The sequence below is a fragment of the Vidua macroura genome, chromosome 24, assembly GCF_024509145.1.
Source record: "Vidua macroura isolate BioBank_ID:100142 chromosome 24, ASM2450914v1, whole genome shotgun sequence".
Taxonomy (NCBI): Eukaryota; Metazoa; Chordata; class Aves; order Passeriformes; family Viduidae; genus Vidua; species Vidua macroura.
Genome location: NC_071594.1, coordinates 7,659,028 through 7,719,975, shown reverse-complemented (window position 1 = coordinate 7,719,975; position 60,948 = coordinate 7,659,028). Strand labels below are relative to the sequence as shown.

Below are 60,948 nucleotides of genomic sequence, written 5' to 3'. Positions count from 1 at the left end.
CCTCATTTCCAGCCTCGACTGCTGTTTTGTGCTCTGTGGTGGGATCTTCAGTGAGTCTGGTCATTGGGGAGAGCGAGATAACACACCCTTGCTTACAGCATCACTGAGGGTGCATCCACCACAATGAGCGTGTTCCTCCGTTGGGATCTTCCCCCTTTGGTTATTTCTGGCCAGCAACATTTTCCTTTTACTCTGGATGCATTGAGTTGTGCAATCACAGTGCGGCCTCATCGGCTGGGCCCTTCTCTTAACAACCTCTTGACTTTTTTGCTAATTTGGCTGTGGGCTTTCATCAGTTATAAAACAGTGACACAGTATGTGACTATTGCATTCTCCTGCCTTGACTCACTGGCTGTGATTCCAGAGCAGTGACCCCCCTGCTGCTAGCTGGAGCAGCCCTCCGTGACTCGGCTTCAGGAATATGGGATGGGAAAGCTTGCACACAGACCGTGACAGGCTGTGCAAATGTTAGTCCAAATGCCACAATAAGTCTGCCCTGTCCAACCCGGCCTTGAACACTTTCGGGGATGGGGCATCCACATGTCCTGAAGTGTGATCCTACTGAGAAAGGATTCCCCTGGGGCTTTGGGTGCTCAACTCTGTAGGAAGCTTTGGGACAGCAGGAGCTGCAGACAGCAGGGAAGAGAAACGCTGTGGGCTGGTTCCTGCTCTGGGGATGTGCCCAACTGAGTGTGTAGGAATTCAAAAAACAAAGGACATAATTTTCTGGTACAGGTTTATAATGAATTTTGACTTAAAATAATAAGCAGTATACACAACATACACGTGAGTTGTACAGAGATGCTGTTGTATCGTTGACTTCAGAACCTACCAGTAAGTTCACAGGTTTCATTTGCTCTCTCAAGCCCTGTATGTCCACCAGCATCTAGAGGTGGCCTTTGTCTCTGTGCAGTCCTTCAGGGTTCAGTTCCAAGTTACAGCTCCACTTGTTCCTGGTGCTGGGGACACAGGGAGAAGCCTCATGCAGAGGTGACTCTTGCTCAGTGGTGTTAGTGATGTGTCAGGTCTGCTCAAGGGAAACACAGGTATCATGGAACTGTCTTACAGATTCACAACACCCTTCCTCTGGCCTTGCAAAAAAGAAAAAGCAAGAATGCTTTTGCAGGAGTGGATTATTCTGAACTAGTGTTTTTCGCTGGTGAAGCTTTACTGTAACGTAGATTCTCTGGGGAGGTGCAGGATTCCTCAGCCATCACGTCCTGACAGTCAGTCCTCTGAGTCTCTACTGGTCGCACCATCCCTTTGTGAAGAGAACCTTTGTAGGTTCACAGTTCAAGCAAGGATCGCAGCCTCCTGCTGGGTCGGGGATTAGTTTTGCTGAGCACGTCGAAGGGCCCACAGTACCTCCTGGGAACTGTAGTCCTTTCCTTAGTGCTCTGTAGAATTAATTAAATAAAAGCCATGCAGTTGAACTACAGCTCCCAGAACATCGTGGCCCTCAGGGCACAGGGGTTTAAAAAAAATTGCAAGGGGGGGTGGCAGTGGCTTCTTCCCTCAGTGCTCCTGTCTCATCAGGTCTGGTCCAACCACTCAGCCCGTTTGGGTGCTTTACACGTGTGCACATCCACAGTGTCCTCGCACTCCTTGCAGCGCACAGCGCAGCACCAGTGGAACTTGCACTCGCACTTGGTGACGCGGGTGACGCGCGTGGTGTCGTACCCCCGCCCGCAGCACATCACCTCGCAGCCGTCCGTCCCGCGGGACACCTTGTTGCACACCCGGCCAGCCGTGCCCAGGGAGCCTGGGGAGGGAAGCGAGAGCAGGTCAGGGTGTTCTCCCTCGTGTTCCAGCACTCCCCCGCCCACCCACCCGCAGGGGTAACTGGTGAGACTGGGCATCTCCATCTGCAGTGGGGACCTTGGGTGCGCCTGCTTTAGTGGGGAAATCCCCTTGTTCTGTCACAGCATGTGCTGCAGTGGGGTCTCCAAAGGCACCACTTCGAAGCCTGTGTTTGCTGTGCTTTGTGGGCATGGGATGCCACAAACCCAGCCAGGGATGCAGCTTTGATGTCTCTCATGTCCCTCCTGATGGAGGGTTGGAATGAGATGATCTTTCACATCCCTTCCAACCCAAAACCTTCTGAGTTTCTATGACAATCTGCATGGCCCCCTTCCTATGCCCACTGCTAGAGCCTGTGTTTGCTGCTGCCAGAGCATAAGAGCGGTAGGGGACAGGGATGGGCTCTCTGCAGCCCCTCTGTGCCTTGGGGACCCCCTGGAACAGTGTGTGCCCACCGAGCCAGGTTTTGCAGCTGGCAAAGCTCAGAATGCCCTCTCTGCTTAGGCTGAGGATGGCAGGACCATGTTCTCCCCACTGAACTCCCATGGCTGCTGCAAACTAAACTGGGAGTGCTCCAGGCTGAGAAACGATTGATCATCTCTGCAGGAGTCCAACAGCCCTGATGCCTCTTCCCTGCTCTCATCCCAGCCTCGGGCTGTGTTCAGAGGAACAGTCTGTGCATGAAACAGGCTCTTTGTTGCCTGTTCAAGGGAGCTTTGCTCTGCAGAAGATGGGCTCTGAGGATACACTCCACTTCTGTGATGACCAGAAGCCTGAGGGGTCTGGGGCCTTGGTGTAAAGCCCGGGGATTTCGGACAAACACAGTCGTGCCTGTGCAGGTGTGGGGTGCTGTGGGGACTCTTGGGTCTGGGTAACCCCTTCTCCAAAGACTGGGGTTGAGTGGGGGAACTGAGCCCCCAGGCTGGGCTACCTGGGAGCTGCTGGCCTGTTGGGAAGGGAGGAAGAGATGCTTTTGAGTAATGACTGGAGCTCCAGGTTTTACCTGCTGACTTGTCCATCACGCAGTAATCAGGTGAGTTCTCAAAATACACCAGATCTGTTTTTGTGGGCTTCCTGAAGTTCTTGTTGGCCACTGTGAAGCCAGTGCCATCCTGATTCATCGTCACCTGGATGGCCCCATTGTATTTCTTCCTTAGGTAATCCCCTGTTTTTCGAAAATCTGACATTGCCAGCCAACAAGTCCTTAGTGTGCAGGAGCCGCTGACCCCATGGCATTTGCACTCCAGCTTCAGGAAGCGCTTCACAGCCTGTGGAAAGAGAGATGGGTGAGGACCAGTGGTCACCCTGGGCATCACATACTGCAGCAGTGTCTGCTCATTCCTGGTGCAGCTTATCAGCCCTTGGCTGTGTGGGATGGGGCTCCTAATTGGAGACAGGGGCTGTGTATGGAGGTCACCAATGCCAACATCAGCAAGGAGACAGGAGGCAAAGGTGAGCGAGGTCCTGCCATTCCCTAGGGCAAGGCATGCAGGGGAGCACTGGGAAGGCAGGGCAGCATCCAGCCTTATCCAGAGCAGGAACTGCCCTCCAAAGATGCCGAGGTCCCGTTTCTCTGGCCAAGCTGTTCCGGCTGCCCAGTCCCCTCCGGAAGGTCCCAGTGGGACAGGCGAGCACGGAGCTCTGCTGCAGGGGCTGCACTCACCATCCTCCCGCAGCGGTTGTTGTGCAGGTTCATCAGCGCCCGGGCATCCTTCACTTTTTTCTCCTTGGCATCCACAAAGGCTTTGGCAAAGCGGATCCCGTAGTTGATGTTGTCGCTGCAGCCGCCCCAGTCGAACTCCCCGCGCTCGTCCTTGGAGCGGCCCCTCTTGAGTGGGTCACAGCTGCAGACCTTGAGGTCCCCTTGGCTGCACGCCCGCGTGATGGCATAGACCACCCCGGCCGAGGAGATGGCGTAGACAAAGGCGGCCTCCCTGCTGCCTGCCACGGGGAGAGAAACAGGAACGGGGAGTGAGCGTGCCAGGCTCTGCCAAGTGCCTGCAGCCCATGAAGAACCGGGGCTTGGGGAGCGAGACAATCCTTTATGTGGATAAGCCAAGCCTAGCCATCTCTGCTGACCACAGCGTGCAGCCTCGGCTGCCCTGGAGCCCTTCAGACTAATTGCAATGCTCAGGGTAGATGCCCACGGGCGGCGAGACCAGCCAGCATCCTTCTGCCAGGGCCACTCCCCTCCCTCCCGGCGGAGCGCAGAGGCAGCGCCTGCTCCGGCCGGGCTCGGCTCTTCCCGCGCAGCACAGCTTGCCGCCTGCTATTTTGTGTCTCTGGTTCAAGTTCGCAGCTGTTTTTATAATGTTGTAAAAGAAGCTGCAAATCAAAACCATGTTAGTCTTCATTTCGAGAGCCTTTGAAAGCAACTTCAAAGGCAGCAGAGCTCTCTTTGGGCCTCGCAGGATGGGGCTGTGGCGAGGAGCTTTCATCATTCCCCATCCTTTGCCAGGAAAGGATGCGAGCAGGAGAAAAGGTGCTGTGATGGGAACAGAGCGGCTGAGCAGGCAGGCTGCAGCATGGCGGGGTGAATGCTGCATTCAGCATTCCAGTCCCCTTCCCTCCAGTCGGGCCGGGCATCTGGCTTGTGGCTCTGCTGCTTGTCCACCCCACGGGCAGCTGCCCCATCCCCCCGCCAGCTAGGAGCAAGCCCCCCACTCACCGGCTCCTTCTGTGGCACTCACGTGTCCTCCATACGAGCTGCGAGTGGAAAGATTCTTCCAGCCGCTTTTGATTTGGAGGCCACATGGCTGGATGCTCCCGGCACGTCATGGGATGCAGCAGCATCTGTCCTGCAGTGCTGCTGCCTGTGCCGGGGCTGGTGCTGGCTCCCAGGGCCTGTTTGCTCCCAGAGCACTCTTGGGGCAGCTGGAGCCCATGGTGCTGCTCCTGCTCTGGAACTGCCCCACCCCTGTCCCCGTCGTGCCTTTCCTCTTTGTTCCTTGGGTATATTTCACATTTCTTGGCTGTGTCCCTGCTTGTGTTGTATCTGTCCCTCACCTGGAGTGGGAAGGTCTCTCCCGGGCAGGGCCATGCCCAGTCCTTTGTGCAGGGCTGGCACCTGCCCCGTAGCCATGGTCCTCCTCCACCTCAGAGCCTGAAGCAAGGATTGGAGCTGCATCTGTGCCTTGCCTCCCTTGCCATGCAAGGGAACAGCCAGTTCCCACGTGAATTGCTGAGTCCTGGCCAACCCCACTCTCCAAATATTTATATATCCCATTACTGTTTACATATGAGCCTGTTCTCTGGAGGTGTCTCCTCCTTCCCCCTTCTCCCCCAGTGCTCCCCCTGCTCCATCTCATCTGGTGCAGCCATTCCAAGCGCAGTGCTCTGCTCCCATTACTACTTGATTAATTTACAAGGAAAGGCAAAGCTCTCCTCAGGGAGTAATCCAAGCCACCGGGCATGGCAGCCCAGTGGGAGGAGCGACTCCCAGGAGGACAAGTCCCATGGTGGTGGGAAGGGGACAGGGCAGAACCTACTTCGCAGCATGACCCGGCCGAAGACAGTGTGGTCGCGGTCCAGGGTGCTGCAGTTCCAGCGGTGGTGCCGGAATTGGTGCTGGCACTCCCGGATCCACTCCTTGGCTCCCTCCCCAACCGACTGCATGATGTCAGGGTACCTCTGGCAGAGCTGTCGCTGCTTGTTCACCAGCCCGGGGATGTTATCACAGATCACCCTGGCGCCCAGTGCCCCGATGTACCTGCAAGAGAGAATGGTTCCACTTTACTGCCCTGCCTGCAGAGGGGAGTCACAGAATCACTGAACATCCTGGGTGGGATGGGACCCACAAGGATCATCGAGTCCAACTCCTGGCCCTGCACAGGACACCCCCAAAATCCCACCCTGTGACTGAGAGCATTGGCTAAACACTTCTTGAACTCTGGCAGCCTTGGGGCCACAACCACTGCACTGGGAAGCCTGTTCAGTGCCCGACTACCTTCTGGGAGAAGAACCTTTTCCTGATATCCTAAACCTCCCCTGACACAGCTCCAGGCATTGCCTTGGTTCCTGTCCCTGGTCACCGAGAGCAGAGATCAGAGCTGCCCCTCCACTACCCCTCAGGAGGAAGTTGCAGACCCCAATGAGGTCTGACCTCAGTCTCCTCTAGCTGAACAAACCAAGCGACTCCAGGTCCTCACTCTGCTTGGTGGGTCTTTTATTGAAGTCTAGTTTCCCTCTTTCCTTTCTAGCTGTGTCAGAACTGCTCCAGGCTCTGCCCCGAGTGCCTCTACACAGAAATGTGCCCCCTTGCAGTATCCCCTTGGCACGGGCAAGCTGTGAGGCACATGTCAAGACCTGCCTGGGGCTGTGGTTCAGACAGGCAGGACACAGGGACAGGGCACAGCTGAGCCATCACAGTCTTTTTGTTTAATAAAATAATCCTGAGATGCATGAGCCAGGAGCAAGCAGAGCTTTTCTCATTGTGTGCATCACTGCAGGAAGGAGCAGGGAGACTGTGGAGCCCATCTCCCCCAGCAGACAGTCAGCTCTGGGTGCTGTGAGTCATGGGATGTCTCCCATAAGCCTGGCCTGTGTCAGCTCCTGGGGCAGCAGCAGAGAAACTTGCTGATGTGCAAAACCTCCCTCCCACCCTCTTCCCAACATCCCAGCCCCGCGTTGTCGCCCAGCCCTGCTGAGCACAGCAGGATGGAGCCCAGCTGAGCCCAGTGTGGCTCGTGCAGGCTCTGTCCTTTCTCCTGCCTGCATTCATCAGGAATGTCCACGGCACAGACACCTACGGCATGTGCGGGTGAGGGAGGAAGAGGAGCAGGCTTCACCAGCTGGTGCCGCACTCCTCACCCACACTGCTATCCCCCAGCTGTCGATTTCTCTCTGTGCATCTCCTGAACATTTACTCTCGTGCCCTGAAGCTCCATAACTGGCAGAACTAAGCTGTGGCTCCTATCTTGCCTGTATCCCACCTGTATCCTCGTCCTCTCCCTGCAGCGGTGGGGAGAGAGCAGGAACTCGGAGCAGAAAGACAAGGCACAAACAGCAGCCTGCCAGAGCCTGGCTGAGCCCATGGGCAACTTTCCACAGCCACGGGGGAGGGACCTGAGCTCTGCCCCGCACTCTCTCCCCATCCCGGACAATGGCAGCAACATGGAATTTTCCATCGCAGTCAGCTCCCGCCTGCACCACCCGCTCACCCCTCTGGCTGCTTGTGCTTGAGGATGATTTTTGCCGCAGAGCACGGAGCTGGGATTCTGGCTGGAAGGGATGAGGTTTGGGTGATATTCAGATTTTTTCTAACCCCCAGACTGGAAGCGAAATCCTTCCTTCAATAATAATAAAAAGCAATAAGCTTGGACAATATTTCATTGTCTGTCTCTGGACATGTTCTCTCAGTTCTATCCACCCCAGAGAGAGCTCCCAGGCTCAGGAACACCCTGCAAGCATAGAAAGCAATGGGATCTGCTCCCTCTTTTAAAATATTTTGTTTAAATGCTGGCAGAAGCACAAGGTCATCTCGGGCTGGAGCTGAGGATAATAAACCCAGCTCCCCATGGCTTTGCAAGCCCAGACTCCGAGGGGCAGTGAGCATTATTGTCACAGACATGCTCACCAGCCTTTCATCCTGAAGCAGAGGAACAGGGAAGCAGCAGAAGTTGTTTAGGAAAGAAAAGCCAACAGGAGCTCCCCGAGCACTGCCGACTGCGGATGTTTCACTGCCTTGCTCGTGCCAGACTGAGAGCAGCCCATTCCTTCCCATGGGGGCAGGGCAGAGCAGCATCCCACCAGCTGGATGATGGCAGGGTGACATCGACTGGGACTGCAGAATTCCTTCCGGGAAGCATGGTCAGGTCCCCAGCCCTAAATTCATTCTGCCCAGCAAGGATGGGGATGGCTGGCTTATCCCTGCCTGTGTTGGCAAGAACAATGATGAGATGCTGGGAGGCAGCAGGTTGCAGGATGGAGGTTCAGAAGTAGCCAAAGCTCCTCTTTGCTGGAGAAAAGTGATGCCGGGGAAGCTGGGAAAGGTAAAATGTTCTGCGATGGGCCACCTCAGCAGGGACCTTCTGGGGCTGGGGCACTGGCCTCCAGTCACAGCAGTGGGCTGCGAGTGGGCTGGGACACAGCAGCTGGCAGCAGAGCTGCCTCCCAGACTGGAGAGTGATGGATAAAGCACTAACACCGTCCCCTGGGAGACCGAGATCAAGGGAAACCCTCCAGACAAGATAAACACTAGGCACTCCCTTTTTCACACTGGAAGCTAATTACTTCTTCTTAATTCTCCTGCCAAATACCCAGATCAGAGCAAACATTATCAGCAGGAGAAAGTGGAGGGAGAGCAGTGCGAAGGGCACCAACTGCTGCAGTAGCAGCTCACCATGCACATCCCAGAAGGGCCAGGGTCAGTGGCTGCATCTCCCTTTGCCTGTGGCAGCACATTTACAACAGCACCTACAGCATTCCATCAGAGTTTATGTATTGAAATCTAACACACAACTAAAGGGAAAATTCCTCCCATGTCCTGGAAAGGCTGTGGTTGTCTCGGCAAAGACAAAAGCTTCCACTTGGTGAGAAATACTCCAGTAGAGTTCAGTTACTCTGAAATAGAGCAAGACGAGGAACATCAGAAAATTCTGCCAAGCAGAGTTTTGGGAGGGAAAAAACCCAAACATTTGTTTTGGATAGATGAAAGTATCCCTTCAAATTTTATTTCTCAAAATCTGTGACATTTTGAAAACACTGCAATAGGAAAGACAATGGATATTCTGAGAAGTCCCTAGCTGCCTTATCAGAACTTTGTTTTCAAACAAATGAAGCTGTGCTGGAAGTGGGGAACACTTCTGCAGTGCTGTTCTCTGGGGTAATCTGCATTTTTCTAGCTGAAAAAAACCCCACAAACCCCAAGCCCTGAGTTCAGAAGAGTCTGTGGGAGATAACTTCTCCTGATGCTGGAGGCTACTCAGGCCTGGACTTCAGGGTTGGGAGGAGAGAGGCAGGAGCTGGGCAGCCTGCAGTGAGGAGGAGCTGGAAGGCAGGGAAGAAGGGAGTGGATAATTAAGTGCATGTGGGGATAACAATCCCCCACCCTGTCCAACAGAATTCCATATGCTGCTGCCTCCTGAGGGTGTGTAAAGCCCTGGCATCGCCCTTTGCCAAGTGCAGAGCTGTTTGCCCAGCTTGGGTGAGGGGCTGGCACAATCCCTGGGCTGCGTGATGCTGCAGTGTCACCTCTTGCCGATCAGTGTACAATTCCCAGCTAGGTGCATTCCCCACGTTCCCCCAGAGCCGGGTGCGAGGGTGTGAGGGGCCGTGCTGCGGGACGCTGCGCTGCCTCTCTCGCCCTTCCTTCCCTGCTCCTCGCAGGGCGGCGACAACAGCAGAGGATGGAGACTTTCTCTTCCAGGGGCAGGTGCTTCTGGAGCCTGCGAGGTCAAGCCCTCCTCTCTCCCTGCAGGCTGCAGGGCTGCATCCGGAGGCTCGGCTGCAGCAAGCTCACCCCAACATCCCGCGAGTGCCGAGCTCCAGGAACAGGAGACAACCGTCAGGCGCTGCCTTCCAAGCTGTTGTTCTTGTGGAGAGTCTGCTGACTTTGGCTCTTGTAAACAAGAGAAACCTAAATTGCTTCTAAGATAAACATGCAAATCAGAGGCAGACGCATCTATTTAGCTGGCAGCGCGCAGGCTGTGCTAGCCCCCTCCACAGCTCGGCTGTCCCGCTCCTGGGCTCCCCGCCCAGGACTCGCAGCTCCCGGGGCCATGGCGTGTCTCTGCCCTCTGCTCAGGTGACAGTCTGAACAGCTCCTCCCTGCACGTGCTCACTGGGAGACATCAGCTGGGAAAAGTCTCTTGGAAATTGAGGTTTTGAAGAAAGAAGTTAATTTAATGGGAATTCATAAAATTACATGGAACCGGAAACTGTCCCGTTGCTCTTCCATAATACCAAGGTGTTCCTGCAAAGTGAGTGAGTGCCCTAATTCAGCTTCCAATTAAATTTATACTAGACACTGCTTTAGCTAGGATTTGATTTTTCACCATTTCATAAGGCATTGGAAAACCTATTTGAACATGACTTGATTTTAAAAGGGAAATCTTTGGAATTGCCATTCTCAGACAAATCAACATTTTAGTGCTCTGAATTAAAACAGCTGCTTGAAACATCATAAAATCCCACTGTGGGTTGCACCAATACCATTAAAGGCACAGTTTTAAATTAGTTTAATAGAAGCTAAGCTTAACTGAAAACACTGTCACAACTTTAGCCCCGGCTGCTCCCGGGGGTTCTGGACAATCTCTGCTTCTGAGGTTTGCTGAGATCTCTGAGGCTGAGAAGAGAACATGGTCTGGCTTCTTGGTGGCACCAGAGGCTGTTTGAGTCCATCCCCTGGGAAGAGTGATTCAGTTCCCCATTGATCTGTAACAGCTTTGGCAGTCCTGAAGGATCAGCTTGGGAGCCAAGCTACCCTGGCCTCTGGTCTCTTCCCATCCCACTGAGTCCTCGTGAAATCTGTATTTTGGAGGGAGGCTGGAAAGCCATAGGCAGCTATTTGAGGCAGCTTGTGCAGATAGGATCAAATCCAACATCCCTGCCTCTTTGTCTGCTAAAGAGCGAATTCCATCATGCCTGGCAGCATTTCACCTCCTCGAGTTCTTTGCATACTTCCCAAGGATGCTGCACCTTCCTTCCTCTGCTCTCCCTGCTGTGGCAGACAATTTACAGCCAACTGCCAAGCACTTTGGGTTGCAAGGTGCTATAAACATCTGAGATATTATTTTAGTATTACAAACCCTGAGTATTTTATTAAGCCCCACTGGGAACAGGGCCATCCTGGCCTGCTGGAATTGTTAACGCCTTTGAGTGATTAATAGTCCTAATTTCCTCACTTACAGCCACTATGCTGCAGGTTGAAAGCCTTAGTCTCACTTCAATAATTTTTAATATCATAATGCTGAGCCACTACCAGTGCCACTCAGGGGACATGTTTTTCATTTTCTGCACCATCTTTCTCTTTCTTGTGCATCCCTCTTTTAAAGTTGCCTGCCTTCAGATCCTGGTCAGAGTCCCCTCTCTGTGGTTTTCCTGCACCCCGTGCAGTCATTGGGATGTAGTTTCTGTGAGGAGGACTGAAACACTGTGGTCCTGGGGAGAGGGAGCAGATGGGTGCTGCAGTTTGTTGTGCCCCGGGCGGCTGTGGGAGGCTTTGCTGTTGGCATCTTGCAGAACAGTAACCTGAACGCTTTGGTCAGCACTGGGTTAAAGCTGTTCCTCAGGGACATTGTTGCTGGTGCATGAATACAAAATAATTGCTCATTAAAAATATGCTCTACCCTTAAGAACCAATTTTATTTTCTCCCCAGATCTCAAAGTCCTTTGCTAAAAGGTGGGGAGGTAAGACAGCCTTTGGTAATAAATCTGGATGTACAATTCTCTTTTCCATGGCATACCCTGTGTGCTGGGTGTGAGCTGCTCCGAGAAGAAGCTGTGTTTCCGTGGGCTCTGGCCCAGCACAGATATCCTCATGGCACTGCTGAAATCACTTTTGGTAGTAGTAAAAGCTAATGACTTTGGAAAAGCAGAAGGATTTTTTTTTTTCCTTCTATATTTCTTTCTGAGAAAGATTTCCCATAGGTGAAAGTGACCCTAATGAAAAATGGACTGAGCAGCACAGTTAGGATTATTATAACAGCACAGAGTGACTGAGAGAACCCATCTGTTCCATCCACCCTAACCAAGAACACCAGGGCTGCTGCAAAGGCCACGGAGTTCATTCTCCATCAGTCTGACATTACTTTAAAACTTATTTTTCACAGCATGGCTGCCTGGACAGCCGGAGCTATGGAGCGCCTCAGGATAAAGACTTCCTGGTCACTGACCTCCTGCTTTTATTGCCATGCAAAGTGCTCTGCAACAACAAACTGACAGCCGGGGCGAGCGCCCGGAGATCTGCGTGTCCCAAGTGCTGCACGTCCTCTCCCCTTGGAGGTGGCAAGTTCTGCTCCTGGAACTTTGTCCCCTGTCCCTGCCCATGGCAAAGGGGCTGGAGCTAGATGCTTTAAGGTCCCTTCCAACCCATTCTGTGATTCTCTGATTCTGTATGGTGCCTGCAGCAGTGCCACGACTGAAAGGGTGATGAGCTGCTCTGCAGCAGAAGCACTGGTGGCGGAGGCAACAGCTCATCCACGGCGCAGGATGGGATCACAGCTACGGACACACAGCCCTCGGAGCCCCCACACAGCCTGCGAGACCCTCTGTGAGCAAAGCCCTCCGGGGGCTGCTGTGGGCCTGCCCAGCTGAGGCTGGCACGGAGAGGAGGAGCGGCGCCCCCGCGCCCCAGAGGGTCACACGGCGGGCTGTGGAGCTCCTCCATGCAGCTGTCTTTCCCTTGGCTTAATTTCAAAAATTCCTATTTATGCTATTTCCCCTCCCACACACCTTAGCATGATGCCTGCTTAAATGAGCTTCTCTCTCCTCTATCCTATATCCACACGTGTGTGTGGCTCCATTTTTCCACCGCTCCTTGTACCTATCCACTGTAGCTGGATCACAGACAGCACTGGTGTCACAGTGGAAATACACGGCAAATACTGGAGAAGAACACTGGAGGGAGCACAGCCAACAACCCATCCTGGTGGGAATGTCTCCTTCTCCATCTGCAGTGGGGGTGTCCCTGCCAAACCCTTGGCCAGAGCCGTGTCCAGGGGTTGTGCTGGCACAGAGGGAGCCTGGGCACTCCTGCTTCATGATTTGCCCTTGGTATGTTTTCCATGCCCATAAACACACTCTTCCTTCCCTGGCCAAGGAAGGGAGCTGGACCATGATGGCTGCCTGACTCTGGACTGGTCATCCCTCAAACTCCCCATATGTGCATCACACCCCGGGATGCAGCAGCTCTCTTGGAGCCCCCGTATCCTGACAGCACCAAGGGCAGCCCCATGTGGTTGCCAGGCTCCCACACGCTCCCCAACCCACACCCAAACTTGCAATCCTCTTCCTTCCACAGATTTGTTTTATCTTTTTGGGGGCCTGATGCCTCCCATCTGTTCCAATGCCAAATGAAATTAAATATTTGTAGTTTCCAAGGGCTGTGGTTAGCAATAAACAAGTTAGCTAACAAGGATTTGGTGTGCTGGGGAACTGGGGGGGGTCCGTGTGGGTTGCGGGAGAGTGGGTGTGTGTGAGGGTGGGATGCAGAGGGGGATGCAGGGCATTGTGTACATTTTTCTTTAACCAAACCTTTAATTTTAGAATGGCTTTCCACACCAGAACGGCTCGCCGGGCTCTCAATAGCGAGCAAACTCTACTTAGTTATTTACAACAAGTTTGTTTATTGCACAGTTTATGTTTATAAGCAACATTTGTCTAACCTCCCAAATCTTTCCAAAGGAATTTCGGAGGCCGCTATTGGGGCCTGACGGCCTCTGGCGGCGCGGGGCACAGCCCTGCCAGCCGCCGTCCCCGGGACGATGCTGCTCTCCCTACTGCACGCAAGTGTAAACGGGATTTAGGGATTTTCCCGTTGCATTCCTTCTTAATTTCTGTCTGTGTTTCAGCTGGTATTTTGTTGCTAAGTAACACTTTGGAGTTTGGAAGCATTTATGCAAGGGTGCTGCTCCCCACAGCCACAGCCACCCCGCTGTCACTGCTAGTCACAGCGGCCTCGGAGCCCGGCCACCACCACACAGGCCAAAACCACACTGTCCCCAACCTGTCCCCTCTGCCTGTGCTCTGAGCACGTGCACACGCGCACACACAACCCACAGCCACTCTTTTGGATGCCAAAGTTCACCAATTCCTGACATTTATGTGAGGCGGTTGGGCCATGCCTGACGTCACTGAAAATTAATAATTTGCAGTTGTTTAGAAGAAACATTTGGTTGATATTTCCTTTCCATGTACTGTGATCAGAGGAGACCCAATTTTTCCTATTAAACTACTTAAAAAGTTGACTCTGAAAATGAGAAGCATTTCCTCTAGTTCCACAAGTTTATTGTGTGTGAATCCCTAAAAGAATTTGGCAATAATAATTAAAATAAGGAAGGATGATGCACCACCAAATGTATTTACTGTAATATCAGTGGTGCTAAAGATGTGCTTGGAAACCTATGCAAATCACTGAATAACTTTTTTCCCAAACCACAGCTGGTTGAAACCATTTTCAGTAAAACACAATTTCATCTAAACACGCTATTTTATCAGGACTGACACGTCCAGCACAACAGCGCTCAGTTCAGTTTAAGCTTTTCTTAGGAATGTTCTGCTTTCCAGAAGAGAAAGTTCAATTGAAAGTGTGAATCTTAAGAGTTCAATATATTCCATTTCTAATTGTTTTTGTTTTAAAAGTCATGTATTTAAGGTCCTTGGGACCAATACTGCTTGGTTAAAACGTGCAAGGCACGGTGCCTGGCTGCACCGTGGCCGTGGGGCTGCGTGGGGCTGCCCAGCCGCAGACAAGCACAGCTCCCCGGGGCTGCCCTGCTCTCCTCTCCCCTCGAGCTGCCAGCCGGGGATCAGCCTGCAAGCTGAGAGCACAAACTGCTGTGGGAGCTAAATCTAGCTTCCTCCAAACAAGCCACAGCTACTGAGGCTTTAAACGTGGCTGGTTTTCCTCCCGCTTGCTGGGAAGCGACACGCACTTGGAACGAGGGCAGACCGCGGCGGAGCCGTGGGGGGAGAAGTGGGGTACGACAGCAAGGGAAATAGGTGGTTTAACACTCCTCCTAAAGAAGGAATTTTCACCCTTCAGGCAGCATTCATGTGTGTTACCAGAACTGCCCATCTCTGGACAGATGATGCTGTGACTACTCCATTCCTCCTTTTTTTTCCCAGCCATGTTATCCCATGCACCCACTCCTCAGCTCTAACGAACCTCTGTTTCTCCAGCCTCTGTGATAATGGAAATAATCCCGATTCTCCACTGTCCCTTCCTTCCTTCCCCAGCTTTTCGCATTTGAGCAACCTCACCTTGCCCACGGAGCCAATCCTGCCTTCACCTGCCCTGCTGGGTTGGGGCAGAGCTGGCTCTGGAAGCCAGGTCAGTGCTTGTATCAACCTGAGACTCCCCAACAATGACTCATTTTCTCTCCCAGTGATTCCAGTTCCCCTCAGCTGACCAGGCTTTGGGAAAGTTCCTCTGGGCATGGCTGTGAACAGCCTTGCTGTTTCTACTTTCCATTTGTCCCCCAAAGCATTTTCTGGTCTCTTGAAGAAGTTGCTTTTGTGCTCGGTTGCCACCAGTTGCCCGAGCAGTCTGTCCCCAGAGCTCCCACTCCTTCCCTAGCCCCACAGCTTTCCCACCAGCCCTTCTCACCCTGGAATCGCTCTTGTAGGGATGCCAGCCCGGCCAGGGCTGCCACACGCCCAGACGTGCTCTCAAACACCGGGAATACTTGTGCTATCTGCATGACTATTAAGTGCTCCCGGCCCCTTACAGAGTGCTCCACGGTAGCTGAGAATTTCCAGAAACTGCCACTTTCTTTCAGTGGCAGATGGGTTGAATTTGATTAAGTTTTGCCTCATCCACCGTGATCTGTTAATGATGATGAGATTGGCATGGAAAACACTGTTTTCCACAAGGTTAGAGAGGACTTTAATAGGGTGGGGGACACTGAGGACTTTACTGCAGCCAACTATTTTTTTTCTCCAGTGTTGCTGAACTACCGAAACAGCACAGGGTCACTTGGAAAGCTTCTCGATCCTTGTTTTCCTAATTACTGTCATTCTGCATAGATGAAGTTTCATTGTTACACGAACCGGGGCAGGAGGAGACTAATATCCAGAAGGTTTTTGTTATGGCGTCATTTCTGTCTCTTACAAAGCCTCATCTTATCTAAAGGAAGGGGGACATCAACTTTCTTCGCTTCCCAGGAGCAAAGTAAATAACTGCGCAGGCAACACCACAGCCCGTGGGGATGGGAGCTCCGGCGGGGTCAGGGTGGATCAGGGGATCCAAGCTGCTGTCTCTTCCCCTGTCCAAACCGTACCGCGGGGCTCATCCTGCTCCTCGCCGTGTGCGGGGAGGGGAGGCTGTCAGAGGTGTCACAGCGCATGGGGTTCGGCTCCCCGACAGAGCCGGAGGTCCCCGCAGTAAATCCCATTCCCAGGGAAGGAGCGGCGGCATTTTCGGGGCGCGGGGTGCCCGTGACCACTGCGGTGACGGCGCCCCGGAGAAAGACTCGGTACCGGCCCCGGGGCGGTTCCGTGTCCGCCGCTCCACGCCGCTCTGCTCTGGGAGCCCAGGACGCAGCCGGAGCCGCGCAGGTGGAGCCGCGGGGAGCCCGCGCAGCCCCGGCCGGTCCCGCCGGCTTCCACGGCCGCACGTCGGGCGCTGGGCGCCGGCTCCGGCGCTGCGGGGCTCGCTGCGCTCCCGCCGGCGCTGCCCCGTCCCCTAGCCGGTCTTCCCCGTCTCCATCCCCATCCACGTCCCCACCCTGTCCCCGTTCCCGAGCCATTCCCGTTTTCATCCCTATCTCCATCCCCGTCTCCATCTCCATCCCCGTCCCTCGACCGCGCCCCGCGCATCTCCCGCCCGCGGTGACCCGGGGACCGTCGGGGTGGCGGCGCCGCCGTCGCGGGGACTCACTCACCACCACGAGGAGTCGGCGCGGGGCGTCAGGGCAAGCAGGAGGAGGACGAGGGGAAGGCAAAGCCGGGGGGCCGCGCCCGCCGTCCGAGGGAAGGCTCCGCACTCCGCACGCCCGGGGGCCACGGCAATCCCAGGAGACGCTTCCAGGCGGTTTGGGCTGAGCATATCTCTCCGGGGCGGGGTCCAGACGGAGAAATGACCGGGGAGGGGGGTCCTGCCCGCGCTCCCCTCGGGGCACTGCCCGTCACGGCCCCGCGGCGCGTCCGCCGGCTCCGCGCTGCTGAGCGAGCCCCGGCTGGGCCCCCGCGCCCAGGCTCATGCTGCCGCGGGGGGCGGCGGGGGGGCCTCCCCGCGGGGCTGGGGGGCGCTCAGCGGGGCCGGCACCCCCCGAGCGGCGCGGGGCGGGCGGCGAAGCCCGGCCGGGCCATGGAGGTCCTTGCGCGGAGGGCGAGGGCGCTCTGGGGATGGGAGCGCGGGGGCCGCGGCCAAATATTGCCGGAGCCCGCCGTGCTGCGGGCTCTCATTGGGCAGAGTCAGAGACGCGGAGCCGCCGCTCCGGCCGGACAGACCCCCGCCTCCCCGAGGGCACGTCGGACAGCCCCCTCCGGGCTCCTGCCCCCGCCGCCGCCCCGCACCGGGGCCGCTCCCACCGCCGCGCCTGCACCCGCGGGGATGCGGCGCGGAGCCGCCGGTCGCGGCCGCCCCGTCGGGCCCCGTCCGGGGAAGGGGCTCAGCGGCGCGGCAGGATGCGGGATGCGGGATGCGGGATGCGGGATGCGGGATGCGGGATGCGGGATGCGGGAGCCGGGGCCGGCTCCGCCCGCGCTCGCCCCCGCCAGGTGTCACTGCTGGGTGGGAAACCGCGGGTGAGCCGCGCTCCGCGGGGCTCCGCGGGGCTCCGCGCCCCCCCCGGCGGCTGCGTCCGCCCGTCGCAGCTCCCGCGGCCCCGGGGCGGGCAGGAGCGGGCCACGCACGGAGACCGCCTCGCCGGGAGCTGGCGGCTTCGCTGCGGGGCGGCCGGGAGGGTCCCAGCCATGGGGCAGAGGCGGTGCAGACCCCACAGGTGCCCGGGGACCTGCAGGGAGCGGTCTGGGGGACGGGGACATAGTGGGCATACACTCCCTGGGATGGTGCTGGCCACAGCAAGAGTCATCATCGGGTATCAGTGTCCAAGCTCAGACACAGCCCTTTGCACTAATTTGGCAAGGGCTCTCCCTTCTCTACGTGCCTCTGTCACCTGTGGCTGTGGGAGAGGGAGAACTAGTGCATAAGCTGCCCTGGACTCGCAGCTCTCCTTCCTTCATCACCCTAAAACTGGTGACTGACAGCTGGTGAAGACCAGCCTTGCCTGGCAGTTCCCTCTTCCCCATGCAGTCCCTGGCTGGTTCTTCCACACCATGGAGGTGAGCAGGCGTTTTGGTAACCTCTCATTGTCAGCCACATTCGTGATATACCTCATTAATTACTGGAATTGTAAACCCCATTATCCACCAAAGTCCTTTCCACATTGCCAGAGCCCTCAGCTGCCCCCTCCCCTCGAGCCAGCTCCGCTCACTCTGCTCTTTCCTTCCTATTCCTGTTGTTCACATCAGAGAGAGACTTCCCCAGCCTGGGAGAAATAGGCACTAGAAACTCACACATGGTTATAACCCAATTATACTTCAGAAAACTGCAGTGACAGAAAGCTGGTGCTGGTAGGGTGCTGTCCTTTTGTCCGAGTGCCCACACAGAATATTGCATTACAGCTTATCCCCAAAGTGGTGGCACTGAAAAGGCTGATATTTATAGACTGTGGAAGGCTGTGAATTTGTTTAGAAGACCCATCACAGTGGGCAGAATGCTGAACGCTCTGCTGTGGCCATTCTGTGGGCTTTTCTCTGTTACTGTGTTGTTTCTACACAAAGACAGGAGCCTGAGTACTCTGTATCCTGCTCTCATGGCAAGGGAAAGGGAGGAGGTGACAAGCACGGTGTTCATGTGAATGTGCAGGTCTTGGCTGTGATGTGGTGCTGGGCAAGAGACCTCTGGCTCGGGCTGAAACTCAGGATGAGAGCAAGGGGCAGCAGTGCAGGCAGCAGTGCCAGCCCTGGCAGGGGAGGGTGATGGTGTCTGCAGGAGGGATCACAGCTGAATTTTGGTGTGGAAGTGAAATGCTCAGGCTGAGCTTCTCTGTCAGCCTGGTGGGTTATTTGAGGCTTCTCCCCATAACACCCACCTGACAGCCCATGGACTGCCCTGGGTTTGTACGAGGCTGTCCTTGCGTTGGGCATTGGAGAGGCCAGGGCAGCTCTCACTCCTCCAACTGGGCAGAGCCTCACGTTTGATCTTCCATTCAAATTAGCAGTGCTCAGGGTGACTGGGTGCTTCATCCACATGAGCTGTGGTGAGTAAATAAACAAGGCTCTGCTTTCAAAGGCTTTCACAATTCATTAACTTCAAAGGAACGGGCTCTCTATTTTCTTAGCAGGTCGGTCATTCCACAGACTTACTCTGGGTGCTGAAGGTGGTGACTGGTCATGCCAGGACACTGGGGCAGCTGCTGCAGGGCCCGGTGTCACACACAGAGCTGTGGCGAGGGGCAGAGGAACAGTCCATGGCCAGTGCTATGCCTAAGGAGGAGAACAGGGTAAGTAAATGCGTGGGCAAGACTGGTCTGTAGCATTCCCTGCTCCAAAGAGCTGCTCCATAGGTGGCATCCAGCCTGCAGTGTGCTCAAGGCACCATCAGACAGGGTGTGCAAGCCATGGATGGGTACCAGATCCACCCCTTCTCTGCAGAAGTCCCCCCATCTTTGCTGGAGGTGAAGGAAGTGGGATGTCGCCTGCCCTGCCCTCTCCAGCTGTGTCTCCTGCTGGGTTCCCGCTGTCACTGCAGCCGCAGGCGCTGCGTGCCGGGCGGAGGCGGCGGCGGGGCTGCTGCCGTGCCTCCGGACGCCCGTGCTGGGCACCGCCAGGGAGCTCACCTCTCACGTGGCAGCCCCAGGAATAACTCAGAGCCTTGCATAATCACAGCTGCCCGAAACCCCAGGGGAAAAATCACTGTCCTGGGATAACCCTCAGTGCCAGGCTGGCTCACCTCATGGGAAACCCTTTTTCTGCGGGAACAAAGACCCATTATAGACATTTATTGGGAACTTATTTTGGGGTTGTTAATGCAGCTCAACCAAGCCCCTGGACTTGTAGAGAAGGGACTGGTGAGGGGCTGTGAGCTGCTGGGACCGCAGCCTCCATCAAGGTCATTTTCTCTCCAGCCACAGCACAGCAGGGGACACAGTGCTGACATTGTCACTGCCCCGTACAGTGGCACCAGTGGAGCCCCAGGAGAGAGGTGGGCTTGAGACAGGCAGTTCTGCTCCATGCTGGGGTATCTGCTGCTGGCAGAGCTGGCCCTGGACCCTCACATTCCCCAGACTGTGCCAAGGAGGATGCTCAGGAGCAGTTCCAGCTGTCTGGAGACAGGGCAGGGGTTCCTTTCTGGGGTGGGTAAGGGGTTCCTTGCTGAGGGACTACACTAAGACATGAGGGCCACGGGAGCCCAGGGCCCTCTGCAAGCTGTGCCTGATCCAGCAAAGGCGAGCATGTGGTTGGTGCTGAGTCCTGGTGATTCCAGCTCTTGGCTGCGGTAGGAAGGTCTTTTATCCCACAAAAGAGCACAGCTCCCAAAGGCTGAGTAGTCCCCAGTTAGCCCCTGGTATCTCCTCGGGCTCTGAGATGGTAAGAATGCATTTTGGATAGATGCAAATAACCAGAGCAATGAGCTGACCTTTCGATGTGGCCCCCACCTCCATAGAAACAGAAGCCAAACAAACAGGCACAGGGCAGTCCTGTTAGCAGAGTGACAGCATGTGCTTAGTTAGTCTATCTTCTGCTTCCAGTGTTAATTGCTTTGTTCCTTCTCAGATTAGTTGATGAATTGCTGTGTGGACATGCAGTGCCTCGCCTTGCAGCCATGTGGTGTGTGTAACCCTTTGGCCTCCGTTGCCATCTGGGCACAGACATTGTGGGGACATCTTCGCTCCCACATGTGCCCACTGGTGCCCAGCTGGAGCTGAGCAGCTCCTGCCTGGTAGATGTGGGAAGGGGATCAGGCTGTATTCAACTGCAAGCAGGAGTAAAGATGAAATAGTGAAATTAAAACCCTGATGTCAGACGTGCGTTTCCAACCAGCAGTTTTGTGCCTTCCCGACGCCTTTGCCGGGTGTGGTGTACTGGAAAGAACTGGTTTCCCATCACGAGATCCATCCCATACTATGGCATCAGCTCGGACCTGGCTCCATCCCTCCCTTGCTTGCCCACTAGACCGACAGGCTTCTGTTGGAGCTGCTCAATGTGCCCGAGCGCCCAGGTTCAGATGGATCACCTCAAATCCAGCTGTGTTAGACATAGAAGTCACCCAAGGCCAGAAATGGTGCAATAACACCTAAAAATACCCACGCTGTGCCGAGCAGCCCCGGTTTCCATCATCCTGCAGAGGCATCTGTGTATTGTGCGTGCGGGAGAGCCGGGGAGAAAGCGGCCATAAATCTGCCGGGCCGCTCCCGGCCGGTCCCCCGCCGGCCGCCGGCCGGGGCTGTCTGGCGGGCGAGCCCCGCCTGTCATCGGCACATCAGACGGGGCTGACATTTGACAGGCCTGTGGAAAAACACGGTGTGACATCACGCAGAGACACCAGCCCACTGATTAATCTCCGAGGTCAGTGGCTGCTTTATTTTTAACCAGGGAAGGGTTTGAGGTGGGTTTTTACAGGAATGGAGCAGCATGGGCTGCCTGTTCCTCATCCCCGGAACAGCTGCCTTCCCATGCACACCTCTGCCTCCTCTGGACACTACCGGAGCAGCTGAAATGGGGCTCAGGGGCACCACAATGAAGCCTGAGCCAGCACTGGAGACCAGCTGGAAGGACTGATCCCACTGTGGCACCGGTGCACCTTGTCTGGATTCCAGCTGTTTTCTTTGCTCCTGGAGTTTCTCATTACCCTCCCCAGCAGACACAGCTCAGTTCCCCCCAAAACACAGCACATCAAACTTGAAATGCTTTGTGAAACTCTGTCAAGCTTTGGAAGAAAATGAAGGTGGTCCCCAGGGCAAAAACATTCTATTTCTTCAATTTCAAAACAACATTTCCCATTTCCAAAGGCTATTTGCTCTGTGGTTTTTAACATTTTCTCTCTGCTTTATAACACAAACCAAAATTACAGTTAAAATAATATATTTTGAGTTTATCAGTTTGAGGCATTTCAAGCCATCAATTTCTCTAGGTTTTATTTTACAGATAACCTGGAAAACTTTGGGGTGGGTGATTCTGAATTGGAACAGAAACAGGTTTCAAAATGTTTTGCAAAGGCAGAACTTCATCCCTGTTGCCAAGTGGGAAGTGGCCAAGGGAGAAAAAAAGCCCTATCAGGTATATCTCTAGCATTGTTTCTAAGTGGAGAATTTTCTCTGTGATTAATGAAAATGGGGAAATAGGGCCAAATCCTTCACGTGCTTTGACCGCAAAGCTTGTACAAACACGCTGCTTGGGCTTTGGCTGGAATGACCAGGTTTAATTAGCTCTCTCCTATCTAGGGATGCGGGCTGTTGCTGTCAGTGCAGGGAGGGATTTATGTTTCCTTTTCCTCAGGAATATGATCAGTGTCTGAGTATTAAGAATAATCATTGCACTAATGTAAGGCAAATTTCTTATCCTACAGCGCTGATAGCCACGGGTGGGTCAGATGGGTGCCTGACAGCGAGGAGGATTTAATGCTGCTGCCATGAGCCCACGCTCAGCTCCTGGGCACAGGGGTCACCTTCTCCTGGGTGGAGGTGGCCCACCTGGGCAAAGGTGACCCATGCTGCGCTTATGCAGCCTCACCCCCAGTCCTGGGTGCACCTTTGAGCACCACAGTACAGGAAAGTTATAAAGCTGTTAGAGACTGTCCAAATGAGACACATGAAGATGGTGAAAGGTCTAAAGGAGCCATACAATGAGTGGCTGAGATTATTTGCTTTGTTCAGCCAAGCGAGGAGCAGCTCCTGGGCTGGTGGCATCACTGCAGCAGCTTTCCTGATCGAAGTTCCCACAGGTGTTTTCTGCCCTTTGAAGCAGTTCATGCTGTGCTGCCCCACACCTGACCCATCCTTGCTGCCTGCTCCCTATTGAAGCCCCGTGTGGTCACTGAGTCCTGATGAATCTTCACTGAACTGATTGAGGTTTTGCAACTTAGCATGGTGGGGAATTTGGAAGGAGAAAGAAAGTGGAATAAGCGAGGAAGTGTGGAGAGCCCTAGCGTAACTCCAAACTAGGGCAGGAAATGCACCACACATAGCTCTAACCTTATCATCCAGGATGGATTTTAAGTGCTTCTTCAGTGACTCATAATCCCTGAAAGGGTTTGAAGGACTGTCTGCCAGAGAGGAAAGGCCAGAGAGCTCAGATCAGATAACAGGTTATTACAAAGCCCTCACGCTGCCGTGGGGCATCTGCCAGGGCAGCAGCCAGGGCTGGTCGGCTGTGGGTAGGCAAAAAATATGGTCTCTCAAGTGTGGTTCAGGTAGCCAGGGGGTAGAGAACAGGGCTTCTTTCTCCTCTTACTGATCATAGAATCACAGATTGGTTGGGGTTGGAAAGGACCTCAAAGACCATCGTGGTCTGACGCCCTGCCATGGGCAGGGACACTTTCCACTAGAACAGGGTGCTCCGTGGCATGTCCAGACTGGCTTAGAATCTCAGGAATGGAGCAAGGTTCATACTCAGTCCTGGACATTCTCATTCCATGGGCACTCCTAGTGCCTCTTGCCACCTTCAGAAATTTCTTGTGAAGTTTAGTGGTTCCTTGGACCCTGCCTTCCGGACTCAGCTGAGGATGGGGGAAAATACAGTCTGAAACACACATTACTGAGCAAAACCCACTGCAAAAAGCCCTCTCTGTATTGTGCCTTACATGAAAGATACTGCTGTGGTTCAGAGGTTAACTTCTATCTTAAGCTCAGCTAGAAGCTGAAGTTTTAGCATTTTTTAAAATACCAGAAAAACATTAAAAAAAAGGGATAAATTCTGATCTCTGCTATGTTAGTATTAATGGGGAGAAATTTAATGAAAGTCTGTAGAAGCTTCTGATTTACTCTTGTGTGAGATCGGATAGAAATAGCCCAAAGAATCTCATTGCTGCTGCCCAGATTCAGCTGCACAGTGGAGAGCTATTAATGCTCTGTTTTCTTGCCTTTGGTCAATACATCTTGCAAGGCAGGAGGAAGCTGGATTATGTCTGTGAGTGTCCCAGTGTCATGCTATGTTGGATAATGAACTGTGGATAAATTGGATCAGCTTTTCAGCTGCCAGCCCCTCAGAAATCCAACAAGGAGTCAGGGCAGCAAGCTGTGCTTTCAGCCTTTGCTCTGATAACCTGTGTGCTGCTGTCAAGAGCTATTGTGGTGATTCCAGGCTGGAGCAGGTGAAAATCATTGTTAACCTGGAAAACGTACATCTCTCTTTAGCTTGGTGCTTCCCTGTACCTTAAAAATGTCTGGTCTGGTGCAAATCCACTTTTCAAGGAAATAGAGATGTAATGAGAGCGGCCTCTTGCTGAGCTGAATTCAGGCACTGCTTTTGACCTGGTTATTCAGTTAATCCTGGTGGTGAGGAGTGTGACTTGAGAAGCATCCAGCCTCTCTGGAGGAATGCAAAAACCCTGAGGTTGGACACCTAAAGGTTTGTGTTTCCATGGAAATGGAAGGTTTGATCCTTCCAAAAGAAGAACATTGAAAGACCCCCACTTGGTAGCAGGGCCCTCAACCCTGGCAGTGGAGAAGTCTCGCCAGCTCCTCTCCTGCCCATCCGCTGTGGTTCCTGTCATGATGGACACCCCTTCCCTGCCCAGGGCCCTGCAGAGTGTGTGCTCAGAGTGTCACAGTGGGCTCTGTGCTCCCAGTGGCCTCCAGCTCACTCCTGGTGATGCTGGGATGGGATCCCAGCTCCACCAGCACTGCCACAGGCTGTCCCTGCTGCAAGGGGGGACACCTGGGCTGTGGCTCACGGAGGTTTCAGCAGGTCTGGCTGTTGTGGTGAGGGTGAGGGCAGCGTGTGCTGCTGGGTGACACAGGATGCTGAATTTGCTCCAGCCATTCCAGTGGCTGCAGCCTCCTGCTCCTGTCCGCTGAGATGCTCTGGGGGCAGCTGCAAAGCTGGGGTCAGCTTGAACACCGAGGAGCCTGAATCTTAGAAATCTTCAAATGATTTGTGTTGGAAGGGAACCCAAAGCTCACCTCCTTCCAAGCCCTGCTGTGGGCAGGGACATTTTCCACTAGACCAGTTTGCTCTAAGCCCCGTCCAGCCGGGCCTTGGACACTTCCAGGGATGGGGCATCCACAGTTTCTCTGGGAAATGTGTGCCAGGGCATTTTTGCACAAATAATTTCTTCCTAACATCTAATCTAAATCTTGCTCTTTCAGTTTAAAACTGCTCCCTCCTGCCCCTGTCTGCCTGTGTAAATCCCCTGTAGCTGGCAGAAAGATGAGCCCGCTCCCTGTGGATCCATGAGGAGCTCAGCCCCACGCTTTATCGTGACTTTAAAAAACCCTGGAGACCCACACCCCGGGGCCGCTGTGAGGGGGGGCTGCCCGTGGGCAGGGTGTCTGTATTTTCATTGGAGCTCCCGGGAGCGTAATCCTGTTAAGGGCTGAGCGTCTGATTCAGCTGTCCTGCTCTAGGGCTAATCCTGCCAGCGGGAGCGCGCATTATCCCTCGCGGGGCGTTCCCGGCCCCTCCGGCCGCGGGGGTCACCGCGGGTGTCGCTGCCAGCCCCGCGCTCCTCCCTTTGGGAAGCAAGCCCCCAGAAAACCTGGGAATTGTGCCCCACGCCGGGGAGCTGTGCGAGCCTGTGTGGGCTCCTTTGAACTCTGCTGAGCAGCTTGGGCCCCCGGGCACAGCGGGCACGCAGCCCGGCACCCCGGCCAGAGCATGGGCAAATCCCGGCTTTGATCCCATTGTGCGCTTCTGGGGCTCTGCTGTTCAATAGATCACAGCCAGGGAGTTAATTTACTCATTATCTATACGTTTGCCAGGATTTAAATGCCATTTTTGCTCACATCCTCCCTTCATTTGTGTGATTTCCCCTTATTTCGAGGCCTGTTGCCCTCCTGCCGTGGCTGGGTCTTGCAGGCAGGACATAGTCTGGTGGGCTTGGTGTCACTGCTGACTGCCTTGGCTTCTTGGAGGGTTGAAAATGCTCTTTAAAAATAAGATTGCTACAGAAAAGACCATTTTAGTTGCAAATATTTTTGGATAACATGTGGGTTTGCCTATTTCTCCACTGGAAAAAAAAAATCCAGTGCTGATGAATAAGAAATATGTGGATAGAGCTGGTAATAAAACAGGTGGGTTCTTCTGGCAACTGTGAGGGTGTGGAGATCCATGGGAGGTCCACAGTGCCAGGGATATTGAGGTTCATTTTGGCCATTTGGTTAAATTTGGCCACAGCCCTTCTGTTGAGCAGATGCTCCAGGAATGCCCATTTCATCACTTTCCACTATAACCTGAGACAGTGAATCTGGGGTTAAAAGCCTGAAGGAAAGCTGATAAATGTGTATAATATAAACTATTGAAGACTAAAAAAATCTGAAAACACTGGAGAAAGTAAATACAATAAATTTGGGGCGACATTTCTCTTCCTATCTCAGGTTTTCCAGCAACAGCTTTCCAGCCCTGTAACAGCCCAGAACTCCACATCACCTCCAGACAGGGTGGGCAGGAGGAGACTGATGGGTGCTGTTGGCCACTGCTTTGGTCTGTATGGGGTATGTGGAGTTGTGGCTATGCAAAACATGGTGAGGGCTTTTTGCTTTCTTACCTGGCTTTTTTGATGACCAATTCCCCCTTGACTGTCAGAATCCCGCCTACCAACACCTGCCCATGACCAGGGCTGTGGGCAGGCAATGGGATGGCAGCGGGCTCTGGGTCTCTTCTGGTGCCACTCACAGTCACAGGGGTCTTGTGAAGATGCTGAGATGCCTCCAGGGCTCTGCCAGGTTGCTGTGTGCATTCAGCATGGTCCTGTTTATCCAGCAGCGCCAGGGCACTTAAGCCCTTCATGAGGGTGAGTTCCACCACGTTTACTGGCTGCCGTGTGATGCTGTCAGCCTGTGGGGCCCAGGCTGAGCTCCCCAAGGCCATGGGATGAGCATCCAAGTGACCCACAAGCATGCAGCCTCCCTCGGGGTCCAGCTCTTGGCTCCCCACCAACTTTCCTCCTAATAATTTTGCCTAAATGCTTTGCAAATCAGCCAGCAACCAATTTATCCCTGAAGTATTTTGGAGATGTCAGTGCGAGAATGTTAATGGCGCGTGATTCCCGCTCCGGAGCTGGGGCACGCGGCCACGCGGCGGGCGGGCGCTGGGACAGCGGGCAGGGGGACACAGCTTCGTTCCTGCTGGGGCATCCCGGCCCTCAGACCCTGCTTCCCAACGGCGCTGCTTGGCAAACTGGTGGAGAGATGGAGCCATTGAGCTGGCGAGGATATCCTGCTTAAAACTGGTTATTTTTGGATGGAGCTCCCAGGCGCCCTCTCCCCCTGTGGCATTAGGCACGGTTGTTTATTGGAGCTGACAGAAACACAAGCAGTTGCCGGCGCTGCTGCGAGAGTCGTGTCCCCCAGCAGTGGAAGGAACATGAGGGAGCTGATGACTAACACAGCGCTGAGCTTTGTATGCTCCCAGCTGAAGGGTCCCATATGTTCCCCTCTGCAGCCCGAGGAGAGAGCGGCTCGTTTGGCCCCAGAGCAGGAAGCCTTGCTGGCTCCAAGGCCTGGCTCCCAGGAAGTGGCTACGGAGCTGGGGCAGGGCCAGGACACACCTGAGCACGTGTCCTTCCTGCTGTGGCAGCCAGAGCCATGCTGTGGCCTGTTGGTGCAGCCCAGAGCTTGGGAGGAATATTGGGAACGTATGTATTGGCATCTCCGGGGCTAGTGCCAGTGGTGAGCTTTGCAGGCAGCACTCAGCCAGACTGGAAAGATTTATGAAGAGATCAAAATGTCTCCAATCTACCCAGGCTAACCTGAATCTGTTACTCTGCAAGAGACTGTTGTGATCTAATTGATGCCCTTCACGTGGAGCCGTCTCTTGGAGCATGTTGGGAGGACCCAGGAGCAGGAGAAATGGTGTTTCCTCAGCAAGCTGCTGTGTCATTGAAACAGACTGTTGGCTCTCACAAATCATGCTTAGTAAATCCGTGTGCAGCTTTATTGACAGAGGGATGATGAGATCCTGGGGTGCAGTTAAACCCACGTGAAGCACATGTAGACCACATCCTCCCTGAGCACACGTGCTCCTGGTTGCATATTGCCACATCTGCCCATGGGTGCTGCCCGCCCGGGTGCCTGGCTTCAGAGCAGCGAAGGAGCTCTCTGGAGGAGCACAGGCACTGTAAGGTGATCACACAATTCTGAATGAAGGAGTAACTAGTAGGAAGACCATTGCCTCTCATAAGCAGCCTTCTGTGGCCAGTGAAGGGCTGCCCACACTCTGCTCTGTAGTTTTGCTCCCAGCACATCTGCTCCCTCCCCTGCCCTGTCCCAGACTTGGCAGCCTGTCACTCTCGGGGCAGCACCTGGCAATGCTATGGGCTGATGCAAATGGCTGTTTCAACAGGCAAGTGGTGTGTTCCTGAGTGGCTGACTCTGGAAATAATTCCCCAGTCTGGGACAAGTTTGACATCCCAACTGCTGGGAAATAAAACACAGCCATGGTGGTGGCTGTATCTGTCCTGCACTGACACACCAGAGCCTGGCGGCTGTGCCCGGGCTGGTCACCTGCTCCCTGGGGAATTCTGACCTTGTGTACTTTTAAACTCCAAGTGCAACCTGAGTCTCGAGCTGCTAAAACCAGCAGGTGGTGAGGGTGAGGCTGGCAGCAGGAGCATGAGACCTTTCCTGCAACGATGCCCTTGATACCGATCATTTCTTGGATGTCATGAACCTTGGAGGGACAGGCTGGCGTGTGCCAGGGGACGAGCTGCTGCCCTGGCTGCTCTCCACTGGCTCTTGGAGGAGAGTTCCCCTCTGGGTGCTGCTTTTCTCCAGCACTGATCCCTGTTTGACCTCAACCCTACTTCCTGCAGAGCTGGTCCCGGTAGTGGCGCTTCCAGGGCTGAGCTGCCAGCCTGGCCCTGCGCTGGAATTCCCGTTACAGTGTCTCCAGCGAGTTCCCATCTGTTACTTCATTCATGTGATTAATCTGCCAAAGAAATTCCTGATGTAAACACAGCATTATCAGAATTTACTCCGGACTTGGCCCCTGGATTCCCTGCCAGCTTTTGCTGGAATTGCACTTCTGCTACAGCAACTCTTCAGTGCAAACAAACCAGCTGAAGGCAGGGCGGGAGGCCACGGGGTGGGCCGGGGAGGCAGGGATGCTGCAGGTCAGCCCTGGGAAAGGCTGCGGGTGCGATCCTACAGGGATCAGCTGTTTGCAGTGCAGCCAGGAGGCAGCGGAATGCCGCGGCCGCTGGAATGCTTCAGCATTCTGGAGCATGCCAGGAAAAAGACCTGTTTCAAAGGCGGCCGTGTTCCCGTTCCCTGCCCGCGCAGATCTGGCAGCAGCGGCGCTCCTCGCCAGGAACCCGACGGACAGGTCCCGCTCGGGGACCCTGACCCAGTCCCAGACTGGGACTCCCGACGGACGGGCCGGCCCTGGGGGTCCCGGCAGGCGGCGGCTGCGGAGCGCTCGGCACCGCCTGCTCGGTGTCCGTCCGGCCGCCGTCGCTCTGGGACGGACAGACGGACCCCGGAGGGCGGCCGCGGGGACGCGGCGGTGCCGGCGGGGCCAGGGACGGACCCGCAGCGCTACCTGCTGGCTACCGGCCCGGCTGGCTGGCCCGGCTGGCTGGCCCGGCTGGCTAGCGGCCCGGCTGGCTGGCCCGGCTGGCTGGCCCGGCTGGCTACCGGCCCGGCTGGCTACCGGCCCGCGGGGCCGCCGCGCCGTGGGGGCGGCACCTGCGGGAGATGCGCCGGGTCACAGCTCTGAGAGCCCGGCCTTGCAGGGGATGGGGGATCACAGTGAGCATCAGGAGGCGCGTGGGGACCTCTCCGCACTTGTGCCCTATGTTGCCTTTCTAAACTCTGGCCTGCCAGCATGACTTAGTGAGGGTGTTACAGGGGAGCCTCCAAAATGCTGCTTTTCTACGGAAACAATTGCATTTTGATTCGGGTTTTGAGGCAAAGGGCTTTTGAGAGAACTAGAGATGCTGGCAAAAACCAGTGCCACATCGATTGGTGAAGCAAGTTCCCAGCAAGGCAGGAGTGTAACCGAGGACTGTCCCTCAGGCACAGGAAAGGTGGGTCATGGATTGACCCTTGCGGGAATTTCCCTCTTTAACTTGACGTTAAAGTGATGCTTGTGGATGTGCAGTTTTGTGTAGAGCAGTTTGTACCTACCAAAACCTCTGCTAATGCAAATAAACAAAAGTCTCCCAGTTTATTTCCTGACCCTTCATGGGCAGGAGCAAAACACTGCAACCTGTCCTGCTGCAGTCTCTGTGTCCAGGGTGCTGGGATCAGGATGCTCCAGGGTCAGAGGAAGCCTCTCATGAAAGGTGTTTTTCAAAAGAGACTATTTTCCCCTGGAGCAGCTGTGGAATATTTCAATGTATAAAGTAATTTTTCCAGGTATTTTGTCAAAGCGACGTTTTTAATATAGATTATCTTCTAACTTTATAGAGCTTTTATATTTTTTTTTCATTCTGTGGAAGAAAATGTCACTTCCCGCTTGCTCCCCTGAGCAGCATTCCAGCTGGGATGGCTCTCCCACACCCGGCTCCATCCTGCTGTCAGTGCACTGTCCTCTGCATGATCTTCTCGGAGCCCCTCAGAGCCCCGGTGGCTGTTTATGCACGAAGGCACCGTGACCCTCCCTCGCTGGCCGTGTCTGGGGGAGATAAAAACCTGCCCATGCTCAGCAAGGGGAAAAACTCGCCCTGCATCCTGTCGGGTCTCCATCCCTCTCTTCTCTGGGACTTCATCCTGGTCTTTCTCTCCCTCTCCTGCTCCTCGGAGAGGTGGGTTTGGGCTCGCAGAGGAGCACCAGACGTGGGTGCAGTGCTCCTCCAGCCCCACTCCTGCTCTTGCCTTGCCTCCTGCCCGCTGTGGCAGGCGGTCACTGGGCAAGGGGGACTGGCAGGAGGTGGCTCCAGGGCTGCTGCTCCTGCACGCCAGGGCTGGGAAGTTGTGGGCACAGGGCAGGATCCCAGCGCCGCTCCCACAACAGTCCGCAGCCATCACTCGCGCGCGTGAGCTCTGTGTTTGTTTTTGTAATCCCCCTTTTTTTTAATTGTGATTTTAGCAGTGGTGAAAGGTGCTGGATTGACAGGCCGTGGAGACGGAAGGGCCTCTGAACTCCACAGAAGTTTACATTTACAAAGGACACAGAGAATAAATAGAAGACAGTGTTTAGAGTCCTCTGTAGACACTTCAGACTTGCTTATAATTCTGCAGCAATTCCATCACCTCCAAAGTGATTGATGCTCTCTATAAAGTCTTGCCTTAAAACATTTTCCTATGTGTCAGGGGAAGAAGTTTATTACACTTTACTGAAAGGGCAGGATTTGTCTTGAGCTGAAGGCTGAGTCCTTCCCAGCCCTATCCCCAGGAGAAAAAATAATCAGAGTGCTGGAAAAAAGGAGCCTGACCCAAGGCAGGCGTGTGGTTTGTGGTTAGCCAGGTTGAGTGTTGGGTGTGGGGATGGAGCTCTCCCTGAGTGCTCCAAACAGGGCAGGAGTAACAGATTTTCATCAAACTGTTGTTTTCTAAAAGCTTACATTTTCTTTCAGTGGAAACATGAGATGCATTTTCTTTTGACAAAGAGAAAATATATATTTTTTTAAATTAAATCACCAAATACATTGAGAAGAGACTGCTTTGGAATAGAGCTGCTTGTGTTCTGATAAAAGTAGCAGAGATTACAGGTCTAAATTTCATTCTATATTTCCACTGAAGCAGTTGTTTTGGTTTGCTTTTAGCATGGAAATTCAGGGCAAGGTAATGTTTTTTCTCCCTGTGCCAGGGCATTCCCACAGCTGTGGCACCATGGGGCTTGTGGAGAGCTCAGCTGCCCTGATGCACTTGCAGGAAGGCAGTGCAGGTGATCTGGAAGCCTGGATGGGTTTTCGGGTGCTGGAAGCAAGGTTTCCCTTCCCACACAATGCTGGCAAGGGTCTTGGTGCTGCAGCAGGGCTGCGGGGTGCCCAGCTGGGCTGGAAGTGGAAATCTCCCTGCTTTAGAAGAAAAGGAAAATCGAGTAATGAAATCATCCAGAATGGACACAGATTTCACCTTGGCAAACACTGGGATACTTGGGGATGTTAATTTTATAAACCATCTGAAAATAGCTCACATCTTCCCCCCAACATTGGCTCTGGGCTGACCCCAAGGTTTGCCCAGTGTGGCAGAAGACACGTCAGGAGCACTGAACAAAAGCGGCGGTGTGTGTGGAGCTGTCAGGAGGAATCAATCTCCTCGGCCGTGTCCTGGGCTGGGGCTGGCTGTGGGAGGAAGGCTCTGACAAACACCAGCGATCCCACAGGGATTGCTTCCAGTCCCAGCTGATTCCCCAGGCAGAGGGACGTGACCCTGGGAGCAGCAGGGCTACGTGGAGCATCCTCAGTCCCAGCCAAGGCCAGGGTTGCTGCCCCTGTGTGGGCAGCACAGAGAGGCTCCCAGCCTCTCTCCCGGCCTCTCCTGACTTCTGGAAGTGGACCTTGAGACTAATCCAAGTCTGCTTATTTCTACAGGCACATAATGGTTGAACTTCATGGTCTTAGAGGTCTTTTCCAACCTTAATGATTGTATGTTTCTATAAAACTCTTGGGAAGGGCAAACAATTGGTGGGGTTTTGTGGCACATCAGCCTGCTGTAAGAACAAGATCCCCTTTTTTGCCCCTCTGCCAAGCAGTTTCTCCACGTGGGTGAGCCAGGTTCACGTGAGCATCCGAAAGAGGCAAGGTCCACCTGCCAGGGCTCCCCACGTCCCACGGTGCTGACATTCACCCACCTGAGGCTTCCTGCAGTTCGTTTGCCTCTAATACAGCAGCTGATGAAACACCCTGTATCTTTAAGTGCTTGCTGAACAGTCAGCCCACATTTCCAGCCTCAGCACAGGCAGAGCCCTTTGGCACTGGCTGTGGGAACACGGAGCAGGTGCTGTGAGAAGACATTGTTTTCTCCACTGCATTTTAGTTGCCTGGATCAATACGTGCATGGTGGCCTTTGGTGGTGGCACTGGTGCCACCCTGTGCCTGTCTGGTTGCTGGGCCAGATCTTTGCATCAGCTTCACTCCTGGCTCTTGGATACCAAACTGGGGGTGCTGATGTGAGGCTGACGGTGCTGGTGGGAGCTGGGATGTCTCCCACACCTCTGTAACATCCCTGGGATCAGGGCTGGTGCTGCCATACAGCCATGGCCACTGGTGCTGATTTATCACTGGACCCACTGGCAAAAATTAGCTGTGTCTGCCTGCATTTAATCTCCAGTTTGATGTTTTAGGGAGAACCCGATGTCAGCTCAGTTAATTGTCTACTAAAGACTCTGCTCCTTCCCTGCTTTCGTGCTAGATTCACCTTTTCTCTTTTCCTTTCTGCAATGCCCTCAGGTAAAAGACAAATGGCAACATATAAAAAATGACCCGAATCACTTAATTTGAACCAGAGGAGACAATAACAGTCTGGAGACAGAGCTGGATTTATCTTTTCTCTCCGATGGAGGCCCCTCGTCCAGTGATGGCTGTCGGACGGTGAGAGCAGCATCTGAAGCAAATTGAGGGTAACCTTTCATTCCACAGAGATCTTCCAGCAGGGTTTGCCGTCCCAGGGACATCTGCAGCCCTCATGTTGGATTTTGGCAGCCTCTGAGCCCACTGTCAGCCAGTTCCATTGCATTAAGTGGTAATGGATAGAGAGAGGACTGCCAAGTCGGCCCATGCACGTGGAGCCACGAGGGGCTGGGAGCTCTGGCCATGGGCACGGGGATGGCGACAGAGCTCGGGCAGCTCTTGGCTGTGGACTCACATTTAGGGCCTTTGCACAGTCTGTTTATTCACCCCAAACTGCAGCACTCTTCCTTCTCTGTCCTGTTTTCCTGCTGGGCTGGGCGGGTGTGTGCGGGTGCCTGGGCAGCCGTCCGGACCCAGCGCAGGGAGGAGCTGGGAAAGCAATTAGAGTCTCGCCCTGCCGGCTAGTTCAGAGTGATTTTTTTCCTTCTTGTGTCCAACAACATTGAAAAACGAGAATGATGCATATCAAAAAGAGGAACAGGGAATCTTGACCTCTGGCTTGTGAGCTGTTGGACCAGCAGCTCAGCAAGGAGAAGCTAAGCGTCAGACTCATGATGCTTGTACTGCATTCAGCATTTATGGGTTTTGCAATTAGTTTTACCAAGTTTTGAGGTGCTTGACTGTGCATCAGTCATGACTAGGTTGCTGCAACAAACTCACTTTTATGTCCACACAGATTCTATACCAATCCACTGCCCTCCTGGCCATTCCCTTCAGCTCCAGCTCATTTTCTGATTTATGATCAAAATCATACAGTGACCAAGGAGTGTGATCAGGACTTCATAAAACCTTTAACTGCATTTCATAACCTCTTTCCCTAAACCACCTTCAGTGTGTTTAGAGATTTCCTACCCCTTGTTTCCTGTTTTGGGGTTGTGCTGTGCAGGGCCAGGAGCTGGACTTGATGGCCCTTGTGGGTTCCTTCCAACTCAGCATATTCTGTGATTCCATAATTCTGTGATTTGACATGCCTCAGCTGATGGAAGGACAGGTCAGTGAAGTGTCAGCCCCACCCCTGATCATAGGAAACAGCCACATCTGCTGACAGCCAGAGGCTTGGGTGCTCCGGAGGGTGCCCATCAGTAGGTTCAGTGTCTTCACAGAATCCCTGCTGTGTCCTGCACTGAAGCCCTGATAAATCCCTGATGCTATTTTTTTTTAGAAGATTCCAGCAGCTCTTGCTGCCTTTCAGGGATTGTTTGTTTGGTTTTAGCACAATATAAGCAAACTGGAGATTGGAGGAAATTGCAGTGCCCCCAGCAATGTGCCTGACCCCTATGGAGGAGTGTTTGCACACAAATTGTAATGACAAAGTAATGGTTTCATCCCCCAGGATGTGAAATGTGCACTGATAAATTTCATCCAGTAGATCAACAGCTTTTAATTTTCATCCCTCAAATCCAAGGCTCTTTACCAGGAAGTTCAGCAGTGGGTCCAGAGGCTTTGGACAAGGACTTGATAGAGTCGGCTGTGAGCTCCCTGCTCCACGACCTGTGGTTCCACTGCTCCCTGCTCCATCTGCCAACCTTCTGCGTGGCATGCTCCCCTCTGGATCCCCAGGAAGGGAGGGAGGGAGGAAGGGAGGAAGGGAGGGAGGGAGGAAGGAAGGAAGGAAGGAAGGAAGGAAGGGAGGAGGAGGAGGAAGGGAGGGAGGGAGGGAGGGAGGGAGGGAGGGAGGGAGGGAGGGAGGGAGGGAGGGAGGGAGGGAGGGAGGGAGGGAGGGAGGGAGGGAGGAAGGAAGGAAGGAAGGAAGGAAGGAAGGAAGGAAGGAAGGAAGGAAGGAAGGAAGGAAGGAAGGAAGGAAGGAAGGAAGGAAGGAAGGAAGGAAGGAAGGAAGGAAGGAAGGAAGGAAGGAAGGAAGGAAGGAAGGAAGGAAGGAAGGAAGGAAGGAAGGAAGGAAGGAAGGAAGGAAGGAAGGAAGGAAGGAAGGAAGGAAGGAAGGAAGGAAGGAAGGAAGGAAGGAAGGAAGGAAGGAAGGAAGGAAGGAAGGAAGGAAGGAAGGAAGGAAGGAAGGAAGGAAGGAAGGAAGGAAGGAAGGAAGGAAGGAAGGAAGGAAGGAAGGAAGGAAGGAAGGAAGGAAGGAAGGAAGGAAGGAAGGAAGGAAGGAAGGAAGGAAGGAAGGAAGGAAGGAAGGAAGGAAGGAAGGAAGGAAGGAAGGAAGGAAGGAAGGAAGGCTGGTAAAACCTCTGTCCTGGGGTTTTGGCTGCCAGCCTGGTACCAGCAGGGATTCAGATTGTCTGGTTCAGGCTGAGCACAGCACCATGCTGTGGGTTCTGTGGATGCTGTGACATTGCCAGAACATCAGCAGCAGGACATGGCCCTCCCTGTGTCACTTAGGGCAAGCAGAAGAACAAACAAACCCAGGATAATGGCCAAAACATCTTCTGAGGGACTTGCAACTTCCTAACTCCATTTTAAAAATAAGGAAAAAAGTAAATTTCCTCTGTCAGAGTGCAGCTATCACCATGCAATGGCACTTAGGAATATTATAAACAATGGTGTCGGTTTATAGGGCTGGAGATGGTTTCTGGTGACTAGCTCAGCTTCCCTCTCCCCAGCGAGCTGGGAGCAGGGCAGGATGGCCAGGATGAGCATGGGAAATGAGGGATAATCAGAAGGGTTTGTGCAGACACTGGGGCTTCCCATCCATGCCCCCATTCCCTCCAGCAGCCGAGGAGCCGAGCTGCTCCCTGCTCCCTCCGCAGCCGCAGGCACGGCTCGCCCTGGCCGGTGCACGCAGCCAAGGTGGGATGATTCTGGCTCCCGAAACCCCCCCGGCAACCCCCCCGCCCCCCTCCTCCCGGCCTGGTCCTCATTTTCTCCCACCTCAGCACTTTCTCTGCCTGCAGCTCCGTCAGCTGGCAGGCTGTAAATCAGAGCCCGGGCCTGTGTGGCCGGGCTTTGCAGCCGAGGAGAACGCTGTTTTACAGGGGTGGGGAGGAATTATCTCGGCAGCAAAGGAAACCTCCCTGGCGTGTGTTCTCTGCTGGCCCTTGCTGCACTCTGTTACACTTTCCTACGCAGGCACAGCTGCTGTGTGAAGGAATTTTCCCTGCAGCAGAGCGTCCCTGCTCGGGGCGGTGCCCGAGGATGGATGCGCGCCCCGCCGGAGGTGCCTGGGAGGGCACCCACCGCTCCCTGCTGCTGCTGTGCTCAGAAGATAATGGGGCTGCTCCATGCCCGCTCGACAATGCTAAAACCTACCCAAACCTACTTTATTCTGCATGTTCAGGGCTGCAAAACACGTGCTGGGGCTGGATTGCTGGCACTGCGGTTCCTTACCTGGCAGATGGAGCGTGTAAGGCACACCCTACAACGCTCTCACGTGGAGAGGCAGAGGATTTATAAGATCAGTACGTGACTGACAGATAAGGGACTCCCACAGAGCAAAGACAAGAGCAGGGGAACCACAAAGCTCTGAGCTTGGACCTGAATCAAGGAATTCACAGCCCCTCTTGTTCAGGCAGGTTATAGCAGAAAATTTGCCAAATCAACCAAATGCCATAAAAACTTTCTTGAGGAAGGGTTGCAGCAGAGATGGGTTTATAAAAAACACTCCCCAATAGCCCCATGTCCCACCCTGGTATTTATGAGATGCACGTGGAGGGTGTTGATAGCAGAGGCATTTTTGTAAGTCAGTAAAACAGAAAAAGAGATTCCTCTTGGTGAGGAGGGGTGGTGACTTTGAACGCATTGAGGGCAATGAAGGAGATCATTCCATTGTTCTAAGATTTCCATAACTCACTGTGCTTAAGCACATAAAAATGTAGACATTCTGGCAATAAAGTTTGGGTAATTTTTGAATATGAATCAAAAATCTCTCCCTGGTGCTTCCCTCCCCCTTGTTCTGCCTTTTGTTGTTGCTGCAGGCGCTGCCCCCCCCCCCGCTCGCCCGCTCCACCCCATGGCCTCACAAATGGAAAAATGTCTTCAGCAGAAACCTCCCAGCTTTTCATTCTCTAATCTGCAGCATCTGTGCCCAGCCCCGACGCTCCTGCGGGCGGCCGTGGCCTGCTCTTCCCCAGCTCACGCTCACGAGCACGTGCAGGTTGAGCTTTCCTCGCCAGGCGGCTCAGCAGGTGGAAGTGGCACTGCACCAGCAGCCTGGCCACACGGGGATGGTGTCACCTGTCACCTCCTGCTACCTGGGCACGGCGATGGTCCCTCAGGCAGAAGTGGTGCAGGGCACCCCACCACCAGAGCACCAGCACCAGCAGGTGCCTGCCTGCTCTTTGCTGTCCTTTACAGGCCAGAGAGGTCAGCTTTGGGTGACTTTTATTTCTTTTTGTCTTGCCCTGTGTTTTTAGCCGCCTCCAGGGATGAAAAATTCAGAGCCTTCAGCTGTGCCAGAGCTGGGCACATGGCAGCAGTGGTACAGAGTGGGAATTTCATGATGCCTCGTGTCTGAGTCCTCACATTCCTACCTGAGGGCTCCCAGCAGACCTCACACTGCACCTCTGGGGCTTGTTCCTTTTTGTCTTTCCCATTTTCTTCTCCCTCTCTCTCTTTTTTTTTTTTTTTTTTTTTCAGCGAACAACTTTATTTCCCACTTTGACATTTTCCAGACCCACCTGGGAGCCTGCTTGCCAGAAGGAGAAATGGCACAAGAGGAAATACATCTTCACAGCCTCGAGAGAGGAGAAGGTTGGAATCTGAGTCCATAAACAGCGTTGCTGTGCAGTGAGCAAAGACAGAGCAGGTTGGGCTCTGGAGAGTGTAACCCCACCTCTGCTGCTGCACTGCCAATTGAAAATAAAGACGTGGAACTTGTTTGTTTTTCCCCCTCAGACTGGGGATGCCGTGCAAGGAAAACCCCTTCCCAAAATGGGGAGCTTTTGTCTTGGGGACCTCCTGGGGCACGCAATGGCTCTGACCTGGCCTGGCTCGCTGGGACCAAAAGCCACTATAGAAAATACCCATTTCTGCCCCAAATCATCAGCCCAACTCCTTCCACTACCATAAATGTGGCCACCAGTGCACGACCCCCATGTCCTTGTCCCCAGCTGTGAGCCGTGTTCTCCTCCTGGCACTGCCCTGCCTCTCCTGCTGCCTGCTGGCAGGGAGGTTCAACTTAAATCAGGCAGCACTGCAGAGGGTTTAACTTTGATTTAAACACGTTTTCTCTGGCTTTGCAGAAGGCAGGTTAGAGCGGTGGTTGCTGAGGGATGGCAGTGAAGTGCTGCAAAGCTGCTTCCTTCAGTGCATTTCTTCTGAGCATTGTCACCATTGTCAGCCATGCTGACAGCTCAGAAAACGTAGAAAAGTCAATCTGACACACACTGGTGCTTTATTTTATAATGCTCCGTGCCTGATGTTGATTAAAGCTCCTTCCCAGTATTGCTAATGGTAACCCAGGGCTGTCCCCAGCGGTGAATTACACAAGTACAGAGCATCATTTACTCTCCCACCTTCACTCACCAGAGCACAGAGCATTTTTCTGTTCCTGAAATTGCCAGGGTAACCTGTGCATTTGTCATGGCCAGTGCTGGAACTATGGATATGAGCTGGGCAGGGAGGAAGCGCTGCCGGGGCTCCTGCAGCCCATCCCCACAGCCCTCATCCTCCTGCCCCGCCACAACTTTTATCCCTTCACCTTTTTTTTCCGACTCACTGAGCAACAACTGTCATGTTTATACTCTTCCCCCCCAGTCCTGCTCTGCTTCAAGGATTAAGCTTTCATCCTTCATTATGAGCTTCTCCCCCAGGCAACATTTTCCATGAAGAAAAAGGAATTTCTGGGATTTTGCTTTTAAGAGATTATGTTACTAAGCATGTGTGTGTTTGTGCCGAGGTGAGGAGCTTTCCCACACACACGGGTGATCTCACATCCTGGGGCAACATGCGAGTGGGGTGGTGTGGGGGGACAGGTCCCTGGTGCTGCCTGTCCCTGGCAGCTCATGCCCTTCCTCCCCTTGTGTTCCTGCATCCTCCTCTCCCATCAGAGTGGTGCCGGTGGTGGGACACCCACGAGGGGGTCCTTGGCCCCATGGTGTTCCCCTGGGGACCAGGGTGGATCCCACCACCACACTGGTGTGTGGTCACCCCTCTGGATGAGGGATACAGAATGGGCATCCCTGGGGATCTGGGAAAGGAGGGACTTCATCCTTGCTCCCTAAACTGGGGGCCACTGCCATGGCCCTGCCATCTGAGCCAGAATGGCCAAATATTGGGTGCCCTCTGCCTGAGGCTGAGCTGGAGCTACCCCTGTCTCCAGCACCATTAGGGTGCTCCTGGGGGGCTCACGGCTTGGCAGAGCTGGGAGCCACCTCCTTTGCCTGTGGGGCGAGCGCTGACCTCACTGTGCTCTTGCCTGTGCTTACACGAAACCTCAGCTACTTGCAGGGAGTTGATACCACGCCTGGAGGCTCGGCGTTCCGAGGGCTTGGCTGCGCAGCGACTGCTGAACAAGGTTGTGCTTTCATTGGCAGCAGCTCTTGTTATTAAATCCTTTTCAGGAGCTCATCTAAGCCCAACAAATTAACATAAGGGAAGCACAGCAGATAATGTCAACCGACCAAAATAATCCAAGTCTGTAGTTACAACAGGGAAGGCATAAACACAGCCCAGGAGGAATAACTGCAGCATGTTTAGCGTCAGCATCTGGGCTGCTGCTGCTTAGCAAGCACTCCACTTCTGCTGGGAAATAACCAAGGGACGGTCAGGTGCAGTCTCTGAAAAATCCCAGCCCCGGCCAAACCCTCAGGCTCTCAGGGATGCTGGTGTGAGGCTGCTCAGGGGACACTCGGGGACATGGCCCTGACACAGGCATGGGGGGAGCAGAGGCAGAGCCCCCTGAGAGCTGGGACATCCCCACCCCTCTTCACATCAGCTGAGTCACGGCGCTGAGTCAGACCCTGCTCATCCTCTGCGCACTAAATGGTGCTTATTGGAGTGTTTCGGGGACAGCACAAAGACGTGTTCCTCGAGAGACCAGAAGCTTTTCCCCTGTTTCAACTGTAGCCAATATATGCGATAATTAACAATTAAACACAAGACCAGCTTGCTGCTTTGCTGCCGGAGCAGCTGCCGTGATCCTGCTGTTGGGAAACAAAATGATTCCCAGCTTTCCACTGCTTTTTGACAAGTTGTTTTCAACTTAGAAGTCACTAAATAAAACTAGTAGCTTCTGCTGAGCTTAAACTCAGCTGGAAAAGAACACTGAAAAACGGCTCTCAATGGCACTGCAGACTTCAGAGCCCCCACCAAAATACCCTGAGCAGCAGGTCTGTATCGCACATGCAGACACACACTATTGTGGGTATTAAAGAGCCTAAATCTGATTAAAGCCTTTCTATCCCCACCAGTGGTCAATTCCAGAAACCAGCTCACCCAGGAGGCTGAATTTCATCCCCGAAGTCTAATTAAAGCCATTAGTGTATTCCTTGTCTTTCTGATAAGATCAAAGCATTCCAAGAGCCCGGCATTACCTTATTTTCAAGACAATTATACAACATATAGCATCGATTTATTCTGCCTCCAGCTGTACACATTTATCTCTGTCTATCATCGGGTAATCAGTCCCATCAGACACAGCCCAGCCCGGGCTCTCAGCTGACAAGTGTCTGCACTTGCCAGGCCGGGTTTCTTTGTCACCCTCACCTCAAATTAACGCCCGAGGCAGTGCCTGGTGTGCAGAGCCCAGTGCCCACAGCCGCGGTGGGACTTGGGGCATGTCCAGGCTACCGCGGTGGTGTTCGGGTGGCCGCGGTGGCCTGTGGCACCCGCAAGTCGGGGTACCCACAAGGCTGCCGCAGGTCCCCTCCTCCCCGCTGTCCCCTCCTGCCCCGCACAGCCCCAGCCTCAAGCAGGGCTGCGTGGCTGTGCGGCTCCGTGGGTGTCCTTGCCCTGGGGACCCGCTGCTGTCCCAGGGGCCCCTGCCCAGCCCAGCGCTGCCGGGACCCTCGGGCACCGCCGGCTCAGCAGTGCCGGGGGCCGGGCGGTGGGGCAGCGGGCACGGGGTACTGTCCCCTCCCATAAACATCTCTCCAGCAGCTCACGGCCCCTGCAAGAGCCGAGCTGTGAATTTTCATCTCTCAGCTAATCAACTCGCCTGCTAGTCCAAACTTGTCAGGAGCTTTATCCCTGCCCTGCCAGCCTCCTCCCGGCCCACGAGTGACAGAAGACGTTCCCATCCCTCCCCGAGACACATCCAGCTGCTACAAAAACAAACATCCTCCCGCTGGTGATTCCTCCTCGTCAAACAGTCCTGACCCTGGTTCCCTCGGGAACATCTGCGCTGCGCCCGTGCCCGGCCGCCGGCACATCCTGAGTCGCCGGCAGGGAAGGGCGATGTTTACCGCGGGGACGGCAGAGCCGTGTTCCTGCCTAAGCCAGGGGTTTATTAATTGCTGGTTCTCCCGATTCCTCTGTGACAATAGATTAATCACCCGGCCGAGGCCGCGCTGCCCGTGAGGCTCCTGCAGACGAGAGGCAGCTGTGGCAGAGCCGGGCTCCCCGTGGAGCCTCTGTCCCTTTGCTGTGCCCGGGAGGGACGGGCTACCCCAGCCTGGTGCCTTCAGAAGGCTCAGCGTGGTCTGGGCAGTTTGCACACCAAGGGATTCCCAAGAAGCCTCGGGAAGTGGCTGTGGGCTGTAGGGCAGAGGGTGGGACTGCTCCTGCCCCCTGGCTCCCTCATGGCCAGGCCACATCTCTGTCTTGGTCTATTTTGTCACTGTGCGACCTTGTGTTAAACACCCTGAGTGCTGTGCCTGGCCCAAAACTTGGCTGTGGGCAGCTGTTCCTGCAGGTCAACCTGGAGACCCTGCTCTTCACCCTCCAGTCACCAGGGTTTACCTAGGGTTTGCAGCTGTACCAGCTCACAGCCATCAGGCACCAGCTTGGCATTTCTGGCACCAGGCTGTCGGTGCTGGCAGCAGCAGATCCATCCTGGGGCGGGAGGCAGGCAAGGAGCACTGGGCACTGCTGGGCAGCACAGGGGCTCCGGGGGTCTCTGCCCGTGGCATGTGGGCCCAGGCCCAGTGAACGTGCTGCTCCTCCAGCTCTTCATGGAGCTGTGGCATCAGTGTGCAAAAAGCTCTTGGACTCCTATTCCCCTATTGCTTTCAGAGCAGGATGAAAGCAATCAGAATCAGCTCTTCAGCTGGATTCCCTTTTAGGCACTCACGATCTGCTCACCCTATGGAAGGGCAGTTCAGGGGACTAGTGCCTGTGGTGGAGAGCTCTGCAGATCCCTGCCTGACCTGGGAGCAGCAGAGAGCTGGAACCTGAGCAGCCACCCTGCATCCTGCACTGGCTTCAGCTTCCAAAGCATCCCCAGTGCAGGGTGGCTCTCCGCGGGGATCAGCCCCTGCCCAGCCCACCTTGGGCTCAGATCAGTGCACAGCTCGCCCTCAGCACCCCTCAGAGCCACCCCTCAGCCAGAGCTGACTCCAGGCATGCAGCACGTGGGATCAGTGGCCATGGGGGAATATTTTCAGCTGGGCAGTCACTGATTCCTAATTAGCCAAAACACAATTGGTTGTTGCAGGTACATTTATAAACACCGCTGCAGCCGTGCACGTGGATTTTATGAAATCCTACCTGCCACTGAGCAGGTACAGACACTCAGGGACAAGCAGGGGATCCAGCATGGAGCAGGACCAGGAAATACATGCCGGAAGGATGTACAGACTGGAAGCAGAGAACTGCAGCCGAAGCATGTGTTGTTTCAACCTCCAAATCTAGCGCTCCGTGTGCTACTTTCACTATCTTCATCCCGAAAGAGATGAATGCCCCGAAAGGGAGATTCCCAGGTCCTTTAAGCTGCTGCTCGGACGGCCGTGGTGGGCTGCTCCCGGGCTGGCAGGGCCGGCTGACGGGGCCGTGGCGGCGAGCGCGGCGCCGGGCCGGCGCCCGGGGGTTATCAGCAGCGGTGGCCGAGGCGGAATTAGCGGGGCAGGGAAGTGGGGTGAGCAGAGCTCAGCTTTTTGGCATGTTTGCTTGTGCTAAACCTGCAGCAGGAAAACTTTTCACAGCAACACTCAGCGCTTGAAGCCTTCCTTGGCCGCGTGCACCCCGGCGGAGGGAGGAGCCGGGGCTCCGCAAACAAACCGCGTCCGCAGGCACCGCGGGCCGCATGGCCCGGAGCTTCTGCTCAGGCTGAATGCACGCCAAGGCAAAAGAGTTTTTCCTGACAGAAATGTGGGTTGCAGCTTTTGGGGGCAACCACGCTACCCGGGGGATTCCCTGTGATGGGAGTGCCCGGTGATGGGATGCCCTGCGATGGGGCTGTCCTGCAACAGGGGTGTGCTGTGCCGGATCTGCCCTTCGGTGGGGGCTGCCTGCGATGTGGGAGCCCAGCGGCGGGGCCCCGCTTCCCGTCCCGGCTGCGGTGCTGCCGCTGCCCAGCGCGGTCCCGCACGGAGCGGCCCGGGGCGGGTCCTGGCGGGGGCGGCGGGCGGGGAGCGGCCCCGGCCCGTTCCCCGGCCCGTTCCCCGGCCCATTCCCCGTCCCATTCCCCGTCCCATTCCCCGGCCCATTCCCCGGCCCATTCCCCGTCCCGTTCCCCGGCCCATTCCCCGGCCCGTTCCCCGTCCCATTCCCCGGCCCATTCCCCGTCCCGTTCCCCTTCCCGTTCCCCGGCCCGTTCCCCGGCCCGTTCCCCGGCCCATTCCCCGGCCCGTTCCCCTGCCCGTTCCCCGGCCCGTTCCCCGGCCCGTTCCCCGTCCCGTTCCCCGGCCCGTTCCTCTGCCCATTCCCCGGCCCGTTCCCCTTCCCGTTCCCCGGCCCGTTCCCCGGCCCGTTCCCCTTCCCGTTCCCGGGCGCCGGTCGCCCTCCAGCGGCCCCGCTGCGCCGCGCACGGGTCGAGCCCTTCCAGGGCTGCAATGGGCATCCCTGCCCTGTCCTGAGCTTTCCTGCCCGGCCCCTGAGCATCCCTGCCCGCCCCTGAGCTCCTCGTCCTTCTCCCAGGCTGCTTGGAGCTCTCCTGCCCGGCCCGGGCGCGTTGGAGCCCGGTGGGATCGGGGGCTCCGCCCGGGGGCAGAGGTGGCTCGGGACGACGCTTCCCAGCCACAGCCCCACAGCCAGCTGCTGTTTTCCCCTCACAAATCCCTGGGCTCCCTCCTTGCCCTGCATAGACCTTGGACCCCTCTCCGTACCCCCCACAATCCCCCGGGTCCCCTCCTCGCCCCGCACACGAGGAAGCCGGACTGGCACGGCTGCGTTTCGGGGGTGAAGGAATGCCCCGTGCCCAAGGGACCGGCTGCGAGCGGGCAGCGGGACGAGGAGCAGGACTGGAAACGGGCTCCGGCCCCAGCACAGCCGGGCCGGGATAACGCCCGTGCCCGGCGCACACACCGCGCCCGGGAGGGCACGAGGAGCCGGAGCTGCTTAGCCAAGGGCTTGTCAGCATTCCCCGCTTGGGCAAGGACCTGCCACCGCTGCTGCTGTAAAAAGCCATCGGGGCTGTGGCTGGGCCACACCAGCTCCCGTTCCTGTCCGGGCAGGGCTCCTCACCTCCGGCTGTCCCGGGCAGGAAGCAGCACCAGTTTGGTGGCTTTTGGCTGGTACCAGCACTGGCACGACCTCGGGGATGTCATCAAGCCTGGAGAGATGAACAAAGAGCTTCTTCCCAGGCTGTTGCAAAACCTGTTTAACTGAACAGGTAAACAGGCAAAGATAAGAAAAGCAGGTCACTGTTGAGGCTCAGGAGCTGTGGGCTATGCCCTGCAGAAGGGCAGGGAGGCACCTGGAGCAGCCCCAGCTCTCCGGGGCAGAGGGGTGGTGGTTCTGTGCATGGACATGCTGCATCCCAGACAAAGCAGCTTTTTCTGCAGCCAGGCTCTGCTCCCAGCTGTATCCTGCGACATAACTGAGCTGCAATTCTCGGCGGCAGAGGGAGCTTCCCTAAGGCTGCACCCTGTTTGAGGCAGCAGCAGGGGACGGGGGCATCTCCTTCCCCAAGCCCCACAGTGTTCATTATTATAAAGTGTCATCCATTCCGAATCGTGACACTGTGGCAAAGAGGTACTCTAGGAAAACTGTTTTTACTTAAAAATACCTAAAAGCCAGAGCATCCATCTGGAGCATCCAGAGTTTGCTGTGCCACCTGAAGCACAGCTGCCCCAGGGCACCTCCCAACGTCCAGCACCGGCAGCAGAAGGTGGGTGGAGATGGAGGAGCAATATGTTCTGGCTGCAGCAGCCACGACTGCTCAGGATCCATTGTACTCCCAAGAAATTCTCTTTCTTCTGACATTTCAGAGCTTCCATTAAAGCTCCAGGTTCCAGGTGAGCACAGATGCCCAGTTACCACCAGCAGGACTCTCTCCTGCTGGGCAGCCCCAACTGCAAACATTTCCTTAAGCAATTTGCACATCTTAAAAATAAAATCCTTTATTGATAATATGAGTGTTTAACATGTTTAATGCCATCAGCTATAAAAATGATTAAAGACTTCAGCTTGGTACATTTGGCTTTACAAATTTACAAGTGTTAATGAATTAATACTAGTGTTATATGTTTTGCACTTCATTATACTCCATTAGCCAGTGACAAACTCTGCAACAATGTCTGCTTAGGACACATGTGAGTTAGAGAGGAAATATTTAGTTGCTTTCACACAGGATCTACATCAACAGTTAAAACTAACTCTAAATGTCTTATTGAATTAGTTGGATCCATTTTAATCCCTTGTGCTTAGTTTCTTTCAGAAGTTAGTCTACTAGCAAAAATACATTCTTTTGCATACCCCTTCCCATATTATATTTTAGAAGAAACAGTACTCAGTGCATTTCCTATTAGACTTCATCATAGTATCTCTCTCTAGAGCTATCAATAAAGAAAGGGGCTAATACCAGTCAGATTAATGTAAAAGTAAAGAAACTCATTAAAGCAGTGTATACAAAAGCCTCACTTTTCAATCAGAAGGGATACATGGGCCAAAATCTATCTGCCCATCCATTTTTACATTTACTCTCAGCAAGAGCAAAAAAAAAAAAAAAAAATCTGCTGTGGACACTTAGTTAAAAAAGTAATAAATGTGCTTCCAAAAGAGTCACTGCCCATTTAGCCCTGGTTGCCTCCATGTCCCCGCTGTTAATACACAGACTGTTCCACTGGATTAGGAACAACAGCCAGCCCATAATACCACTACCTAAAAGGCTACTAAAAGGTCTGTGCAAACCTCTAACCCCCTGCCACGGCTGTGTGGGGTCACTCCAACAACAGCCACCTCAAAGCAGCACAGAGCTCCCACGTCCTGTGGGATCAGGCTCAGAGCCTCAAGGAACCTCAAGGAACTATGGGCAGCTCTGCACCCTCCCCTGGCACAGGGATCTTCCCACAACAAAGGGATTTTGCCTAATGAAACAGTGAAAATTGACGAAGGAGAACACGTCCCTGGCAGTGGGAGCTGTGCTCTGTGCAAACACCGCTCTGCTGCTGAGGGAAGTGCTCAACGCTGGACGACACCGAGCAGCGAGTCCAGTTTCTAAATTTAGGATCAGCTCACGTCCAACACCCGAGATCGTTAACTCGGCGTCGTGCTCCCAGCCTCTGCCACTGATCTCAGGTGTTTGTCCTGTATTTTTCAGCACAATGACTCAGAAAACCACTGTGCTGTGCCTGTTGGTTTTCTTGCAGCAAACATTTCTGCACAGGAATCAGCTGCTTCTCCTGGGTCCAAATACTTCTTCACACACAAGATCTGCCTCAAACTTAGGCAATTCCTCACTGAGGAATTTTTTAAAATCTCAGTGAATTGCCATGTTTTCTTCATATGAGGCAGAAGATCAAGAAGAGATAAACACTTCCCTAATACACTGTGTGTTTAGTATGTATGTGTGTGACATACTTACACATATCCACATATTCAATTCCACAGCAGCAATGATTTGGTTCCATATTTGCAGCCAAGGAAAGCTAGCCACAGCTAGTGGGTAAAACCCAGGTCAGTCAGCCTTAACTGACACAGAGGAGGAACAAAATTATTGCTTTTGTTTAAAGTCGAAGACCCCATGTTACAGGTGTTGCAAAAAACCTGTATTGGATGGATGAATTACTTTTTCAAGTAATAGTGAGATCTTTGTCAAGTGACAGAAAGATCCTTTTCTCAGAAGTTCTACACACAACAGTAGAATGCTTGAAGAGCTTGAAAATTCCAGGTGATACACCAGAAACCAGAGTTCAGCCACTTAAATCACACAGGCATCTTGGCAGGAAAGCAGAAAGAACTATATGGACAAGGAATACTGACAGAGAAGTAATCTGGATGATATCACAACTAAATTTTATCCCAAGAAACTCCCGTGTGCTTCCTCAAATAGCTGGGAGCTATGTCCTGAAGGACACAGCCTGGCTGGCTGCACCAGTCTGGTGCTCACCTGGCAGAACTTGTAGCACATTTGCTAACTTACCTTAGCAAATGGAAAGAATTAAAAGGAAAACCAGTGTTGGTTTCAACATTCAGGACTCAGAAGAATTTGTTTCTGCAGCTAGGTCTTCCCCTCCTCACCTTTTCCCAAGAATCACATTCATATTGCAGGCTTAGTTCAGGCACTTTTATAAAATGTTCATCTGGAATAAAAAGTCTGCAAAAATTACTTCTGCATAATTTAAAAGTAGCATTTCAGTCCCATTAGAGGTTGATAGGTCCCACCACATGATTATGGTTGTTATCTCTAATGATTTGACTGCTGCCATGAGACATTTGGAGGCTACTGTATAGCTGTAGTTAAGGTTTCTTCATAAACAAAAATATTTTCCTACCTATTAAAAAGAAAAAAAATGTACTAAATGCTTTATACAGACAGAATCTGCTACTATGGAAATAAATAACATGGAGTGGAAAAACAGTGTCTTAGCTCTGGGGTAAGCTAAGCTGTGGAATGTCACATTCCCATTTTCTGGAGACTAGCTGCTGCTTGGCAGGAGGATCTCCAGGTCTTTGCCATTTGACACGACAGTGTTGTTAGAGCAGCTGCTCGCCACGTCCGTGGGGGCACCCAGGGAAGAGGTTTTGGTTAGAGGAGCAGGAGCAGCAGGTGACTGAGCGAGGCCAGGCTTCTTCGGAGGAATGGGTGGAGGGTTCCCTCTTTCTGCTCTAGGAATGGTTGGTGACTTAATTCCAGGAGACAACGGGCTCAGCGGGCTGGAAACCTTGACAGGGCTTGGACAGTGCCCAGAGTCGGTTTTGGGGCTGACAGCGTTTGCCAGGTTTCGGTAGTCCGTGCCAAAAGGGGAGCTGTTAGGGGAGACAGGCTTGATGGGGCCCTGCTGGCTGGTGAACCTGGACAGCACCTGAGTGACTGTGTTGCGGGCCAGCTGCTTGGCAGCAGAGTTGTCTGCCAGGGTGGGGGACAGATCCCGGGAGGGTGGGCTCTGCAGGCCGCCTGCCTGGTGCTCCTGCTCCGCCTGGGACTGGAACTTGTGCCGAGCTGCATGGAAACGCTGGTTGATGCCCACCTGGTAGGAGGACTGGTAGCCAGGGCTGCTGGCCGAGGCTCCCACCAAGCGTTTGGTCAGCACTGGCGAGGAGCAGGGAGAAGGGGTCAGAGAGGAGGCAGCTGTGCTGCTGGGAGACAGGGACACCCCAGCAGAAGGCAGCTGGGACATCAGATGCACCGGTGACTCTGTTCTTATAGGAGAACTTCCATTCTCTACTGCACTTTCTGAGGCTGCAGCAGATTTCTCCCTGTGAACTTGGCTCTCTGCAGCATTTGTCTCCCCACCCATCTGCACGTCTGTGTCACAATGCCCATTGGATTTTGCATAGGAATGAGCAGGTGTAGAGGGGCTGGCAAACACGGTGTGAACAGCTTTGCTGGTGCTGGCAGGGTTTGCCCGTTCTGCCTGCAGACTCTCGGTCTGGCAGGACACAGACTTCACTGGGGGACTGTCAGTTGTGACCCCCCTGGAGGTCACCGAGGGGCTGGGATGCACAGGCTTGGAGGGACTGTGCTCCTGGCAAGAAGCCTCCAGCTCTTTCAGGGCTTTCTTCAGACATTCCACCTCTTCTTTGAGTGCTTTTGTACGGTTTTCTTCTCTGTTCAGCTTAGCTTTCAGCTGTTCTCTTTCAATGTCAAACTCTGAGAGCTGCTTTTCTACTTGTGCTTCCATCTGCAAACCCCTCTTCCTCTTGGCTGCCAGCTCCTCTTCCAGTTTACTCACCTTACTCTTCTCCTTTTCCAATTTCAAGCTCAGTTCTGCTGTCTTCTGGCCCTCTTCAGCTGCTTTGGCAGTGGCTTTCTTGCACTCCACAACAAGCATGGAAGACAGTTGCTTGTGGCGTGCCCTTTCCTCCTCCAACTGGCTCGACAGCTTCTTCTGCTCTTTCTCAAACTTTTTCACTTGGGACTTTTCAAACTCCACCTGGAAGTTAAGAACAAAAGAGATTTTAAGGGTACCATAAAACCTCCTGAAAGTAAATGAAGGGCAATACCCCAAAAGGGAGCAGGTTTACTGTGTATCTTGGAGAAATTACACAGCAAAAAATGAAAATGGCTAAGAAAGAGGTTACTGCACCAGAAATCAGCAAAATAGTCTGGGACAACTCAGCTTGCACACAGTAACAATTATTACTTACTAGTAGTTTTATCCTGTATGAAATCCGATTGGCCTTTAGTGAGATACACACCAGTGTGCCATGCACTGACTGAACAAGCAAAGCTCCCTTCCACCTCATTTACCACTTTGTCAGTTTGCCTTTTAAAGGCATTTAGGCTTTAAAATGCTGATGTGTTATGTATGCTTAACAAAGGCTACAGCGCTTGAGTAACAGAAAACAGTGGCTTAAATATTTATTAGCATCTCTGAACAACACCCCCAGGAGATCTTCCATGACTTATTCTGAATTTTGAGGACTGCAGGGACCTATCAATTGTAAATGCTATCCTGTTCTTCAGATCTCTTCAGATTCCAGGCTGAAGTAAGATTTCAAAGCATTTGATTGCCTGTTAATACCTTTTAGCCCTGCTCAGCTACCAAAACACCCAGAGCAATGTAAGGCTGCTTTTCATACCAAGGTGATAAAAGCTAGGAGTGCCTTACAGAGGGAGGTTCCTGCTACTCTCCCAGCACAGCCCTGCCCAGCTGCCTGCCCAGGGTTGCTGTGGCTGGTACCTGCTGGGTGAGCCGCTCCCGCTCCTTCTCCAGCATGTAGGTGACATCGTCCCCCTCGGCCGTGTCCTGGGCGTGCCGCTGCCTCTCCTCCTCCAGGTCCAGGATCACCTGCCCAACAAACAGCAGCCACTCAATGCCAGCTCAGTGCCTCTGCACAGCTCCAGAATGGCACGGGAGAGCCACCACGGCAGCTTCAGACAGCCGAGCTCAACTCAAACCACAGAAAAGCAGCTTTGGACAAGTCCAGTACACGTTATTATCTGGTCAAACTGAGTCAGTTTGTGAAAGACGTTAGGGAAACCTCACGCTGGGTCTATGTTCATTTTATTATTAAATATCTAAATTGCCCACTTTTCCCCCAGACTGTGCAATATCCTTGGGAGGTTCATGTCATGAATGGTGCCCTCATTCCAGAACAGTTGGGGCTGGAAGGGATCTCTGGAGCTCACCCAGCCCAACCCCCCTGCCAAGGCCTTGCCCTGGAGCAGATTGCACAGATCAGTCCAGGAGGGTTCTGAATATTGGCAGGGAAGGAGAATCCACAACCCCTCCACAGCCTGTTCCAGCGTTCTGTCACCCTCTAAGTCAGTCAGTTTTTCCTCATACTCAGCTGGAAATTCCTGTATTTCAGTTTGTGCCTCTTGTCCCTCGAAACTCAGAATTTCCTGGCAGGACCATCAATGCAAGGCCCAGCAGGAGCAGAGGTGCTGCATGCAGGAGACACAGGGCTCTAACAGCAGGACAGTCCCTGCTGTGGCTCCAGCAGCAATTCCCACTCAGGCTTCTCCCAGCACCTTACAGGGATTTGAGGACTCCAGTGTAAAGTTTATTTTAAAGAACATTAATTTGTTCTTCCACTTAAGAACAAGATGAGCTCTTGAAGTGAAACTGCTTCCCATAAGGGCCCAGTGAAGGAGCTCCTTCAGCTTTAACACTGAATTACATGAATAATTGAAATGCTATTAACAGAAAAGCCAGAATACAAACTTCCCAAGAGGCTCTTCTTATCTCATCACCAAAACTAAGCTCTCCCAACACATGCTCACCATGAATTTAGCAGCTCCTCAGTCTTCCTGAAATTTAAGCTTCTGAATAATGCTTAAATATCATCAAATATACAGGAAGCTTTCACAGACGTAGACAGGAAGAGGAAAAGGTGAAAAAATATCTGCTTTTAGTGTATGACTTAGTTGGACATTTGGCTGAAAAGTGAACAGCCTTGTTCTTTCTTCTAGTGACATCAATTTTTGTGGTAGTGTGGTCTGATACATGACCAAGCACTTTATTGGTGTCAATATACATTAAAGGTCTGAAGAATAATAGGTGCTTCATTAAAGAGGCCAAATGGCAAGAAAAATACTTTAGGTCACTCCATACTTCCTTAGGGAAGCACAAGGAGGTGCCTTCCCCTGGCAGCAGCTCTTCAATAACCGTGGAGAACAAGTCCCAGGCAGAGCAGTGATAGGTCTGCTGAGAATTCCATCTTCCAGGAACCCTTTTTGCATTTTGGGAAGCATTACACCTCCCAGCTGTAAGCTAGATCCTTTTTGGTGTGTCCTAACAAAAGCATCTTGTATATATTTCACATTCTGGAATTAAAACTCATCAGCTGCATCACCTGGAGTGAGACGTTTAAACAAAGTTGCAAAGTCCTTTCAGTTACCAAGCCTCGGGGAACTTAAGTGCTTTTGCTGAAGTAACTTGTTATTATCTTTAACTTGTTACTAAAATGCAACTATAACTTGTGCATATCTTAATTGAGGCAAATCCTACCTTTCTGTGCCTGCTTTCCGCAGCAGCTAGCTGGGATAACATTCTTTCCTGCATATTCTTGCAATGTTTCATCACCACTTTCAAAATAGATAAAGGATTGGAGCACACTGGCTGCTTTTCACCATGATTCCCCTCTTTCAGCGTCTCAAAATCTCTCTGCAAAGCCATCAGTGGATCACTGATGTTGTATTTCCCATAGCGTTCCTCAATGAATGTGTCCCTGTGCTGGGCCTGCAACACAAAAACAAATTTGCATTTTAATATATTTAAACTAGCTAAAGAAACAGGGCTTTGTAGTTAATACTCCTTTTTTCCAGTTTTCTTTTTTTAAAAAGAATTTAACAGTCTGATGCATATCCTGTTATCTGCTAGAAATAAAGGAAATAAAGACAAGTCTTGCTTAAAAACACAGCATCTCCACAATATATTCAGTCTACAAACATCCTCATACCACAGCTACCTGCCAGAGCCATGACTTACATTCCACAGCTGTGTGAAAGGAAAGAAGGTAAGTCCCAACTCTTGCTCAACAAAAGATTTAATCATTTATTGTGCATAAGTGAAAGAAGCAGTTGTGTGGTTTCCTTGACTATGTCACCATCAAAGAATTTTGTGTTGAGCAATTAAAGAGTTTCATTCTTGCAAGACCCATAAATCTGTGAATTGTTAATAAAATCTTTAATGTTCTCATCCAGACTAAACAGAGTTTAGTTTCTCAAGCAGCAAGACAGGAATGATGAAGTTTCCTTTGGTGCTTGTAGAATTAAGACAACTCACACGTACTAGGCTCTACATTTACAGTGCTTAATGGCTGGACTCGATGAGCTCAGAGGTCTCTTCCGACCCCAAATATTCCATGAATCAGCCATTCCATCTGGAAGTCTGTTTGTTAGGATACCCATAGGCTTATCCTAGCCAATGATGACTGTAAAGGCCTAAAAACAAAACAGAATCTCATAGACAGATATGAAAGTATTATCTGTGTGTTCACCACCATGATAAGAAACCAAATATTTATGCAACAGAAGACACAGAAAACCAGATGTAGATTCAATAGAGCCCTCAGAGGTGTCTTGGCTCAAAGAAATATAACCACTGATTTCCAGTGAAATGGTTCTGGGCTGAATTCTGAGCATTTGTGGAAACCTGTGATGACAGTGTTCCATTCCCCTTGCGTGTCACTGACAGCACCACCCCATGCCCAGCAGAGCTGATGCACCTGCCAAGAAATAACACCTGAACATGAGACTTCAGCTTGGCTCCTCTGGTCACCCGTCCTGTAAGGACTGCTAACCATGACAGTGCACACCTTCACTTTTCTACATAAATGACTTTTCTGGTCTGCACTGGCATGTCCTCGGTGAGGCCAAGAGAAGGAAGGGGCTTTCCCTCTGCTCGAGACACCTGCAGCACTGAAATGCAGGAGTGAGCCCCGGGACCTTTATGGAAGTGTGTTTAATTTAGAACAGACTTTAGCATGTGCGACCTACAGAAGGGCTCTGACCCTAAATGCCCTTTTCCTGCCACAGCACACACGTTTTCCCTTGAGCAACTGCTCCAAACAAGCGCTGTGTGCACCTTCCCAGGTGTGCTTCACCCTTCTGCTCCCAGCTGGGCAGAGCACAGACAGCAGATCACCCTTTCCAAGCCAAGCACAGCAGCTCTGGAGCTGGTGGAGGGCCCTGCACACGAGTCCCACACCAGCCCAGCTCTGCTGATGCTGGGAATGGCATTCAGCTGAACAAAGCTCCCTGCTCTGAATGCAGAGCCAGCCCGTGCCAGCCTCGCTGTGCACTTCCCAGAAACCCTTCCAGGGAGCAGGAACGGCAAACTGTCACCCCTTTCTTATGGGGCTGCATGAGGATCATCATTTAGACAGGAAAGACTGGGCCTGCCTCAAATGAAAAGACAGCTCAGAAGCCAGTACTTCTTGGAAGGGCTCTTTTGTGATGTCCCAGTATCAAAACCACAAATGGTTCCCTCGAGCACACAAGAGCAGGAGTCACAGAATTGTGGAACATCCCCACACAACAGCTGGTACAGCTACACTGGAACAGTGTGAGTTAAATAATAAAACCTGGTTTTACTCAAAGAGCTGGTGAGATTTGCTGGTCCCACCTGCATTCTGAAATGCAGCCACATGAAATAAACTAAAAAAAAATTGATTTTTGCTCTTAAAAGGAAAAGTGATTGCATTACCTTGACAAGAGGCATAAAAAACCCAACCCAAAATATCTTCTCCATGACCAAATTAGAGACATCCATCCTGTGATTCCAGTTTGGAGCTGGATTTTAACCCTGCAGTAAACAAACACAGAGGAACAGCTCACACTTAGAGATACCCCTCCCTCTCTATCAGCAATATCCGTCAGGAACTGTGGATACCTTTGATCAGAGCTTCAGATATTGTTCTAACTTTACACAATAATAAAAAGGAGAGGAAGGAAAAGATCAGCCCTGGAAATGGGAGACTAGCCCTGGATAATGAGGTTTAATGAATCACAGGAAAAACTACAGGTTTGGCTTTTTTTTAGGAACAGGGAATCTTCTGTTTTTCTGAAGTGTTTATAAAAATGACTCAATGAAAGCTCCATATAAGTGTGGAGGGAATTTCTAAGTGACTCAAGCATTAATAAGTCTGTAAATATGAACTGGGATCTCCATCCAGCTGGCCTTACTGCTCTGACAGATGAACTAAATCCCAGCTCATCCCAGTGCTGGCCATTCTACCCAGAAGCATGGGAGAGACCCTTCAGAAGGGCGCCAGTGCTTCAACTGTGTAAACAAACCTTGCCTTTACTGCTGGGCAGCTTCTACCAGATAAGAGCTCCAAAAACTGAGATTAAGGTGATCTTTGCAGTACTGAAGGTGTAACAAAAGCCATGTTTTCCTCTGCTCCTCACAGCACTGGGCTCTGAACTCTGAACAAACCACCCACTCTGAATTCAGTGGGGTGGTTTATTTCCTGTTTGGGAAAGAACAAGAAGTTCTTCCTTGCTACTTTGAGCAATTAAGTATTTTCCTGAACTAGCATGACAAACAGATGAGACTATCATAACATTAAGAGCTTTCTCAAGTCCAGCTATTCTTCTTCAGTAGCCAGCAGAGCATAAACATTTAATTAAAGCTGTCTAGACTGGAGAAAGTCTTAACCAGGTCATCCTACACCGACCACACCATGTTTACAAAAACAAACCCAGTGCTTTGGCCACTGTGCACTTGGAAAGGCAAACAGGGATTGTCCAGCCTGTGACACCTCTGTGCTACAGAGCAGCCAGCTGGGCCACCTGAATCACTGAGGCAGCTCTTGGAAAATGAAGTCACAGTGCCATAATCTCCAGAGGCTGTCTTATACAGGTGTGGAAATGTCACAGAGAATGACTTCTGCCATGGCTTGTGCTCCTCCCTGAGACAGCTCTGCAGCTCAGCTCCTCTGTTACAGGAGGTCATGTCCAAACATCTTCAACACTTCTGATTTTGTCCTGTCTGAACTGGATTCTACCTTAAATACAGTTGTTGTTCAGCTTTCAGTACAGAAGGAACTTGATGGTAGAGGAACACTCTATTAGTGAGCTCCAAGTGAAAAAAAAAAAGAAAAAAATCAACCTAGATCTCAGATCCCAGCACAGAAAACACAAATCCACAGAAAGTCAAGGTTAAATGAAAAGGAAATAAGGTTACAAAATGCAGTGTTAATTAAGGAGTGGAAAATTTCATCTGAACACCAGAGATGACACACATACCTCCAACATCAGCAATGGTGCTATGAAAGAAGATGCAATTCTGTGCAATTACATCTTCTAATTTAGTTCCTCCACCTCTATCATCTCAAACCTGCAGAACTGTCAATTTCCCAACAAAATACTCGAATTCCAGAAGCAACTAAATGGATTATTCAGCAATTTTCAAGACTATTAAACTGACCTCTCCCAACAGGAAAAGAAGATAACATATAAGGTTGGGGTGCTTTTAAAAAAAAAGAAGGAACTATACATATGAACTACCTTTAAAAATAAACTTCCAGAAGACTGGAAAAATTAGGCATAAGCAGAGGGGGTTCCATGTGAAACTGACTGGCTTTGAGCTCAAATTTGGGTGATGGACCACTGCTAGTCCTTCTGGGAAGAGATAATTCTGATTTTATGGGGCAGAAGCAACATCTGACCCAACTGAAAAGATGTTTCCTGTGCAGGCAGGCAAAGCAAAGGCTTTTCTTTGTTAGGAAAAAGCTACTGTTTCCTCTTGGGATTTCTAGGCTGTTTTGGGATGAATGTTTCTCATAAGCAATTTCTGTATTTTTTTTAATAAAATATTTCTTTCTACTGAAACCTTGTTTATGTGACAGAATATTCTCTCTCTCTTCAGTAATCTTTACAACTTGTTTTACTGGAACATCAAACAGGGAATTTCCAGGACCTATTTCAAGTGTTTTTTGGACATCAAGTAGAGCATTTCTCCTCCCTGTAATTTCAGAGTTCAGGTTTTAACCCTTGGTACAAAGCAAACACACTCTTAATTAACTCTAGCTACTGAGTTTGCAGTTCTCCAGTAATAATTTGCACAGAAGTTACTCCTTCATGTAGCAGAGAGTGGAATAAGCTTTAAATAGCTCCTTACTGCCTTGAACTTCCCTATTAGCTTCTCTCCCCAGAGACAGAAGTTGGGAATGAAGGCAGGCTGAGGTCACAGCAAGCCCTGAGAGAGAAGGGAAATGGGGGTGGGGACCACTTGCTTTGCCCAAAAAGAAATGTCAAAATGCTGGAGTGGGATTTCCAGTGTTGCACCAGCTCTGCAGCAATGCCAGGCCGAGCCACCAAGGAAACTGTTCAAATGCAGCTTCTGTCTTAATTGCCATCATTACATCCAGTGAGCAGACCTGATAAACGAGAGCTACCCACACTTGCCCAAGTAAGACCTGTTATCAGCTTTGAAAAACAGAAGCAGCTTTCTCAGGAAATGTCAAGCAGCACAAAAGTGCAGCTATTTCCTGGGAAGCTCTGGGCAAGGCTGGCTGTGCCTGGCCCCAGCAGCCTGGGGTGGTGCTCCAGGGCTGCTCCGTGCTCACCCCAAAACCAGGGAAGCCAGCAGCAGCCGCGAGCTGGAACAAGAGCAGGAGCCCTTGCAGCAGGGGAGGCACCCCCACACCTCTCTGCTCCTGCTCAGCACACACCTGCAGCTCTGCAGGTGAGGAGAGTCACTTCTGGAAAGGTACTGGCAAACTGTGCTGCTTCAAGCAAGAAATAAACAAAAAAATGCCCCAAGCTTGCAAGAAAAGCTGTAAGGAATGCCTGCATTCCAGCAGGACAGCACCCACGGGAACACTGCTCCATGGAAGTTGCTTTCTAAGTGATGCATAAGCCCAATTTGCCCCATCTGTGAAAGATTTAACAGCAGGAAGGTTTTGTATTACTGAACTTTGCTTTTTATTTAAACAAGAGGTAGACTTAAGTTTTTGAAACTGCACTGTAAACCTAATTTCTAAATCCACTAACAAACAGCACCTAGTTTTGCATTAATATTGCTTTATGGTGAACGACTGCACTCAGAAGCAAAGAGATGAATACCAGCTCCCAGTCATTAACACAAAATAGTTTCTATTTCAGCGTAAATTGCCTGAGGCCTTATTAACATAAAAGAATAAGCCAGAAAGCTGTTTCCTGTTTTCTAAAAGTAAACAGAACTTCAGTTCTAATGTATGGAAAACAGGGGGGAGGGAACAAAGTGCTCTAGCACAGTGATAGAGATCCATTTAAATATTGAATTGTTTCCAGGCGTGGTGTGCTATTTCAGAAGGCAAACCTGTGGTTCATGCAACCCTTCCTACACAGCAGTAAGGACTGAGAGTCTAACTCTCAGGATTATGCAACTCTCTGACAGCATCTGGGATTTTGGATGATATAAACACAATTATAACTACAGGAAAAGGAGCACAATAAGAAGTCAGGCTTAAAATCTGTTCCAAGGAGAACATTGAAATTTATGTAGTGGACAGGAAGCTACTTTCAGGCAGAAAAAAAAAAAAAAAGCTGGTTTTTTTTTTTTTTTTTTTTGGAAGAGGTTTTGAAACAGAGGAAGCAAACTGAAGCACCGGGAAAGAATATTTTAAATACAGTCAGTTTGTCAGACAGTAAGGAAGAAAGAGCCAAGATCTGAGGAGAGGAGGTGAAGAGAGGGAGAAAAAAGCAGCGAGTTCAACAAGCAGTGTCTGGAACGCCTGGCTCAGCAGCTCGATTCTGACACAGAGAGAAACGGGGCCAGTGCCAGCCACAAGTGCCTGATACCATGAGGGAGAGGAAAACTATTTTAAGCTTTGTCATCTGCACACATGGAGTCTCTCTGCTAAATGCCAGATGCAAAATGTTTGTCTCTAAGTGTGCAGGAATATCAATTATTGCAGACTGTACCACAGTCAGATGACATGTTTACAAATTAAGGTACTCTTCCTCTGCAAGTGCCTGTCCTTTTCTGTAATGTACCGAAGGATTTGACTCAAACAACCAGAACTCAGAATGATTTAAATCTGAAGCAGAAGTAAAATTAGCTCATGAAGGGAAATGTGTATTTGTTACTATGAGGGAAGCAAACAGGCAGATAAAATTCTGATTTCCAACCACTGGCATCTACGTGTTTAACATAACTGCTGGAGAAAATCACTGCTGTGGTTTAGGATTATGCAATCCCCTAAGAAAGTTCAGAGGATTGAACTCCACCTGCTCCAACATATACCCACATTTAACATAAAACTATTTCTCCTCCAAAGAAATGCAGCTGCCGAGGCAGGACACCCTGTCCACCACACTTAGGGAACTGAGAGAGCTGTGAGACCATGTCAGACAGTTCCTCTGTGTGTGGAACAACAGCTTCCCCCAGCCCCGGCATCCCAGCGCCTCTCCTGGAAATCACAACTCAATTTGTCCAATTTATACACGTCAAACTAAATGCATTCAGGACTGCAAATCTTTAACTCAGTCTTAGAAGTTGTTTTTTCTTCAGGGCAGCACTTTTATGCATCAAAACGCGAGTAAACAGATTAGCAAGGTTTCCTTTAATTAGTCACACACAGTCTTTCGGCCAGTGAGGCACGGTAAAGCTGTTACCACAGTTACTATCTGCAAACAATGACAAAAACACTGTAAGGCCAGTATTTCTCTAGCTGTATATTCCAAATAAATGGACAAAGCAAAGCTGGAAGGTCTCTGCTGCTGAACCTTTGCCCAGCCCCCAGACCAGGCAGTGACAGGAATTTCCTTCCGATGGGAAGGGCAGCAGGGGCAGCCAGGCCCGGGCTGCAGCACCACTGAGGACAAGCTTTGGAGGCAGGGAGCACAGCTGGACACCTACCACATCCCACAGTGCTGCAGGCACACGCCACATGCCAGGGGTGCCAGCTTGGATTTGAAGCTCTCATTGCCCTTTCCCACCAGCTCCAGCTGTCCTCACAATCCCGAGATGAAACACTACAGCATATCCCTGACAGAGGAAGGGGAAAATAGCCCTAACCTTTGATTAGATCAGTATTTTATACTCCATAATTATCAAGCATAGGTTACAATTTAGTTTAATTTCTTCTCAGTTACGAGTACTTGACAAATTATGTCAAAGGGTATTCTTACTGTATTAATCTCCTCACACAAGGGGGAACTGCAGGTTAAATTTGAACAGGAAAGATAATTGCTTTACACTACTGGAAGGTAGGCAATAAAAAGCCTCTGGAATGGAGCTGCTACATTTCTTCCCATCAGTCTCTCTGTGCTCCACTGTACACATTTCACACTGAAATACTGAAGGGAGGCTTGTTTTGGTAACACATTCTGACCACACACAGTGAAAAAATGGATCCCAGTTCAGAGCAGAAACTTGCAAGTGTGTATCAAAACAGAAAACAAACCTGATCAATAGTTTTGAGAGGTAACAATATTCCTCCAAAATAAAAGGATTATCTAAATGCAAAAGCAACTAACAACAAACATAAGCATCCCAACTGTTCTGGAGAAGGATATGCCTCCACTCCCCTAAAAGATGTTTGGAATCAAGCTGGAGAAGCTTTTGCTGGAAAAGCAAGGCCCTGCAGCTCTCAGGTCTGCAAGCTGCCATTCCTCTTTTGAAATAGCTGCAAGTTTTATACATTATGAGCAGTGACAGGTCAGCTTGAAAAAGCCTTCGAGATTCAACCCTGACACAACTAATTCCTTCCAAAATTGACCCCTGCCATCATTCATAGCACTGTTTTTTTCACTTTGTCGAGGCTGATTGCCAACCAGGCATCCTTCAAAGAGCAGCAGAATTACACATGGACAATGTATTTTGTAAAATAATTTCCAGGCTCAGCTCAACACAGCAAACTGTGCAGAGACCCAGGCTCCCTGATCCAGGCCAGCAGCAGCACAGAGCTCACACCACAGCAGCCAGTTTTCCTGCACCTGCCAGAGGAGGCTCCAGCACCACCCCTGCCTTGTCCCATCATGTGCTCCACGACCTCAGCTGCACTGACACGGATTGAAACTGGCTTTTTGGAGCAGTTTTAGCTGGCAGCTGCCTCACTGCAACGTTACACTAATGCTTGTGCCAGCAAAGGGAAGGAATAAGTAGCTGAGCACTCAGGGCTGCTGCTCTCAGCAGTGCCAGCTTATGGTGGCTTAGTCAACACAAAGCCACGGATGCTTTTTACTTAGTGTGACGTTATTGTCACCAAAAGACTAATCTGTGATCCCTCTTGGAGAGAAGAGTTTCTGCTTCAAGCAGCCCTCCTTGCTAAAGGAGAAAAAAAACTAAAAAGGGATTCTGGCAGACCTTTTACACAGCAGAAGCACATGGTACTTTATCAGAAAGGATGGAAGCACACACATAACACTGTATCTCAATACCACAACGCTTCTTGCAGCCAGCTTCCAACAATGAATTCCAAGTTAAAAATTATCTACAGCATTTACTGTGTAATCCTGCTGATATTAAAATGGGATTCTGAACTAGTAATGAATC

General features: G+C 52.3%; 2 protein-coding genes across 3 annotated transcripts in view; both read right to left on the bottom strand.

The window, feature by feature from the left end:
• Positions 1–732: 732 nt before the first annotated feature.
• On the bottom strand, positions 733–16,726 carry WNT2B (Wnt family member 2B). Its single transcript, XM_053998371.1, has 5 exons — positions 16,344–16,726; positions 5,289–5,509; positions 3,464–3,741; positions 2,804–3,068; positions 733–1,762 (listed from the first exon to the last, which is right to left on the bottom strand). The coding sequence occupies exons 1-5, from the start codon at positions 16,505–16,507 to the stop codon at positions 1,533–1,535; spliced, it is 1,158 nt and encodes a 385-aa protein (XP_053854346.1). The 5' UTR covers positions 16,508–16,726; the 3' UTR covers positions 733–1,532.
• A 28,729-nt stretch (positions 16,727–45,455) lies between these two features.
• CTTNBP2NL (CTTNBP2 N-terminal like) overlaps positions 45,456–60,948 on the bottom strand; it is a 22,320-nt gene continuing 6,827 nt past the window's right edge. For both annotated transcript variants that reach the window (XM_053998364.1, XM_053998363.1), the window contains exons 3-5: positions 51,970–52,200; positions 50,197–50,304; positions 45,456–49,446 (exon numbers count right to left, since the gene is read on the bottom strand). In XM_053998364.1, coding sequence (XP_053854339.1) covers positions 47,989–49,446; positions 50,197–50,304; positions 51,970–52,200 — 1,797 coding nt within the window. In that variant the 3' untranslated portion in view covers positions 45,456–47,988. The remainder of the gene's footprint in view (positions 49,447–50,196; positions 50,305–51,969; positions 52,201–60,948) is intronic.

Bases quoted from the DNA above. Each gene is read 5' to 3' on its own strand.
- WNT2B (XM_053998371.1), bottom strand. From the start codon at position 16,507: ATGCTCAGCCCAAACCGCCTGGAAGCGTCTCCTGGGATTGCCGTGGCC. The intron at 5,510-16,343 runs GTGAGTGAGTCC...TCTCTCTTGCAG, and splicing joins CGCGCCGACTCCTCGTGGTG to GTACATCGGGGCACTGGGCG. The intron at 1,763-2,803 runs GTAAAACCTGGA...TTCCCTCCCCAG, and splicing joins CGTGATGGACAAGTCAGCAG to GCTCCCTGGGCACGGCTGGC.